Here is a 72089-nt window from a genome sequence, read left to right as displayed (position 1 = left end):
TTACCGTGACGAGCACTCATCCGAATTCCGGGAAGGAATGACGCAAGCGCGTTAACGACGCAGCAGTTCCCCAAATGATGACGCATCCCAGGCAGCACTTTCGTTAAAGCTATATAGCCCAGTGTTAAAGACAATAGGCTTGAGGCAAATAACTGATGAGAACAGGACCACTCCTCCTGCCACATATGCAAAACCAATAATGTTTAAATGGATCATTATTATGGCAGCAACATATTTAACATTTTAAAACATACATTACATATTTATATAAATTAGAGTTTGTGTAGCAAATTAACCCAGAAGGGAAATATGTTCAATTAGTTATGATCAATAAAAGTATTTGGATCAAGTCATGATTTGGAGGGATCCCTGGTTAGTTCATTCTTAGATGTCACTCATTCAGTAAAGCTTAGTGTACCAAATGAGCCCAACACTGGCCTGGGCAAGCATAGCCATCATACAGCTACCATCCCTGAAGGAAGCAAGCACGCTAAATATTCATCTTTTTCAGGAACTGGAGTCTCGACACAACTCCAAGATAGTTATCTTCCCGCAGTGGGTACATGACTTGTCCATTAACGCTGCCTCAGCATACCTAACGGCCAGACACGTGATAGAGCGATCCTAACCAGCCCTCTGCGCCAGGTAACTACCACATCTGGAAACACACACCATTCAGTTCCGAAGCAAAAAGCTGATTAATGCAATGCACCTGCTGATCCTTTATACCGCGCTGTGACGTAAAGCAGCTGATACAATCACTGCATGCCAATGTGCATTGACTCATTTTGCTACACTCGAAGTAAATTGTTCTCTCTGGCAAGATTCCTATTTGTTTGTCTCTGACTGGATGGAAGTGACTGACTAAAAGGGAACTAGCAATACAACAGAAAAGTCCAAACAGACATACAGCATGTAACCAGGGTCTAAAATAAACACTCGCCAAGCGCCAAATACAAGAAAAAAATCAATCACCAGTTGGCCATCAATCCCACAATGGGCATCGAATACACTAAATTGTCCTTAGGTATGAATGTGTCTATGTTACACATTGGAAAAAAGATAATAGTTGGATGGAATATGCTATTTAAACTCAGCATGCCTTTATATACCCGTCCCAATTGTCACAGTTGTGTGTACAGGACCAGGCAGACGACTCAGGAGAAGCAATCCAAACATGAATATTTTCATAAATAAACTCAAGACAGGCAGACAGGAAACAGCACAACTTAGCATTACAACGGTGACCAAACAAAGAGTGACCCTGCGTACCAATTTGCATACTATCCATACTAAATAGTATTTGAAAATAGAATTAGTATGTCCCAAATCATAGTGTGTTGAAAAGAGTATTCCAAAGATACCCGGATGGTTTACTATTTACGGTCCGAATTCGAAGTATGGATCGATGCGCACTCTAACGGCTGATATTACCCACAACCCATTGCGAGTTGGACGAGGATTCGATTAGAACTACAAACGCGGATAAAAAGCGTTAAAAAACTACAAGCATGACGGATGTGCGAGTCCGTTAAGTAGAGAAGTTTAGATAAAGGGGTTTGAGTGACCAACTATCAATATTTAACCTGACAAAAATATATTTATTCAGTGTTGTCCACATTAAATTTCACCTGCAGCAGCATTGTGAACTTTTGCGGACATGTTTTGATACAAGCTGTCAACCATTTTTTTTTTTGTTAGAAGACACCCATAGGTTTTTTTTTGTTGTTGACTTGAACAAGCAATTTCAGGCCAACATGACACGCCAACAATGAATGTTGAATATCTCCACAACCACAAGGACCATATAGATAAAAATGTATCAAATGAAATAGCAATTTATTGTACAGTATAAGAGACAATATAACTAGAACATGAAAAAAAAAAAACTATCTCTGCCTAAAGAGAACAAGTTTTCAAAGTGAATATCAGTTTGGAAACATAGCATAGTATCCCAAAACCTCTATCAATCAGTACCCTTATCTATGGGATTGAGTCAAGCCAAGTTTAAAGCTTGTAGAAAGAGACAATGCAAAGCTGCACAAGTTATAATACTTTAAAGTCATGACGGAAATGTAGAACTGTAGATGGTAGTCTATTTGACTTCATTAATGTACCAGGTTGTGTAGAGGAAATTCATTTATTTTTAGTAGACTTAGACTATGCATCAAAAAGATAAAAAATAATAAAATAAAAGACGGGCCAACAACAGAAGATTATACTTTTTGTGTGGAATAGAGTTCTGCAACGGGTCGGGTACCCGCATAAAAGTGGCTAAAACGGGTGGATTGTGACATTTATAAAATTCACGCGCGGGGGATAATTAATTCCGGTAGTAGCGTGGATGAAAAATATGTGCAATATTTTTCTTTTGAAAGAAAGAAAAAGAGGGTAATTTCCAGGTCTGGGGAAGACTGCATGTGTAATTAGTATACAAGTAGTGTATAGTGAAAAACGCAGGGAGTTCTGTGTGTTCGCCTGAAGTGAGGCATCTGTGTTTGTGTATGTATGGGAAGTGATCTGAGTTTGGTCAAATAACCGATAAGAAATGCTAAGTTGTCAAACAAAACAAAAAAAAAGGAAAAAAAAAGGGGGGCCTAAGGGGGAACAGATACAAGTGTATATTTTTTGTATATTGCTTGCTAACAGTAAAAAAGAGCACATTTTTAAACTATATTAAAGGTCCCGTTCTTTGCGTGTTTTCGAAGCTTTGATTATGTTTACAGTGTGCAATATAACATGAGTTCATGTTTCGCGTGTAAAAAAACACAGTATTTTTCACACAATTGACTTATCTGTACAGCGCTGTTTCCTCTGTCCTAAAAACGGCCTGATGATTTCCTTGTTCTATGAAGTCCCTCCTTCAGAAACACGTAACGAGTTCTGATTGGGCCAGCGCTTCCCATGTTGTGATTGGACAGCAGTTTTGCTCACTTTGCCCGGAAAGGTCCCGTCTCTTGCGCTGAATGCGCGCTCTTCTCCACGTGGGAGAGCAACGAGACCACGCCCCCTATTTTGCGTGTTCTTGTGGGCGGAGGGTTAGTCAACAAACGGTTCTAGTGACGTCATTACAGCAGGAAGTGCAGCGGTGTAGTCCAAACCGTCCGTTCGCTGTATGCTTCGAAAGGGAACTTCTGTTAAATAAAATATCTCGCTTGGCATTGAACTTTGAGCTTTATAATTTTACAGGTATTATTTATGCTCTAACAGCAACATTTCACACTAACTAATGTTTGAAAGATGGAATCGCGAAGAACGGGACCTTTAAAATTGCTTTGTACATAAGCCAGTGTTTTGATAAGGTAAATGGCTGAGTGAGTTTGTGTACTTCGAAAAGGGTTGTTCCAATTATAGTACAGCGAGGTTTAGGATCAGTGATTAGCTATGTTGTGAAATAAAGAATTTGTTTGCTCCAGAGGGAGTGTGATATTGTTCTGGGCTGTTGGGAGGGCAAAAAGAGAGACAAATTGAACAATTACTATTGACAGATCCAGTCATATTATCCATATTATCAATATTTGCAACTGTTGGCATAAGATCACAATTAAATGAGAGACAAACAATCATATTGGCTTTTAGTGTCCCTCACTGGAGACCTCAATTGAACAGAGAAATGGGAGAAATGAAAACGAAAGATTAATGATTGCAATTGATTAATAAACTCAGAATGAAAAGTGGGAGATGTGAGGTAGAATGTTTCAGCCGAGACTTTTTACTGCGCTGAGTCGAAGTACTCTCAGAAGTGCTATTCCACCATACATTATAGTTCTCTTTTTTAATTCGCTTAGAAAAGTGCCACTTTTTATTTTATGTCACCATATAGGGCTGTCCTCGACTAAGGATTTAGACAATCGAATCAGAATTGTCGAATCTCTCTATGGTGGACTGATAGTCGAATCATCTGTGTGTGTGAACGGGTTGGGAGGGGTCAGCAGAAGGGTAAAACTATTTTTATTTTCCTTTACACACTGCACACAGCAACAACTTTTAATAAAGCGACCAAAACTGCCTGCCAACTGACAGACGAACTGACAATGGCTTTCTTATTAAGGTTTAAATAAAAGGTAATGTGGTGGATAAACATTAATAAACCGTTTTCTCATAACATGTTAAAGCCGCGATCGAAATACAGAACATCACACAAATATATAAAAGAACATTTTGATAAATAAACCTAAAAAAATACCTGCCTAGAGAGGAAAAGAACACTTTGAGTGCATTTATATGCACGTTCTGAAGCCGATTGTGCCTAAAGGGGGTGAAGGACGCGAAGCTCAGTCCCGCGCCTCAGGATCTCACACCGCCACCTGACGCGCACATTATATACACGCAAGCTCAATTTTGAATTGACTGACAGATGAGCTGCACGAAAGCGCTCTGTGGTGTGGCAGGATTTTAAACAACTTCCTGAGTGGCCGCGGACAGGCGCTGAATGCTGCCGCCGGTGTGTGTACACTCATTGAACGTGTTCTAATTTTAAAGGCGCGGTGAGAAACTCAGCGCCCTTAAAGGGGTCGCACACCGATGCTCAGCTGAGCTCAGCGCTGCGACACATCTTTAAAACATTAAGCACCCCCATGTTGCCAAAATGGTATGATCCTCGTTTCATAACACCCGCGAAGATTCGACCGTGAGATCGGTGGTCGAATCAGGCTCCGCATATCGATGCATCGAATCTTCGCCTGTTCTATTTATTTGACGTTTGATGGAGTATTTCTTTGTCAAAAATACTCCTTCTGGTGTCTCACAAGTTTCAGAGAGTTTTTTTTGAGTATGGGTCAGCTTGACGTCGATAGAGCGGAAGGTCCTTGTATGGGCCTTAGGGGCTCTTCTCCCGGTAGGGTGTGCGCGCGCGTGTGACTAGAGCGAGAGAGAAAATGCACGCCCATAAACACTCGCTCAGGTGCAGATCCAGTCGTCCGTGAACACTTATGTCGGTTATAGTCCGCGTCGCGCTCCACTTTATTCCTATGGGTGACATCAAGCGACTTCAACGCTTCAGCACAGCATTACGGGAAGGCAGCGCTGCATTTGAACCGATTTGAACGCAGAAATGACGGGAAGCTTCACAACATTGCGGATCTCCACGGTCACTGCTGTCACAGGACTTCACCAAATCATACCAAAGAAGTGTTTTTTTGAAGGAGCGGTCCCAGCGATAAAGGTTCGGTCCTGCTTTGGAAGCAGCCGGTGAGTAAAACTGCTTCAAATGTCTGTGCTGTTGGCTATCAACAGAGTCAGCAGATGGCGGCGCGGTTAGACGCAGCGACCCGGAGCTCTCTGTTTAGCAGCTTTAGTAATAGTAGTGTTAAAACTTATACACGAATGGAAATCTTACATCTAAGGGACTGCTGTTTGGGATATGTTCCCAGTGACTCTGATTGCATCCCGTTAGAGATTATATGCTCAGCGACACGCACGAAGATCAACAACAACAGACCAACTGAGAGGAGATGCAGGCAAACATGTGAGAGGAAGCAGAAGCGGGGTAAGAGAGCCGGTATTCGAGCAAGGTTACGATTAGCCCCCCACAAACCTGCAGTTCCCAGCATCTTCTTAGCAAACGCCCGCTCCCTTGTTAATAAGATGGACGATGTGAGATTGCGAGTTACCAACAACCATCTAGATAGCTGTATCACAGTTTTTACGGAGACTTGGCTGCATGAAAACATCCCTGACCTTGTCGCCGAACTAGTGGGCCGCTCCCTCTACCGTGCAGACCGCACAGCCAATTCCGGTAAGGCGAGAGGAGGAGGTGTGTGTGTTTACATTCATAACAGTTGGTGCACTGACACAGCTGTTATTGAGAGACATTGTTGTCCGAATTTGGAATTTTTAACACTTAAATGCAGACCATTTTACCTGCCCAGGGAATTTACAACAGTCTTTATAATTGCTGTTTATGTCCACCCGCGAGCTAATGTTAAGCTAGCCATGGCAAAGCTACATGACGCTATCTGCAAGCAGCAAAACAAACACCCAGAGAGCTTTTTTATCGTGGCAGGTGATTTAAATCAGTCATGTTTAAAGGCTGTTCTGCCCAAATTTTATAAAAATGTGGACATTAAAACAAGAAAAAATAAAACGCTGGACCAGGTCTACACAAATGTCCCTGGGGCTTATAAAACTCACCGTTCACCTCATCTCGGACAGTCAGACCACTTGTCCCTGTTTCTGACGCCAGCCTATAAGCCTCTTGTCAACAGAACAAAGCCACAAATCAAGACAGTACAGATCTGGACTGAGGAGGTTTCTTCAGCTCTGCAGGACTGTTTTGAGGATACCAAGTGGGAGCTCTTTGAACAGTCAGACCTTGATCTATACACCACCACAGTCCTGTCCTACATACAGTTTTGCACAGATAATGTAACATTGGAGAAACAAATTAAGGTATATCCCAATCAAAAACCTTGGTTTAACAACAATGTGCGGAAGCTGCTCAGAACTCGGGATATAGCATTGAGATCACAGGATAGGGAGGAGTACGGGAGGGCTAGGGCTAATTTATACAGAGGCATCACTCAAGCCAAGCAGGAGTACAAACAACGAATTGAGAACAAATTCAATGAAAATAACCCCCGTGCTATGTGGCAAGGTGTAAGGAACATCACTGACTATAAGAAGAGCAATAACCATTCCATCTCCTCGGATCCCTCTCTTCCTGATCAGCTAAACACATTCTTCGCTCGCTTTGGGGAATGCTCCAGTTTCAGCAGGAGGTTAGACGCAGATGCAGACACCAGCTTTCCAGAGAGTGACCAGACATTCACTATCGAGAACTATCACGTGAAGAGAGTACTATCTAACATCAACTGCAATAAAGCAACAGTACCAGATGGCATCTCAGGACGAGTACTGAAGGCATGTGCTGATCAGCTCACTGTAGTATTCACACACATCTTCAACCTGTCATTACAACAAGCCACTGTCCCCATCTGTCTAAAAACAGCTACTATAATACCTATACCCAAAACCTCTGTCATCACTAGCATGAATGATTACCGGCCAATTGCTCTCATCCCGGTGATTATGAAATGCTTTGAGAGATTAGTTTTGTCTCACATTAAATCATGTATCCCCTCTGATCATGACAAACATCAGTTTGCATATAGGAACAACAGATCCACAGACGATGCAATCTCAATTGCACTGCACGCAGCTCTTACACACTTGGAAAATCCCAACAGCTACGTCAGGATGTTGTTTGTGGACTACTCTTCTGGATTTAATACCATCAATCCAATAAAACTGGTCAACAAACTGCAAATACTGGGTCTGGGAGCCCCTCTCTGCCACTGGATTGAAAATTTTCTCACTAATAGACCCCAGCACGTCAGGTTGGAACACCACTGCTCTCATAACATCATTGTTAGCACTGGGGTCCCCCAAGGCTGTGTTCTCAGTCCAGCACTTTATTCTCTGTTTACCCACGATTGTACCTCCTCCCATAATTCAAATACTCTCATTAAATTTGCAGACGATACAACTATAGTGGGACTTATAACCAACAATAATGAACTTGCATACAGAGAGGAAGTCCAGATACTAACTACTTGGTGTAAGGAAAACGACCTCATTCTTAATACAAAAAAAAAACAAAAGAAATCATAATAGATTTCAGGCTAAGCAAAAAAACATCCCACAGTGGTCTATGTATTAATGGAGAGGAGGTAGAGAGAGTCTCAAGTTTTAAGTTTCTGGGAGTTCATATTACTGAGGACCTGACCTGGACTTTAAACACCACCTGCATCGTCAAGAGAGCCCAGCAAAGACTTTTCTTTCTAAGGACCCTGAGACGCAACAAGCTTCCCCAGAGGCTGCTGATCAGCTTCTACCGCTGCACGATAGAAAGTGTTCTAACTTATTGCTGTACTGTGTGGTATTCCAGCTGCACCGTTACGGAAAAAAAAGCCCTGCAGCGGGTTGTGAAGACCGCCGAAAGGATTGTCGGCTCTCCACTTTCAAATTTGAGTGACATCCATTCAAACCGTCTTCTCACACGGGCTACAAATATCCAGCAGGACCCCTCACACCCTGGAAACTACTTTTTCACTACCCTCCCCTGAGGTAGATTAAGAACCCCACGAACACATACCAACAGGCTACAGAACAGTTTCTTCCCAAGAGCTGTGGACAGGCTGCAGAAGTCATAGTAACTTTCACCGAAAACACTAACATTCAGTTACCCAAAGAACATGCAGACATATTTATATGCATGTATGCATACAACATTCACATACTGTCACGGCTGTAATGAGAGACAGAGAGGATCCAATAGCGAATCAAAAAACAAGTTTATTGTTCCACAGGACGGCAAGCGTCAACAATAAACCAAGCTCAGATAACAGGCAAAAGTATCAAAGAGACAGGCTCCAGGGCACAGGCAGGCGAACTGCGGCGAAGGTCAGGTGCAGGCGGTCAGGCAGACGATACGGCAGAGCAGGGAAGCAGCAGACAACCAGAGGCCGAAATCCTGGACCAGGAACAGAGATAATCCCCCAGGGGAAACAGAAGCCGAAGCCAGCCACGCCAGAAACGCCTGTAACAATCTGACAATGGGTGCCAGTGAGAGAGCAGTTTATATGGTGAGACTGATGAGTGCAGCAGGTGAAAGTGATGAGTCCCATAATCAGTGGCCACGCCTCCAACACAACCTCACAAGACACAAAGAAGGAGACAATGAATTCATAAACCGTGACAGTACCCCTCCCCCTAGGAGCGCCTCCTGGAGCTCCCAGGAGGACCTACCTGTCGATTGTAATCATCGATAAGGGAGTGATCCAGTATGTCCCTAGCAGGAACCCAACTTCTCTCCTCCGGACCGTAACCTTCCCAGTCCACCAAGTACTGGAATCCGCGTCCCCTCCGTCTAGCGTCCAGAATACGATTGACCGTATAAGTTGGTTCCCCATCTACGAGTCGCGGCGGGGGGGGGGGGGGGATTAATAGGAGCATGAAAAACAGGCTTTAATTTGGAAACATGAAACACGGGGTGAATTCTCCCGTACGCGGGAGGTAGTTTGAGGCGGACTGTCACCGGGCTAAGAATCTTGGTGACAGTAAACGGGCCAATGAATTTAGGAGCTAGCTTATTACTCACGGAGCGGAGAGGAATGTTCTTAGAAGAAAGCCACACTTTTTGACCCACGACGTAGACGGGAGGCTTAGACCGGTGGCGATCGGCTTGGGCCTTGGTGCGTCTACCCACCCGGAGCAGAGTCTCACGGGCTCTACTCCAAGTGTCTCGACACCTCTGGACGAAGGTGTGCGCGGAGGGGACCGCGACCTCGGATTCCAGACTGGGAAAGATAGGTGGCTGGTACCCTAAACTACATTCAAAAGGCGAAAGGCCCTTACCTGACACTGGTAATGAATTATGTGCGTACTCAATCCATGAGATGAGTTGACTCCAGGAGGAAGGATTTCTGGAGGCCAAACATCGTAACCCTCTCTCAAGGTCCTGGTTGGCCCGCTCTGTCTGGCCATTGCTCTGAGGATGAAACCCCGAAGACAAACTAACCGTCGCCCCTAATAATTTACAAAATTCTCGCCAAAATTTGGACACAAACTGGGGTCCCCTGTCGGAGACCACGTCCATCGGAAGGCCATGTAAACGAAAGACGTGATCGACGACAGCTACCGCTGTCTCCTTGGCTGAAGGTAATTTGGGCAAGGGAACAAAATGTACCATCTTCGAGAATCGGTCCACGACGGTTAAAACAACCGACTTGCCCTGGGAGGGCGGGAGGGCGGTGATAAAATCTAGAGCGATATGGGACCAGGGTCTTGAAGGGACAGACAGCGGTTGAAGGAGCCCATCGGGAGGGCGGTTAGATGTCTTCCCCATGGCACAGACTGAACAGGCCAAAACAAAATCTCGGATGTCACGAGCCATACCGGGCCACCAGAATCGTTGCTTAACCAAAAATTTGGTTCTATTAACTCCTGGATGACAAGCGACATTGGAGCAGTGTCCCCATCGAACAACGTCGGACCGAACTCCCTCCGGAACGAATAATCGGTTCAGTGGTCCACCGTGCGGAGGCATTACCCCTTCTAAGGCCGTCCTGACCTTCGATTCGACCTCCCATACGAGTGTGGAGACTCTAAGTCTCTCAGGTAAAATGCACTCGGGAGTAGACGGGCGTTCGGAGCGGTCAAAAACGCGCGACAAAGCATCGGGTTTGATGTTTTTGGAACCCGGGCGGTACGAAAGAGAAAAGTCAAAACGTCCGAAAAAAAGGGACCACCGAGCCTGCCTGGAGTTGAGTCTCTTAGCAGATCTGATGTATTCCAGATTCTTATGGTTGGTCCAAACAATAAAAGGAACCCCCGACCCCTCTAGCCAATGACGCCACTCCTCCAATGCCAGTTTGACTGCCAACAGCTCTCTATTACCAATGTCATAATTGCGTTCGGCTGGCGACAAGCGATGAGAAAAAAAACGCGCAAGGGTGCATCTTATCATCCTACCCCCACCTCTGACGCGTCAACCTCCACCACAAACTGGCGTGATGGATCAGGGGTCACTAAAATGGGAGCCGAAACAAAGCGGCTCTTCAGGTTGGTAAATGCAGTCTCGGCTGCAACCGACCACCTGAACGCCGTTCGGGTGGAGGTCAAGGCAGTCAGAGGCGTGGCTAGCTGGCTGAAGTTGCGAATAAAACGCCGATAAAAATTGGCGAACCCCAGAAACTTCTGTAGGGCCTTACGGGAATCTGGACTTGGCCAATCTATCACAGCCCTAACCTTATCGGGATCCATGCGCATTCCCTCGGACGAGATGATGTAACCTAAAAATGGTACAGACTGTGCATGGAACGCGCATTTCTCCGCCTTGACAAAACGCCCATTCTCTAGCAACCTCTGTAACACTAGTCTGACGTGCTGGACATGTTCCTGGAGAGAAGAAGAAAAAATCAGTATGTCATCCAGGTAAACATAAAGAAACTGATCTACCATGTCTCCCAGCACGTCATTGACCAGTGTCTGGAAGACTGCGGGAGAGTTGGACAGCCCGAAGGGCATGACCAAATATTCAAAGTGCCCCCTGGGGGTGTTAAATGCAGTCTTCCATTCATCCCCCTTCCTGATGCGCACCAAATGATAGGCATTGCGTAAATCCAATTTCGTGAATATGGATGCTCCCTGTAACCTCTCGAAAGCTGAAGACATCAATGGCAAAGGATAGGTATTCTTTACCGTGATGTTATTCAGCCCCCGGTAGTCAATGCAAGGTCGCAGAGAACCATCCTTCTTACCCACGAAAAAGAACCCCGCCCCCGCTGGAGAAGAGGAAGGACGGATGAACTTGGAAGCTAGAGAATCAGAAATGTATTTCTCCATGGCCTCCCTTTCAGGAGTAGAAAGTGAATATAACTTGCCCTTAGGCGGAGACTTGCCTGGAAGTAGATCTATAGCACAGTCATAGGGACGATGAGGAGGAAGAGAAGCAGCCCGGGACTTACTGAACACCTCCTTCAGGTCGAGGTACTCCTTAGGCACGTTAGATAAATCCACCGTCTCCTCCTGCAAAACAAAACTAGACATACACGAACGAGCAGACACAAGACAAGAGGCATAACACTGATTACTCCAGGATGTGATAGTATTATGTCCCCAGTCAACCCTGGGATTGTGTTTCTGTAACCAGGGATGACCGAGGACAACAGGTGCATGAGGAGCGTCAGTGAGGAGGAATGTGATAGTCTCTGTGTGGTTCCCAGAAATGGTGAGTGTAATGTTTTCAGTGATGTGGGTGATGGTGGGTAAAGTCTGGCCATTGAGGGCGTGAACAGAAATGGTACTGGAAAGGGGGGTGACATATGATATGATATGATGATGATATGATATATACTTTATTGTCAGACAAGTCTGAAATTTTTCTTGCACAACAGTATCTATGTTTACAGCAACACACATACATTAAACATCGACATACACTTAATCCACCTTCTCCATACTGTGAATTTTTACCTTAGTGATTTATTCAACTCTAAAGTAGCCTGATACACAAAAGAGTGTTTCAGCCTCACTTTGTTAAATCTTGGGACTCTATACCTCCGATTTGATGGTAACAATTCAAATTCATTATGTAGGACATGCTTAGGGTCAGAAACCATATTATTAGCCAGCCTTAACAAGTTTTTATAATAAGCTGAATCATAGAGCTTCTCAAGGGGCTGACCTACAATCTTTGAACAGATTTTTATCTGATTAAACAACTTTGTTTTTGACTTAACTGACAGACTCCTATACCAGATAGAGTTGCAGTATTGCAATATACTCATTATAACGGACCTAAAGAACAGCAGAAGAATCTGTTTTCTTACTCCAAATGACCTAAGACGACGAAGAAAATAAATTCTCTGCTTGGTTCTTTTACAGAGAGAGTCAATATGATCTTTCCAGGATAACATCTCATCAATCATAACTCCTAAATACTTGTATCCTTTAACCTGTCTGATTTCTTCATTATGGATAAAAACAGGCATTAATTGAGTGTCAGATGTTGGACAAAATATAATCTCCTCCGTTTTACTCGTATTAATGACAAGAGCATTATTCTCGCACCACTCTATCAGTTTAGTCACACCCTGTTGATGAAAATCAGGACTGTCACAGTTATTCAACACAGATATTAAAACAGTATCATCAGAATACTTTAACAAATACTGATTTAACATGTCCGTACGACAGTCATCTGTATACAAGGTAAAAAGTACGGCTGAACTTACACAGCCTTGTGGTACTCCGACATTAGTTGTGATAGCAGATGACATTGTTTTATTTACTTTAACTCTTTGAACTCTGTTAGTGAGAAAAGATATGTACCAGTGAATTAGGTATGGATTTACACTCAACTGTACAAGTTTTGACACCAGTATGTCAACCTGTATTGTGTTGAAGGCAGATGAAAAATCCATAAATACAGTTCTTACGGTTGTTTTCGGTTTATCTAAATGTTTAGAGATGATATGCACTAAAGCAGCCACTGCATCTTCAGTACTACAGCCTTTCTTATAGGCAAATTGCCAGGGATCTAATTTATCTTTAACCATCAGAACTAAATGCTGGAGCAATATTCTTTCTAGACATTTTCCAATCACTGAGGTAAGGGCTATTGGTCTATAATCTTTATGTTCTCTTGGACAAGAAATTTTAGGTAATGGTTTTATGCAAGCGGTTTTCCACATCACAGGCACAGTCAGTGTGTCTACTGAGGTTTGAAATACTGGTTGCCACACCGGAGCCAACTCATGTGCAAAATTCTTTAGCAGACCTGCACTACATCCATCTGGACCAACTGCTTTTTTTGTATTAATAGACAAAAACATTTTTCTAACTTCCTCAACCTCAATAACAATTCTGTCCAATAATGCTGGAATTGTATCTCTTATGTCCTCAGTATTGTCATATTTATCTTCAAATCTGGTAAAAAAGCTGTTCAATTCATTCCCAAAACAAAGTTCATTATCAGTTACAATTAATTTGTTTGAGGAGACCAATCCAGTCATTGATTTCATAATATCCCAAACCTTTTTAGTATTACTAGTCTTAAAGGCTTCCTCCAAACGCCTCTTATGAACTTCTTTTGTTTCCTTTAATTTAGTTTTTAACTCTCTTTCTGTTTGTTTAAGTGCTCTGATATCCTTATTCTTAAAAGCTAATTTCCTTAAATTAATAACTTCTTTAATATCCTTGGTCACATATGACTTATTATTTGGATACACTTTAATTTCTTTAGTGGGTATGACCAGCTCCACACAGAAGTTAATATAGTCGTTTAACACTGTAGTTCTTTCATCGAGTGAGCCATCTTCAAAAATGTCCCAATTTGTCCAGTCGAAACAAGCTTTCAGTTGTTGCACACTTTCATTCGACCACAGTCTAATCACTTTCTTTTCTGGTTTGCTTTTTTTAAGTTTGGTCTTGTACACAGGAGTCATATGTACCACATTGTGGTCAGAGTTTAAAATTGGTGGCATACTCTTTGACACATAAGCATCCTTAACATTCACAAAGCACTTATCAAGGATATTATTATGTCTTGTTTGAGTCTTTACATACTGTTCAAATCCCGACGGGAATCCTGAGTCGTTGTGCCAGAGTCTGATCGATAAAATTACCCTCTGCTCCCGAATCCACGAGGGCTTGGCAGATGTGAAAACTGGCTGCCCACTGCAATCTTCCCGGAAGGAGAGTCGCGGACGAGGCTTTCTCCAACGCAGCTCCACCCGACAGTAACCTCCTTACTACTGCCGGGCTCGATCTTTTACTGGACACTGGTTGAGGAAATGCCCCGCCGCACCACAGTAGAGACAGAGATCCCCCGCTCTGCGACGCTCTCTCTCCTCCCGGGAAAGCCGAGCTCTACCCACCTGCATGGGCTCGGGATCGTTGGTGGGGCTGACCGTGTAGGCGCCACTGGGCTCACGAAACTCAGATGTCCTCCGCATATGAGAGCGGGATTCCAGGCGTGAGTCAACTCGAAGTGCTAACGTCATCAGTCCATCGAGATCCGTAGGTAAATCCAAGGCGTACACCTCTCGCTGTACACGGTCAGCCAGTCCATGCAGGAAACGGTCCCACTGCGCTTCCTTGTTCCAACCACACTCAGCGGCCAGGGTACGAAAGTCGATGATGTAATCAGAAACGGGTCTGCTGCCTTGTTGCAGATCGGAAAGCCTGCGGGCCGCCTCGCGTCCCACGGCGGCTCGGTCAAAGACCCGTTTCATTTCCTCCGTGAGTGCGAGGAACGAGGAACAACACGGATGGCGATTCTCCCAAACCGCCGTTCCCCAGCGTGCCGCACGGCCCGTGAGCAGGTTGATTACCAACGCCACCTTGGAAGTCTCTGAAGCGAACGTGGTGGATTGCAGAGAAAAGAACAATGAACATCTTGTTAGGAAGGATCTACAAAGATCGGGCTCACCAGCGTAGCGTTCGGGCGTGGGAATCCGGGGCTCGTGCGGGTTGATGTTAGCTGGTGGCTGGGGAAACGGCGGCGGTGGTGGGGGCGCAGTGGGAATCCGTAGCTGTTGAAGTTGGTTGGAGAGCTCGGACACCTGCTCCGCCATCACCTGTAATGCCTGGGTGGTAGCAGTCGCCTGTTGCTCCTGGCGATCCATCCGCAGACTGTTCGTGTTGAGATACTCTTGTAATTCGTTCATCTTCGCTGGATCCATAATGGTCAGATTGTTCTGTCATGGCTGTAATGAGAGACAGAGAGGATCCAATAGCGAATCAAAAAACAAGTTTATTGTTCCACAGGACGGCAAGCGTCAACAATAAACCAAGCTCAGAAAACAGGCAAAAGTATCAAAGAGACAGGCTCCAGGGCACAGGCAGGCGAACTGCGGCGAAGGTCAGGTGCAGGCGGTCAGGCAGACGATACGGCAGAGCAGGGAAGCAGCAGACAACCAGAGGCCGAAATCCTGCACCAGGAACAGAGATAATCCCCCAGGGGAAACAGAAGCCGAAGCCAGCCACGCCAGAAACGCCTGTAACAATCTGACAATGGGTGCCAGTGAGAGAGCAGTTTATATGGTGAGACTGATGAGTGCAGCAGGTGAAAGTGATGAGTCCCATAATCAGTGGCCACGCCTCCAACACAACCTCACAAGACACAAAGAAGGAGACAATGAATTCATAAACCGTGACACATACATACATATGCAGATAAAGCTGTCATACCTGGGCTATGTGCAATAACGGACTATATTGGACATTATTGGACCATGTGCATTAATGAATGAATGAATGAATGAATGAATGATCCCCGTGGGTAAAAATGTGTCTTAAAAATTGGTTAATGGGCTCGGGACACACATGATCTTGTGCTATAACTTGTGTTTTTAATGTATTTATTATATTATGGACTGAATGTATATTTTTGTATTAATTGTTTTTATGCTGCTAATTAGATTGTTCCGAACATAATTTTGTTGTATAAACATTTACAATGACAATAAAGATCTAATCTAATCTAATCTATCGTCGCGTGAGTAAACATCAGTAATCGACACGATCGCGTGCTTCATCATTCAAATGCACTAACGGTTACTCAATTGTTGTTCTATGTATAACGTTACACTGGTCTGACGTGCAAAACCATTTTGCTTGCTACTAATAAGGTTTAGTCGCATACAATAGTCCATAAACCGAATCATGTCCTCATAAACTGCGAGTAAAGACACACAAATGTTGACAGTCACTAAATACAGTCCATACCACAGAGACGGACGTCCTGCTGCTGTTTCTCCTGTTCAATTTATTTCAGCCTCCGAATCTGATTCTGGATCGATAGCCGTGGGTTCGTCCACGCTTGAGGACGTCACCGCTTTGTGCGCATTCGTCATTCTTTAGCTCCGCCCACACGATACGCCTCCAGTTGCTCGGTTTTTTCCGGAATGACTCGGTACAGCCTATATTTCTTTTATAAATATGATAAAACTAAAGACTTTTCGGAGATATGAAGGATGCAATACTACTCTATAGGTACTCAAGATTGACATGAGATTGACTGAAACTGAGTCCCCCCCCCCCCCCTTTAAAATCCTGCCGCGCCACAGAGCGCTCTTTCAAGGTTTTATATTAAATTTATATTATATTTCTCTCAAATCGTCAATGTACATACTGATTTAACCCTGTGCTACAAGATACACTCATCGTTAGGGTTGGGAATCGTGAGAAATTTTCCGGTTCCGGTTCCGGTTCCGATTCCGCCTAACGATTCCGGTTCCGATTCCGGTTCCATTAAAATTATTAAACAAATAGTGGTAAAGGAAAAAGGCACAATATGCAACTTTAAACAATCCTTTTTTGTGTTTATTACTTGCTCTTAAATGAATTTACAGGTTGGCAATGTCAAAAAAAAAAGTCCTGTACTATACATATATTACAGGATTAATCGAGCCAAATGGAATTTATGGAAATTAAAATAAACATGTTCAAATTTACACCTCTGAAATTGTCTTATTACATTTTCTCTCTCTGTTTTAGGGATGTTAACCGATGACCGTTTGACCGATGGTTGACCGTATCAACGTTAACTGATCAAAGTTGTCGGTTAAAAAAAAAAAGTGATCTCTAAATTAACTTAGGCTATTATAGACAGTGGACTAAACGCTACTACAGTTAGCCGTCTCATTACAAAATCTTTTTGTGTGAAGTGAACATATCCCTCGCACTCAATTTTTCATAACTCTCCTGTTTGTACTTAATAAACCAATAAAAACATTTGGGGCGAGGTCGCAGCGTTTGCGCGCTCACAAGGTTTGCAAAAAGTAAACAGGCTAAAACACTCGAGGTTAGAGCCAGAGCAGACGACCGTATGAAGCGTCATTCCGCATAAGATGGGCTTACATTTGGAAATATAATATCTACATTTCAGTGGAAACACATAAGGTGTTGATCGTCTTTCTTTATTATTGTTAGCACTAACTTACCTCGAACTAAAGCGGCGTCTCTTCAGAGTTGTTATTTTCTTAAATGAGCCGCGGCAATGTTTCAAATGAGCTCATAACGCTGGACAAATGCTTTTATTTTCAACGCGATCACCTTGTACCCAAACCATTTCGAAACTAATGAGCCATGGTCCTCGGATTACAAACAAGCTCCTCGGCGCCGCGTTTGCGGGACTCGCGCTGTGGGGGATTTTAAAAAAGTGACGTGAGGGGAAGGGAGGCGGCAGCGCTAAGACAGTGTGTGTGTGTGTGTGTGTGTGTGTGTGTGTGTGTGTGTGTGTGTGTGTGTGTGTGTGTGTGCGCGCGCGCGCGTGAGAGAGAGAGAGAGAGCGGGAGTGCGGCTCGCGGCTATGCTCCCAGCGCTTCGCACACACATTGCTCCAGAACCGTTTTCGGAACCGAGACTCAGGAATTTCGCGCGGTTCCGGTACTTTTCAAAAATCAGTATCGGTTCTGCATAAGAACCGGTTCTCGGTTCCCAACCCTACTCATCGTGCAGCTCATCTGTCAGTTAATTCAAAATTGAGGTTGCGCGTATATAATTTGCGCGTCAGGTGGCGGTGTGAGATCCTTAGCCGCAGGGCTGAGCTTTGCGTCCTTTACCCCCTTTAGGTACAATCGACTTAAAAACGTACTTGTAAACTCACTCAAAGGGTTCTTTTCCTCTCTAGGCAGGTTTTTTTTAAAAGTTTATTTATCAAAATGTTCTTTTATATATTTGTGTGATTTTCTGTATTTCGATTGCGGCTTTAAAATGTTATGAGAAAACGGTTTATGAATGTTTATCCACGACGTTACCTTTTAGGCTATTTAAACCTAAATAAGAAAGCCATTGTCAGTTCGTCTGTCAGTTGGCAGGCAGTTTTGGTCGCTTTATTAAAAGTTGTTGCTGTGTGCAGCGTGTAAAAGAAAATAAAAGTAGTTTTACCCTTCTGCTGACTGCCCTCTTCATTTCCCTACGCATGAATAAATGTAGGAAGAAATAGATGCGTAAAAAATAAATGTAGAAATAATTAAATGTAGAAATAAATAAATAAATATAATAAATAAATGTAAGAAATAAATGTGGAAATAAATAAAAATAGAAAATAATAAATGTAGAAATAAATAAAAGAATAAATAAATATATATGGAAATAAATAAATATATAGGGAAATGTATAAATAATTATTTAGTTTCTTTTTTTTGCTTTTTTATGTATATTTATTTATAAATTAATGAATTTAATTATTTATATATGTATTTATTTATATTTGCTCTTTGTTTTTTACAATACTTTGTATATTATTTATGTATTTATTTCTTTTTAATATTGGCAGCTTTGACATTCCCTATATGAATGTGTGTGTGTTTGTGAGAGCACAACTGCACAGTGTGTGAAAGCGTGTGAAAAGTATAGTGACTGAGATATCAGACAGAGGAAGTGGATGTATGTGTGTGTGTTGAAGTGTGAAAGAACTTTGTCCTTTATTCCAGCATGTGGACAAGGCCTAGTGATGATGATAGGAAGAAATATAGAAGAGGGAATATAGCATGGATAGAATAGTTTAGCTATAAAAAAAAAGCAATAATAGAACCCAAAGAGATCAAGAAACATTTTTGGCTGAAAAGGGAGTATGCACTGTCAGATAAAAAGGTACATTTCTGTCACTGGGGTGGTACCCTAAGGTACAAAACCAGAAAGTTACGAATAAGTCCCTTTAAGGTTTCACTATGTACCTTTAAGGTACAAAAACGCATTCTTAAAGTACTGATATGTACCTTTTAAGGTACTAATATGTACCATAGCGGTGAGTAAGGTACAAAGCTGTACCTTTTCACTTTTGTACCTTAGGGTATCGCCCCAGTGACAGTACTGTACCTTTTTTTCTGAGAGTGTGTGGATGCAATGGGACAGAGAAGGGAATTAAAAGATGAAAAGAAAAATGAACTCTTGAGAAAGTTGAAAATTTACAACAAATTAAAAAGAATGGCCCGATAGATTGGCATTATGATGTCAGGCATTGTATGACCCTGGGATTTGATTAAAAAAGAAAAAAATATATAATGGTCAAAAGTAAGAGTGAAAAGGGAGAAGCAAAAAGGGAAGAACAACAAGTACAGACCTTATTTATAAAACAAAAAAGAGGGAGAAAATATATTTAAAAACTGGGAGGTCAAAGGGAGGCATAATGACAAAACCCCCCAAAAAAAGAACACGGAAAGATAGTCTACTCATGCACAACCTTATGCCCCTCTGGAGAAGCAAATGTCTGCCATAACAGGAACAGTAGAAGTAAGAGGTAGGGCTGCATGATAATGAAGAAAAATGCAATAGGAATTAACCTGTTAAACCTGTTAACCTGTCAAATCATTCACTATTAGATATGTGATACGATATTGATTTAATGATCTAAAACAAATTTAAAAATGCGCTTATATGAATACTTGCCAAGACGAGTTTCAGTGTTAAGCTAGTCACACAAAAGTAACAGTCACATGCCTGCAGTGGTGTAAGGCTGGATCCCCTACAGTGTTTCAGACTGCAGGGTTGCCAAACGACTAAAGAAACCTTATCAGCAAGATTGTAGAAAACTGTACATTTCTCATCTATTACCATCCACTGCAACTTATACAAACAACGGAAATATAGCAAAATATGTGGGAGAGTGTTGCAATAGTGTTAATATACTGTACTACAATAGGTAGCACATCAAAGTTAATACAGAATCAAAACTAGTTAGCTTATTATTTCTTAGCATATTATATAAAGTGTAGAGTGAAAGAGCCAGAGTAAAGAAGCCTGGTGAGGGGAGGAACCAGAGAGCAGGCCCTGTTGTGTCTGCGAAGCGGCGAAGGTCGGCTGTCAGCTTACGTCTGTGCAAGGCTCGCTGGAGTTGGTGATGAGCCTCGCCCCAGACCCTCTCGCTCTCCTGGAACCAGTAGTCGACAGCTGGTATGTCAGAAGGTTCCCCCGACCAAGGGATCAGCGGGGGTTGGTAGCTGAGTACGCACTGGAATGGTGTTAATCCTGTGGTGGCTTGACGGAGCGAGTTCTGTGCGTACTCGGCCCATCCTAGGAACTGGCTCCAGGAGTTCTGGTGACCCTGACAGAAGGTACAGAGGAACCTGCCGATCTCCTGGATCTTCATTTCCGTCTGAGGGTGGTATCCAGGATAGGCTCACGGTCACACCTAGGAGTGAGTGGAAGGCCTTCCACACCCGGGAGATGAACTGGGGTCCTCGATCTGACATGATATCCTCAGAAATTCCGAAATATCTGAAAACGACATTGAACATTAATTCTGCGGTCTCCATGGCAGTGGGTGACCCTTTCAGAGGAATCAGACGACATGACTTGGAGAATCTATTCACAACAACTAAGACACAGGTATAGCCATCGGACACAGGCAGGTTGGTGATAAAGTCCACCCCCAGGTGTGACCATGGCCGATTGGGAACGGGCAGAGGAAGGAGCTTACTGGCATGGAGGTGCCGGGGACTCTTGGAGATCCCGACACCCTCTGACGTACCTTCTCACATCCACCGCCATATTGGGCCACCAGAAGCATTCACGTAGCAGCGAGAGGGTTTCATTGGCCCTGGGGTGGGCAGTGCCCAAAGATGTGTGACAGATTGAACCAAGGGGGTGCGTTGTGAGCGTGTGATGTACTGGAGTCCTGGGAGACAACCCGGCGGAGTGGGGGTGGAGGCACTGGCGGAGGGTATCGTTTCCTCGGACCAGGTGATGGGATGGAGGAAGAGCTTCTCGGACAGGATGGGTTTGGAACTTTCGGGTGCTTCTTCAGGAGCATGGAGACTAGAAAGGACATCTGCTTTGACATTCTTGGAACCAGGATGATAGGAGATAGTGAAATTGAACCTCTTGAAGAAGAGTTCCCACCTAGCTTGACGAGGGTTCACCCGCTTGGCGTCTCGGAGATACTCAAGGTTCTTATGGTCGGTTAGCACGATGAAGGGTTGTTGGGCTCCCTCCAGCCAATGCCTCTACTCTTCCAGGGCGAGTTTGATGGCAAATAACTCTCTATTCCCAATATCATAATTGACCTCCGTCGTTGAACTTCCGGGAGAAGAAGGCGCATGGATGGAGCCCTGCTCGGAGTCCCCTGCTGTTGTGACATCACCGCTCCCGCTCCGGTGGTGGAAGCATCAACCTTGACGACGAAGGGCTTAGTCGGATCTGGATGGACCAGGAGGGCAGCGGTGGTGAAGGCGTTCTTGAGCTCGTTGAAGGCCTCCGTGGCCTCGGGGGTACACACGGAAGACGGCAAAGAAGCGAAACTTCTCCGACGTGGAGATCGGGCGCGTCTCAATCATCTCACTAGTCCACTAGTCAGGGCACTGATTAGGACATAAGTCAATGGGCTGACTCCCTGATCAGTGCCCTGACTACTGAACTAGTGAGATGATTGAGACGCGACCGATCTCCACGTCGGAAAAGTTTCGCTTCTTTGCCGTCTTCCGTGTGTTCATGGCGTAAAATGAGGGTGTGGGGGAGGCGGAGACTTGAATATATAGGGGCGTATTATTCTAATGACGATCAGTTTCAGCCGCGGCATTTATCAAGGGCAGGTATTGCGTACAACTGGATTGCAGAGGTGCGCACAGCTTCATAAATCAGGCGGTGAGAGGAGTGTAAGTATAATCTTACGCCAACATATACGCCCGCTACTACGCAAGATTGATAAATGAGGGCCAATATGTCCCCCCTTTTCTATTTTTTATTTTTATTATTTAGTGAATACTAAATCATACAAGCTTATTTGCTCTATCTTGAAGCAGATCCCAAATTCTCTCACTTTATTGGCCTGGGACTGGACAAGCTGGATGAGTTTTTGTAAAGCCCTGGGATAATATAAGGGAAGGGGAGCAATGTTATTTTCATTTTGTTTAAGCTTTTGACAAGCTTTTTATTTTTGGGTAAAATAGAAAGCATCTAAGAAATATGGGTAGAGTAGGCAGAAAGAGTAGGATGGTGTTTTTGTAAGTTATTTTCATAAAAGAGCCCCCTTCCCATACTAAATGATTTATTATTTTCATTTATTATTTTCATTCATTATTTTCAATTTTTATTATTATACTCAATGTTTCAACTGTAACTAAGAGGGGGCGATTGAGGGTTAGAAGCAGCTCATTATCATGTTATGAGATAATGCAACAAGATTTCAAGGAAATGTGTAACAACAACGACTCATGAGTTTAATGTCTCGGGGAATAATTAACTCAAAAGGGATTTAATATTCAATATTCATGAATTTATGAATATGATTTGCCAGTTGTTCATTACGTATTAAAATTTTCCGATAGGGAAAATTGTTTAATTAAATACAAGTAACCCTTTATGAAATTGCTTGAAATTATCCTACTAAGTTTGTCCTGCAAATTAGTTATAGACTTTTCAAATCAATTCTCAATAAAGGGATTACTGCTTTACGAGCGCATAAGAAACATTAACTTTACTGATCAGGATAAGTTCAATATTTCAAATGGTCATACAGTTTACTTTACTAACATAGTAGCATAAGCAGTTAGGTAACGTTTAGATCGCAAGTTTCATTGACTTTGTGTATGTGGCAGAATAACAGACTCAACTCATTAAATGTCTTTTGAAGGTTTAATAAACACGGACTAAAAATAACACTACAATTCACACAGAAAGTACATACTAAATATGCATCACGAGAGTAGAAGTATAGATATTAACGAAAGAATACATAAAAGAGAATAATGAATAGACTGAAGTTAGAGAGAGATAAAAGAGAGAGAGAGAGACAAAGAGAGTGGGGGAGAGAGAGACAAAGAGAGTGGGGGGGGGGGGGGTAAGCAAGGCATGCTTTCCTTCAGTTCACCAAATACGACCTTCACGGAGTTAATTTATCCCAACGGGAGAATAACACACCCTCTTTACAGCAGTAAGAATAAGAATACTTGCATTCTTTTTGGTTTCGTTTTGGCTTCTCGCTTGTGTGCGTATGTGTCTCTGCGTGTCTCTGCGTGTCCGGCGGTCCTTTCCGAGGTTGGGAGGGAAGCGGCTGTTTGCTTTAGCGATGCTTCGTGTTCTTGAAGATCGGATTGTAGAAGAGAAGATTTTTGGAAGAGATGAGGCCTGCTTGGAGGGCCTGCATTGGTGGCATGGCTTAAGTGCCAGCCCCCCCCGTGGGTGTTGGCTCCCACAGGGAGAGAGAGGAGAAGTGAAGAGAGCGGAGTAAGAGAAGAAGAGGGGCGAGCCTGTCTTCACTGGTCTTTTTAAGGTCTGGAAATAGTCCCACCCTCCAGGGTTAGACTTAACCAATGAGAGTGTTGGGATTTCCCGGCGGGAAATTCCTCAGCAGAATTTATAGCTCTTTGTTTGAAAGTTCGACTCAGTGGGTCTCTGAGTCTTCCTACTATAATTAATGCAACAAACACACACTGCATTTTCTGAATAAGTGATATACATGGAAGTGTAAGTCGTGAAGTGAGCATTAATTTGATAGGAGACATGACATATATGAGGTTATCTGAACTAGTAATTTGTTAAGACAAAGATAAAAAGATGCAAAATACCATACAGAATAAACATTTTACAAGACAGTTATGTGTTTACATATAATGTCCTGGGGTGCATGTTCATTTATAGATGGTTTGTCTATAATTTGAGGCAAAAGCTCTGTGTCTTAAACTCTTTGTGTATAAGACTTCATGTGGCCGAATTCTTTTGGGGGCCATAAAACACCTTATCAGATGGTTTCCAGGGTGACTGAAGAATCCTTCTCTGTTGTGTTGGGGGAAGGTATGCTAGTGAGCACAACTTTCAAAACATATTTGTTAAATGTAACTGGCGATTGTGTGTTTGATTCGCCTGAGTCGCTACATAATCCCCCCTTTCGCTAGTTGTTGTCCCTCCTATGGACAACAACGAGCGATATCAAAGATTCAGGAAGATCAGACACACCATAGCCATGTTAGGCTCCAGTTGTTTGTGTCTCCTGAAGTGATGGTCGTTCCACGGCAGATAAGGCAGACAGTAGCCCAGTTCAGGTCTCTGTGCTTGTGCAGCAGGTGTCGAGGCAGCAGGTGCCCTGACGGTGCGTCACCTGTCATCCAGAAGTCCGTTTGTGTGGTGCAGGTGTGCTGTGGGCTTTCTGCAGCCCTGGGTGGAACCATGTTCCTCGCAATGGCAAGTCAGTCCTTTAGGTCTCCTGCCTAGGAAGATGGACTGTGCATCTTGACACTTTTATGTCCTATGCTGACTAGGAACTTTTCAGAGGGTGCCTCGCATTGTGGCCAGGCTGGGTGCCTTCTGGTGATCCACTTTGGTTTCTCTGTTTCAAAGTTCAAAGTCATTGGGGTTTTGAGAATCCCTTCAGAGGCGGCCTTGTGTTCGTTTAAGGCCTTCTTTCTCAAATCACATGCATGACATAGTGTGGGGCTTGGCAGTATTGCCTACAAGGTGACTAACTGGTGTTGGAGGAGAAGGTTCTTGAAGCTGGTGTAAGGTTAGGCAGAGGGCTTGGGCTCCTCCCCCCTTTTGAGTTTGTGTGCAGGGCTGGAGGAGCTTGCGCTGCTGATGTGAAGTTCAGGAGAGTACGTCTTTCTTTTGAGGATTCATTTGCAGTTGGTGATCAGTAGTCCAGGTTGCTCTCTCAGAACGATGCCCGAGGCTGGACCCGGTGTGATGATGTCTGGTGGTGGCTGGCCTCTGATTGTCTGGAGGCACAGGAGCATGATAACGGCCGCGTTTCTTAGGCATTTCCAGATCTGTTGCATGGCCTCAGTAGTGAAGTGGATGCCTCTGTCTGAGTTGATTCTCAGTGGCAATCTTGACAGGAAAAAGATGTGATTCATCAGGTGGTATGCCGTGGTCTGGGCGGTGTCGTTGGGTGCTGGTTGACACTCAACCCACTTGGTAAACTGGCACACCACTGTGAGAAAGTACTTTTTGCCTTTTGTGGACCTGGGCAGGGGTTCTACCCGGTCGATTTGTAGGTTTGACCATGGGAACGTGGTCCCTCTGTGTTGCAGTGGGGCTCTGTGGCTCGGGTTTGCTGGTTGGAACTGGCAGCGAGCTAGCCATTCTCTAACATACTCTGCCGTCTCTTGATGCATCCCAGGCCAATATGCCACCTGTTTCAGTGTGTCATGCGTGGCTCTGGTGCCGTGGTGTCCAGCACATGGTGTGTTGTGGGCGTACATTAGCATCACCCCCCTTTGCGACCGTGGCATTACAAGCTGTGGCGCTGTGTTGCCATCGGGTGCAAACCAGAGAATGTTGTCCATAATACGCATCATGTGTCTGGAGTTATGCAGATGCTTGTGGCTAGAGTCATCAATGAGCTCAGAGTCAGTGATAGGGCGGTTGGAGGGGTCTGAGAGGAGGTCAAGAATTGTCTTTATTGCAGTGTCAGAGGCTTGCATATCCGCAATATCGTTGTTGGAAATTTGCGGAGTTAGCGATAGCGACTGCAAGGCAGGCCTTGTAGCCGGTGTCGATCGCTTGCTGTTAGTTAGCACTGCAACAATGGGGCTGGATGTGGGGTGCGGGGGTGCCCACATGTCGCCGTGTGGTGTGTTTTTACTGATTGTATTGCACAGTGGTAGACTTTTGGTTGAGTTGTCTGCCCACAGTGCAGGGATACTGTTCGTTGTGACAATGTCATTCAGCTGTAGGTCATTCATGACCTGGGGGCAGAAGGCATCAGAGTCTTTGGATAGCTGAAATGTGCAAAGTAGCGAACTTGAACTTGGTTTTGGGGCTGAGGCTGTGTTGTCACAGTGTGCTGCAGGGGGTCCCGTGGCCTTTGTGACCTGGCAGTCTGGCTCTGTGGGAGTTCCCGTGACCTCTGTGACTTGACAGTCTTGCTCAGACGATGTGTGTGTCTGAAGGGGCAGAGGGTCACGCACTTGAGCCCAGACTTTCAGCTGTTTGAAGTCCAGTACGGGTTCGAAGCGGTCCAGCAGGTCTTTTCCGATGAGAAACGGATAAGTGTTCATAGGGGAGATATAGACTGGGTGTATCAGCCTCATAGGTCCAATTGTCAGGTGGATGGAAGCTACGTGCTTGAGCTGGATGTCGTTTTGGCTATACGACTGCACATTTAGCTTACAAGTGTGAAGGTTAAGGGTGCGATTTTTCCTCTGTGCTTCAAATCTGAGTCTTTCAAACAGTTGGGCGGATATAAGCGTGAGGTCGGAGCCAGTGTCCACTAGGGCTTCGAGCTTAAATTCCCTTTCCATAGTGATAGTCAGATAGAGTTTTCGAGCCATCCCCTTCTCGATTAGGTTTCCCAGGAGTCTTGGTGTGGGGACCTGTGTGTTGCTTGATAAGCCGTCTGGATATGTGTCAAGTGTCTCATTATGCGTGCAAACAGTCAAAACAGCGCTTTTTGATACGCTGGGCTGCCCCATGATACTGTCTTGATTAGAGGCTGTTGCTGTCAGCTGTCGTGTGGGTGTGCTGCTGACGTGTGGGGGTGCAACAGTTATTACACTAGTCCGTGGTTGGGGAACAGTGTTCAGGGTGGATGATTCAGTTGCAGGAAGGGCGGGAAGGTTGATTTCAGGTATCATGTCTAGTCGTGCTGTACCTGGTCCGTCCTTCTTGTCTTCCTTGTGAGGTTTCTGTCGGAGGAGCTCTTTCAGGATCTTTATGAGCTCTGTAACTTCAGAAGCAGCTACACTTTCTTTACCAGACGTGGGTTCAGGTCTGGGCCTACCATTGTCCCGTCGAGAGTGGCCTCTTCGCTGGCTTTCTGGGCGAGGCGGGTCCCAGGATCCTTTAGAGCGATCGCTCTGGTACCGTGGACGGTCGCCATTATGACCACGCTGCCCTCTGCTGGCTTGGAGTGGTTTGGACTCTCTGTTGACGGGTCGGTAACTGTGGTTCTGTTTGGCACCCTCTAGGGTTAGCTCTGGGTGGTGCACAGAGACAGGGCAGATGGTGGGCTGTTTTACAGTCTTTTCAGAAATGGTTTTCTGTTTGACGTAAGCTTTGTGAGCCAAGTCTCTTAACTGTTGCGTGCCCATGCGCGGGCACGCCAGCACCCCCAGGTGGTAACTGATGGTAGGGTGCAGGTTTCGGAGGAAAAGAGTTTTGAAGTTGATGTCCTCCTCCATGCCTGGGTCGTTACGTGCCCCGAAGTAGGCACGTCGCAGTCTGTTATAAAAGTTCTGTGAGGTCTCACGTCGAGCTTGCTTGAGGTCCATGGCAGTGATGAACCCCTGGTCTGACTCGGGGTCGGAGTACTCACGAATTAGAGCTTGTCGTAGATGCCAGTAGTCCGCTTTAATGGCCTCTGGTTGTCGATCCAGAAAGCACCGTGCATCACGATTAGACGTGGCCCTGAGCAGGTACAGTCTGTCCCAGTTGTTCGCGTGAGCGACAGTTTGCAAGTAAAAGTCTATGTCTTTTAAGTATGCGTGGACGTCGTGTCCTCCTGCCGGGTCTGGGCTGAAGGTAGGAATATTTCTGGCCAGCTTGTCAAGGTTCTTTGAAGCTTCGTGGCTGTTGACCTTGACTTCCTGGAAGGGCGTCCTTTCCTTTGCTGCTGACGGGGATTCGTGGAGACTGGCGGGTGCTCTTTTAAACAGGGGGCTGTCATTCCCCTTCGTAGCTCTTGCTTCGTGGCTAAAATGTGCGGAGTAACTGGTCAGGGGAAACTGTGTGTTGTGTGTTTCCCCCTTCCGGTAACGTTGCACTATATATGATTGTCTCAGTTCTCTTTGCACCATGTCAAGTTCATCTTTGAGCTCGTGTCTTTGCTGGATGAGCTCGTCGATCTCGGCTTGTGCCGACTGCAAATGTTTTGCATAGACTTTAGCGTTAATGTCTCTGTCTTTAAGTTCATCAGTGGCTCTCTCCAGGAGGGATTCGCCACGCCGAAGCTTTTCGTCGAGGTGTTTCCTGGCGTCTTTCTCTGACTGTATTCGTCGGTCGGTGTCACGACGGAGCTCCTTCAGGGTCTTTTGAAGTCTTTCTATTTCTTTTCTTTGTTCTTTGTCTGTTTCGTCGTCTTTCTCTGTGTCTAGAAGCTGATCTAGACGAAGCTGGGTGAGGGCTTGGTCTCTCCGGGCCTCCTTGGCTTGAAGCTTTAGCGTTGCTGCCTCCTGTTCCAGGTTGTCGTAGCTCCCTTCGCTTAGACGTGCCTGTGCGATGAGGACGTGGGCGAGGCTTCCGAGGATCTTGGCCACTTCCTTGTTGGAGTAGCTGTGCGTGGGGTCGTGTGTCATCAGCTGGTCTAGCTCGGTGTCCAGTTGCTCCTCGCTCGGCTGCCCCAGACTTCCTTGACTGGTGGCCGTTAGCGCTTCCAGCCATGTCGTTAGGCGATCCCACGGGACGGCGGAACTGGGTGCACGGAACATTACTGCGGACGAAAGAAACACAGCACACACACACACACACACAGAGAGAGCCAATGCAAGCTTGTTCTAAGCTAACGAGCTATCGTACGGATAGCTGGGAATTTTGGCTAACTGATGTAGACAGTTAGATAATTAGACAATTCAGACAATTAGGTGGGCGGTAGCCCTGGGGGGTCACTTGGTGAACTGCTGCTCGGTTGTCCCGGGACTATTTAATTCTCCTTGGGGTCTCTTGGTGAACTGAAAGAAACACAATCGTGATAGTCCAACAGTGAGGATAGGAAAGAGCACAGTGGAAACAAACACAAGATGAATTGGTCTGTAATGAAAGGAATGTCAGCGTGCGCGCCGGGAGTGTTAGGGAAATTAATTGGCTAAATGCTCAAGATATACTAAAATTCGGCTTGTACTATGGGTTATCCCATTTAGCTCATCCGGGGTGGATTGAGGTCGCTTAAGTGGAAGATTAAATATCAAGAGCAATTTAGAAAAAGGCAAAAGTTTCTGTCAAGTAATGATAAACAAAAGCACTTTTGATACTGTTTGTAATTACCAGACTGAGCTTTATTCCCAATGGTAGGGGAAAAGAAAAACTTTTGCAGAGAGAGAAAAAAAAAAATAATAATAATAAAAAAAAAAAAATAATAATAATAATAATAATTTTTAATTAAAAATTAATTAAAATTAAAAACTAAAATTGAAAATTGAAAATTAAAAATAAAAAATAAAATTATAAATAAAAATCAAATAAAATAAAAAAAAATTAGAAGCTCAACTTAATTCAAATTAAATTCAAAGCAAGTTTAAATGAAATTTAAATAAGCCTGTAAGGAAAAATCAAATAAAAGAAAGCCAATCAAAAATCTTATCCTATAACGATTAATCTCTAAGTGGGAGTTATCCAAATAAAAGAATTAATCAGAAAGGGAGTAGGGATTTAGTGTTGCGCTGACTTAACAGGGTATAACCACACGGTGGCGTCCTTCCTTCCAATCGGACTGTCTGTGACTTAAACCTAATTTCACTTTGAGTTAGAGGAAGTTATGTTTCTTTTTAAACTTCAAATTCGAATAAGGGTGTTTAATCAGCGAGAAAGGAGATTTGGTTGTTGCTAGAAAAATTGTATAAATGGAACTGTGTACAACAGTAAGCAATAAACAATTTATAGGCTCAAACTTATTTTGTTAAGGCAGAATCAAATAACGGAGAGTGAAACTATCCGAATTTATCCACACGATGGCGCTATTGCGCCCGCCCTAGACTACAGTTAGTTAGGCGGAAATGCTCACCAGATGGCTTTGTCTGGTTCTAGAGTCGCCCTCCGGCGTGCTGCAAGCGGCGTTGCAATTCTTGAGTCGCCCTCTGGCGGTTTGCAAGCGGCGTTGCAATTTCTGAGTCGCCCTCGCGTTCTGCAAGCGGCGTTGCAATTCTTGAGTCGCCCTCTGGCGGTTTGCAAGCGGCGTTGCAATTTCTGAGTCGCCCTCGCGTTCTGCACTTTACTGGCTTTTGCAGATCATTTACAAATGACTGGTGCTCTAGATGCACGAGTAACAAAACGGTTGAAAGCAGGAATTTTCCGTCTGCCTATTCACGCATTTTACATGGACTCCAATAGACATTTATCAATATGGCTGACGGTTTTCAGCATCTCTGATTCAAATGTTTTAGGTCTCAGGTCTTTGGTTAGCTAAGCCAGACCTAAACCAGGAGTTATCGTTTATCTTAACGATATAATAATTATTCTGAGGCCCCTTATATTGTACAGGAGAGTCTCGCCCTGTCCCAATCTTCCGCAATGATAGAACTTTCCGTAGTTCAGATCAAGCGGGATAACGCAACGTACGTGTCTACAGACAACATCAAAATCTCATTATTTTGATGGAACACATAATATATTGCTCGAGTCAAATGTATGGATTTTCTACAATACATTTGTTTGGAAATCACGCGGATAAACCCTATTGCGCCTACGGCTGCAGGGGGTTTCGGAGATCACGCAGATTTTCGTACCGTTCATATTTTTATTAATATAATCCGGCTACTTCAACATTTCTCAGCATCTGTTTATGCTTGGGTTCGCTTTGCGCGTACCGTTCATAATTCACCAACAACAACAAAACAAAAACGAAACAAAACACGCGTGCAGGTTATTAATACCTCAAAAATACACAATGAATAGAATATGAATATCATTCACACATACACAAACGTTTGAAACTTGCCCGATAATTTCTCCACCATTTAATATGTAACAACAACGACTCATGAGTTTAATGTCTCGGGGAATAATTAACTCAAAAGGGATTTAATATTCAATATTCATGAATTTATGAATATGATTTGCCAGTTGTTCATTACGTATTAAAATTTTCCGATAGGGAAAATTGTTTAATTAAATACAAGTAACCCTTTATGAAATTGCTTGAAATTATCCTACTAAGTTTGTCCTGCAAATTAGTTATAGACTTTTCAAATCAATTCTCAATAAAGGGATTACTGCTTTACGAGCGCATAAGAAACATTAACTTTACTGATCAGGATAAGTTCAATATTTCAAATGGTAATACAGTTTACTTTACTAACATAGTAGCATAAGCAGTTAGGTAACGTTTAGATCGCAAGTTTCATTGACTTTGTGTATGTGGCAGAATAACAGACTCAACTCATTAAATGTCTTTTGAAGGTTTAATAAACACGGACTAAAAATAACACTACAATTCACACAGAAAGTACATACTAAATATGCATCACGAGAGTAGAAGTATAGATATTAACGAAAGAATACATAAAAGAGAATAATGAATAGACTGAAGTTAGAGAGAGATAAAAGAGAGAGAGAGAGACAAAGAGAGTGGGGGAGAGAGAGACAAAGAGAGTGGGGGGGGGGGGGGTAAGCAAGGCATGCTTTCCTTCAGTTCACCAAATACGACCTTCACGGAGTTAATTTATCCCAACGGGAGAATAACACACCCTCTTTACAGCAGTAAGAATAAGAATACTTGCATTCTTTTTGGTTTCGTTTTGGCTTCTCGCTTGTGTGCGTATGTGTCTCTGCGTGTCTCTGCGTGTCCGGCGGTCCTTTCCGAGGTTGGGAGGGAAGCGGCTGTTTGCTTTAGCGATGCTTCGTGTTCTTGAAGATCGGATTGTAGAAGAGAAGATTTTTGGAAGAGATGAGGCCTGCTTGGAGGGCCTGCATTGGTGGCATGGCTTAAGTGCCAGCCCCCCCCGTGGGTGTTGGCTCCCACAGGGAGAGAGAGGAGAAGTGAAGAGAGCGGAGTAAGAGAAGAAGAGGGGCGAGCCTGTCTTCACTGGTCTTTTTAAGGTCTGGAAATAGTCCCACCCTCCAGGGTTAGACTTAACCAATGAGAGTGTTGGGATTTCCCGGCGGGAAATTCCTCAGCAGAATTTATAGCTCTTTGTTTGAAAGTTCGACTCAGTGGGTCTCTGAGTCTTCCTACTATAATTAATGCAACAAACACACACTGCATTTTCTGAATAAGTGATATACATGGAAGTGTAAGTCGTGAAGTGAGCATTAATTTGATAGGAGACATGACATATATGAGCTTATCTGAACTAGTAATTTGTTAAGACAAAGATAAAAAGATGCAAAATACCATACAGAATAAACATTTTACAAGACAGTTATGTGTTTACATATAATGTCCTGGGGTGCATGTTCATTTATAGATGGTTTGTCTATAATTTGAGGCAAAAGCTCTGTGTCTTAAACTCTTTGTGTATAAGACTTCATGTGGCCGAATTCTTTTGGGGGCCATAAAACACCTTATCAGATGGTTTCCAGGGTGACTGAAGAATCCTTCTCTGTTGTGTTGGGGGAAGGTATGCTAGTGAGCACAACTTTCAAAACATATTTGTTAAATGTAACTGGCGATTGTGTGTTTGATTAGCCTGAGTCGCTACAAATGACTTGAAAGACTTTACCATTTCTATATTGCATTTAAAAAATTTTTTTTTGAGATGTGCTGTGAAGTCCAATGAAAGCGAAAAGAATAAGAAGGGATCAACGAGCACCTCAGTGTTTAGCACCTGGGCTAGACTCTACTGGTGGTTTAAAAACCCGCTGTCAGCCCCAACACCAGGTACCACTCCAGGGAGAACCAGAGTACACAACGGTGGAGCAGCCCAGATAGAGCTCCAGATCCATAATGATGTGATGTGACTGAGTATTCTTGCACCAAGCTGCACAGTCACACCCACATGCCCCACTGCGAAATATTCCCCTTTTTCGACATCGACACTGCATGGACTGCATTGATTTCCACTTTCCTTGCATCCACAAATAGTCAGCTCCAAGCACCTGGCCTGTACATGTTCTTTGGTTAAATGCTGGGGGGCAAGCATTCCATACTTCATGTGCCAACTACAACTGGTTGGTGAGGGCAACTGTGGATGGGTCACTAGTGACTGTTTCCAAACCTTTGTTTGATAGTGGGCACTCATGAGGTGCAGAGACAAGGCATCCTGAGTTGGTGGTAAAGTAACCACATTGGCTTTCACTTTCCGAAACAGGGCACAGCAAACATCATGGATTGAAGTGCTGATCGTTTTTGAAGCATTCAGTTTGCAGACAAACTATTCTGATGAGAATAGAATAGCTGGACTTGGTACTTTATCCTCACCAAAGTTGTGGAGAAGATGAGGGCACTACTGGAACACTTTCCACACTGTCCTTTTTCCTATTCCAGCGAACTGACTGGTAGTATCACATCCAGTGATGGCATGAAATGCCAACAGACCAACCAGAATATCATTTGACATTTTAATGTCATTGACTTTAATGTTGCATGGTTTCTTGGCAGTTCCTGCTTTCATCCAAATTTCTTGGATCAACGAGTGTACAAACACAAGAAGCAACAATAGTACATCTGTGTCTCTGCACTGAATGATAAGCCTCTCATACCCTTTGGTTGTGGCATCAACAGCATGTTGCTGTCACATGCCTGTCCTGTCTTATGTGTTTTTTTTATGTTGAGCATGTGCTCCTGTCATTGTCTGATCCCTCCCCCTTGTTATTTGATTTGTGATTGATTTCTCCCACCTTTTCCCTCTTGATTTCTTCCCTTTATAAGCTCCTTGTTTTTGTCAGTCTTTGTCGGATCATTGTTATGTCTACATCTTCCCATGATCTCCCGCATTGGTAGGTTTTGAGTTTTTGGTTTTTAGTTTTTGGTTTTTGGTTTATGTGTTATGCGTTTTGCCCTCTTATTGGTGTTTGTTTTGTATTTATGTTTATTTTGTTAATAAATTAGCATTTCTGCACTTGAGTCCTCACAGTAGTTTTCCTTTGTTTTGATGTGACAGCAGGGTCAGACAAAAACAGATGGCGAAGAAACGACACACACTAACTGCAAAATAATTAAGAATTAAGGTATTAAGAATTAAAGGCCCTATCTTGCACCCAGCGCAATTGACTTTGTACACCGACGCATGTGTCATTCCTATTTTGTACCCGCGCAAAGCGTGCTTTTCCCTCCACAGAAGCATGTTGCTAAACTAGTGAATGAACTTGCGCTCCCTGGGCGGTTCAGCGCAAAAAAGGAGGCGTGTTCCGGCGCAAACAATCCCTGGTGCTATTTTGCTGTTCCATTAAACAATTGCACCACTGACCAGAAAAAACCTAGTCTGTATATGACATCTTACAAATTGGTTTGTCCGTCAAGAACCAGAAAAAATAAATAAAAAATAAAATAAAAAAATAATCGACTGAAAAAACTGTTTAACCGACGCTATTTTGGGTGGGTTTCTCCCATCCCCATACAACACAACTTCTCTGTCTTTCACTCCCTTACGAAAGGAAAATATATTTACCAATATATTACTTGAAATATATTTTAATATATTGTAAATATATGGAATAATATATTGATGGTATTATAAAATATATAAATATTCATGTAATATATTGCAAAATATACAAATGATTGCCGCTTTCAATATATTGCAATATATTGAAAAATATAAATATTAATTCCCATATATGTGAATATATTGCCTAATGTATTGCATGAAACTTTCCAATATACTGCAATATATTTTTGTTTCGTAAGGGCTGTTCTTACAAGAACATCAGTCTCTTTGGCTGTGAACCGCTCCTGGCGTGCGCCTGGTAAATACGCCATAATAATAGCAATCCATAATGGAACTTGCGCAGCTGCTTTTAAAGGGAATGTTGGATGATGTTCTGATTGGTTTATTCACATTACACCCAAACCACACCTATGAATAATGAAGCTACTTCAGACCAACCCATTTTAGATTTGCGCCGGGCGCAAGAGCCATTTATCCCGCCGGGACAATAGCAACAGCGTCGAGACCCGCCCACAAAGTTACTTGCACTTCGCGCTTTGACACTTGCGTTTCAGATCGTTAAAATAGGGCCCTAAGTGTGAAACCATCAGAAACCTTTTAGTAACCAGAACCACAATTTTCCAGAACTGCAACCTACCTGGAGTCTCCCGAAGTCCAAGGTGTCTCAGAGACTTAAGTTAGCTAAATAATCCTAAAAAAATGACCCTTCAATCTTAATAAGAATCACAAGCAGATGTGTTGTGAAATACATGATTATGGTTATGGTTACAAACCTGTCTTGGAGTATCACCAGCCCAGCAAATGCTGTATGTCTCCTTATATCTGACACACCCATTTCAGGTTTTTCAGTCTAATGAGCTCATGAGTTGAATCAGGTGTGACAGATGTGGGAGACGTTATATAATTAATTATAAAGTGAAGATCCTGGTGTACCTAGTATTAAAAACATCAGTGATTGAGGAGCTCGTCTGGTAGATCATGCTGTTAGAAAGGAGAGTTTGGATTGAATACACCGATGCACTCACAGGTTAAGAGATCTGCTAAATGTAAATGTTATCTCTAACTTCCTCCTTTCAGAGATTTTATGGCTCTCATGTGGGCTTTTAAAGCAGCTTTGGCACTTGAATCATTTTCCGCTTTAAGCTCTTTTATTCCCCTGTACTCGTTTCTGTAGAATCATTGTTTCAGTCTATTATTAGAACGGGCAGGGTTACTGATACAACAACAAACATGTTAGCAATATTCCCTCAATATTTATTATATAAACATGTTTCTTCTTCATATAATACATTTACTTAGCTTCACCAATATTTCCCTAGGATTGGTTTATTACGGAACCAACATAAATCTCTTATTTATATTTTCATTAAATATGAACTTCAGTCTTCAGTCTTCTTCTTTTGAACGCATGAATTTCTCATCAATCCTCACTTACACTTCTACTTTCCATGAGGGTTTAAAGTGCAAACCAAAGCAGCTCACCTGTCACTACACCTTCAGACACAACTCCAGTTTCAACACGATGAGATTTTCTCAGTCATTGAGCACCACCTCGTGGTAAACAGAAGTATAATCTTAATCTTAATACAAAAATCCTATATGATCACAGCTAGTCATTCTGGCAAAACCTGATCCCAGGCTTTCAGTTATTTCAGTCCAGATAATCATAGTTTCAAAACTCCAGATTATTGTAATATGTAATGAGAACATTTGGTTTAATCACCGACACACAACAGTGGGATCTTCTTATAATTTAGTACTTCAGTTAATTCAACAGAAAACAATGCAATATACATGTTTCAAATCACCCGTGTTTCTGAGGTAATAACAGTAATACAGGCTACAGATGCCATGTTAGAAAATACTAGGGCTAAAATATTTAATTGCATGAGCTTCACTGTGCCGCAATTCACGTGTGAGAAACACAGACTTGGGGACGCACTTGTTCAGAAAATAAGCAGATTGTAATGTATTTAGTTCAATAAAACATGTACGGGCCTACTGTAAGTGGTGATGGTGTTAAGGCTTTACCTCAGCGAGAGTGAGCGTCAGTGCATCGCGCTCAGACTGCAGAGAATGTGCTCAGTGTAAAAACACACTAATAAGAGTTAAACAGAAAATATGGTAGCTTGTAGCCAATAACTGCACTTTTGGTTTAGAATAGTAATATTAAAGTTAACCCTTTTCTTTTCCTGTTAATGTTTGCTGCTGCATCTTTTACTTCCATGGCTTATCTCGATTTCTCCAACTACGGGCTACGCCATGGATCAAACTGAAAATGAGAGCTGCGTTATTACATTTAGTGCCGTTAATTTGCTTTAACGCATTAATTTTGACAGCCCTAGAAAATACACTTACATTACCTGACTTATGTAATTAAATATATAATGTGTGTTATCAGGTGTGAAGTATGACACGGCCATGAGGATTTGTGCTAGACCAGAGTTTGCTGCCAATACAGAGAGCCTTATCATACACCCGGTGCAACGCCACGTCAGGCACAACGCCAGTGCAGTTTTTGCTAGTTTCAGCCCAACAGTTCTTATTTTCACGTCCAGTTCGAAGTTGTTTAAATTGCAAATGTTCTTGCACCATCTGCATTGTTGGCGTGTTGCTATTTTGAGGTGAAAACAACTGACCATTGACCAACACAAACCTGCTCTAAAGTCAACAGCGCAGTATTATTGTGTTATTTAAAGGATGTCTTAGTAACATACGCCTATAGACAGTGCATAACACTCGTACACTCTGCTTATTACACACAGGGAAGCGCAGCAGACACACACATTTTTAAATATTGAAAATAATAGGATTCCTCTCTGGAGAAGTGTTCAGTCTTTCCGCCATGTAAATAATAAATACACATTGGTGCGAGCCCAACTGGCTTTTAAAGGGAATGGGAGATGGGGAATCGCACCCATTACTCACTAGAGACAACCCTTTTGGACCATGTGCCAGGCGTGCCGTTGCCTTTTTTGTCGTTAAACTAGCGGATTTAGACACGCCCTAAGTGCACCAGCGTCATGAGCTTCAGACCATGCGCGCAGATGTACCAAAATGTACCAATTGCTTGCGCAAAAAAAAAAAAAAAAAAAATGTCCCCATCAGCTGTTATTGTAAAGTATTGTTATTCTAACACCTACACTGTCACGTTTGGTGGGTTGGTGACCCAGGAACAGGCTGAAGATAAAGAAGATCACAATCAAACATAAACTTTAATCTCAACTTCACAGGATCATGAAGACAGGCAATGGAAACACAATTATAGTATAACAGTGACCAGACAAAGACAAGAGGAACTTAAACAGCAGACAGAAACGAGATCAATGCAGATTTTGTACATTACAAAGATCGATTCCACCGGGGAACATCACTCGCCATTCGGAACAACACTTGAATCAGCTATCGCGTCTGTTTTAAGTGTTGTAACTTTTATTTTTCGTTAAAACCCGAGCAAAGAACAACACTCGGCTACCAGATGTGGCTTAACGTTACACTGGCTACTTTGACAAGGAGGATGGGGAGTGAGATCATGTGCTAACACACACACACAAAAACACACACACAGAGCTCTTTATCTGGCCTTTATGTGCTTATTTCCTCACACTAGATCTGGTAATTATGTAAAAATGGTAAATAAATAACTAGCATAATTTTGCTCAAGTCTGAAAATGTTCTAACACATCTGAAATGACTGAATTTGAATAAAGTTTGTGAGACACAATTTTCCAACGACTCCTCAATATTATTCAATATTATTTTCAAAATATTGCAAATTGCGTTCTAATCGCAATACAAATGCCTTACAGCGGGGGCGAATGCGATCAGAGCTCGATGTTTTCTGTCCGACCGTCAATTCGAGATGTTTCAGTCGGTCTGAGATGCTATTAGGTTTTCCAAATTTGGCAAAAAAAAATTATGGAGTGGCAGTAGACACTATTATCAGCTATTATCATATTTCTTTTACAACAACGGCAAAAGTCGCCAGAAGCCATTGCAACATCCTTGAAATCACAAACAGATTATTGCTGTCAGAGTCTCGGATGTTTCTCCGTCGCTCTGTCATGCATACGCCGTCTCCTTCATCGCTCTGATTGGTTTTAGGTCTATCCAATTTTGCGCAGAGGCATTTGAGCGACGTCCGTTGGTGACGCCCCTTTGGAAATGATTTGTCTATGAAGCTTTGCCAGACCATAACTCCGATACTACTGATAATGATCTGGTTTTAACCAGGCTATTTTTAGTGTGTTTCTGTGGCAGAATTACAGCGCCACACACTGGCCTGGCATGGCAGAACTACACCATTCTGAGTCAGTTTCAGTGGTTTCATGTGTACGCAGATATTTCTTGAGACGAGGGAAAAAAACAAAGATTGGATTGGATAAGTTCTGGCTTTGTGGATGTGGATGCAGATCTCATTCGAACACAATGCTACATTACCATCATGCAGTCAGAATTATGGGATCTGGGATGTTTGGGGTCTTGTAGTTTTTGTAGTTCTTGTGTCAGGTCTTAGTTATGCATTTCTTAGATCTTGAGTGTTGCCATCTTTTTCTAGTTTGTTAAATGATTGTACATTTGTGTTTAAACGGCTCTAATTGTCCTATTTGTGTTTTATGTAACCAGGTTTGTGGGAAAGTTGAATAACAGCACACAATTATAGTGGCATATGCTTTGTTTTGTACTTTTCCCCACATGCCCATAAATGTGGCCCAGCAGTGCTGTCGACTGAAGTCTACCCTGGTATAACTGTCTTTCACACCCCAATTATGAGGCCATACTGTGTTGATTCTCTGGTATATCTGGCAGGCTGTTTTATAGTCAGCACCAGTTCTGCCTTGGGTCTGCTTGGGTCAACCGTTGGCCTTACAGAGACAATGGGCACTCGCCTGCCAGAGAGAAGTGTGTTGACAGAAAGCTGAATGCTGAACGACATGCATTTGGCATAATAAAATTAGCTTATCATTAGTTCATTAGTCTCAGTATGTGATGTATTTGTTGCCTGGAGCAGGTGACCAACATGTTAATGATGAGCCACAAACCCTAACAGCAACAATAACCATGATCCCAGAACCATGGAAACTGTAAAGATTAAGGGTGTCATGAACTGGCTTTTTTATTTTTATACTGTTGTCTGAGGACAACTAATGATGTTCGTCTGGTTTTTACATTCAAAAACATCATAACTAATAAGCAATAGACTATTTTCTACACTGTTTTTGAGGCTCTCTTCTGAACGCTGGGTTTTGGTGGGCGTGTCACTGGAGACATGGAAGTAAACACCCACGGCTAGGATTGGATAAGGTGTGTATATTTAATGAGCTTAAGCTTCAGTTCAGTTCACATAAGGGAGGGATGATTCTCTCGGCCACAGGGCTCGTAAACGTCTTTATCAAACAAAAACAATGATTTGTTTCTCATCCACCCCTGATTGATTGGACTATTATTTTTGTATTTCATAGCCTGTCCGCCCGGTTGATATAAGCACGAACCTCGCACACACACACGTGCGCAAGCGCGCCCTTCCAATGTCAAGTCAATAGAGAGATAACAGTGCAGAACAAGGAATATTATGAGATTCTTCGGCCTGCCGACAGGCTTTCGTTTTGGTAGCCGTCTGGAAAACACACAGTCCTGAGATGTTGGGCTTTGCATGCCCAGGCCCATACATGTCTGAGTCCAGCGTGCTAAAGGTATGTTGTGCACTGACGACACGAAGAAAGCTGAAACCTGAAGACACGTTTACAGTCTTTTGTCTAGTCTTATGTCTGGTGAGGAGAACAGCTCAATTAATGCTACAATGTGCTCACTCGACGATCGTTTCACACTTTTGAATGTCTGAGACGTAATCCTCATTATTCGTATGAATCTTTTGTTTTTTTAACAGCCATTATTCAAGTCCATTATAACATGTATGCCTGCCTAAATGGCCAATTAACAGCGCAGTATTTCCTTTAGTAAGCCACAATAATCTAAAAAAACTAAACTCAAAGCACATTATGTGATTTATTGTAACAAAATAGACAAAAGCTCCTGGTCCAACAGGTGCATTAGAGCTTCAGTTAGCATCAAGCTACATAACACAATTTAAAACATTAAAATTACACCTTCATTTTTTATGTCACTTTAGACCACCATCTAGTGTTTTTATTAGTTTCCTGTTGTGATATAATGGGGATTTCATTCAAATGGTGATGTTAAAACGTGTAATATCTATCATTTTATTTATTTATTAACTTTATTTGACATGGACATAACAATTGCATTGGACGGACCATATGCATTTGCATAAGTGTTTTAGCACACTAGCTATTTTTCAACACCTGTCCATGGGAAGCTTTTTTAAATAGAGTAGAAAACAATAATAATAACAATGCCAAAATAATAATAAAGGAGAAGAAAGAAAAAAAAAAAAAATATATATATATATATATATATATATATATATATATATATATATATATATATATATTACATATATACATATACATACATATCAAAAACGAAAATACAAAAAATAAATAAATAAAATTATATATATATATATATATATATATATATATATATATATATATATATATATATATATATATATATATATATAATCCAAATTATTTCCATACAAAAACTATAAAACAAAGACAACATAATCAGAAAATAACAGCTTATATGGAGCTAATCGCTACACCTGTTAGCAGTCATAAAGTAAACATCCATTATTGATATAAAATAGCCGAAATCACATGAAAAATCACACAAAAACCTTATTCCTTAGTTATCGTGTGTTTATTAGCTTCTTAGTTCACGCATAGAAATGTTGAATAGGCTCGTTCTTCACAGAGCCAGAATGAGGAAGTGTCCACACAGGGGGAGCGTGTCTTGCAGAGGGCAGTGTTGAGCATGTCATATTATTGGCAGCTCAGTCAGCAAATGAACGCCTGATGACTGATATTTAATGCATATCATTAAGAAGAGACCCAGAAAGAGCTATGAGCATGTTTTACCTCTTTAATATCGAATAATTCAGTGAGAAATGAATAGAAATGGTATTCTGTATGACAAAATATTTAGCAAACATGTGATATGTCAGTATTTCTCTAAATATGAGCACTTTTGAACTAAGAGCTAAACTGAAAGCTGTTATTTGCGATCTCTGTGAACACAAATGAGCTGCTGCAGAAGAGAGAAAATTAACGTGCGTCTGATAATCTATTCAAAATATCGTTCATAACAGATTGTTTATAATGCACTCCTGACATAAATTAAGAAATTAATATCACTGCAAACCCGTTTTATCATAAACAGTGTTCAAATATCAAAGCTGGAGTCTTTAATATTTCTGATGATACTGAGTTTGTCCAGATAAAGTAATAGTGTGATGTTTAACAAGCAGTGAATGTTTAACAATAGTAATCTGAGGCCGTATACGTTCTTGAAAGGCATGGGGTTAAGTTAAACAAACATAATTTGTTCACATAACTTCAAAATCATGGAATGAAGTCATTTTTAAGTAACCCAACTCAAAATGATTTTAATATGGATTCCTAACAACAGTGATATGCTCAGGGGGGCTTGAGACCCTGCTTCTTCAATCAAATCACAAACTTGTTTAAGCTAGTAAGTTGCTAGTTGGTCTTATCAATCAATCAAGTGACCAAACATTTTCCATAAAACATCAACATCTAAACCTGTTAATTCTCAATAAGAGCTTATGTAGACGAACAGTATGACAGGAATAACTGTGAAGTTGTTTAATCCTCTGATGAGATCTTCAGAGATTTAATGTCTTCTTTTATCTTCAGTTGATTTCATCTAAGGCTGTGGCTGAAGTCAGTTGTAGTTCTTGTGTTTCTCTTTTCTTCAGTGATTCTGCTTATTATCATCAGGTGTTCATCACTAATGGTTCAATCATTACTTAATTAATCTCTTAATTATCTCATTAACTTTAACACCACTTCAGTGTTATTTTAACTCTCTGTGGAGTGGGACCAAATACACTCTGAGCAGTGTTGATTTAACACTGGGGATTTTACTGTGTAGATAACTATATGCAGGAAGTAATGCAGGACTAATGAGTAGCACTACATTAACATTTCAGCTACTACTATTAACTACAATAGAAACAAGCTGAACTAATCAGTAATATTGAATTCAGGACTAAGATAGTTCCTTATTAGGTAATTAATAGTTACTGAATGAGACTGGCGTCACTAATAATTAATAGGTAACAAGGAAAAAATATAAAGAAGTAATATTTAAAAACTAATCACAACATTAACATGTCTGAGATGTGAGAAATTGTCTTTCTTTTACTCTCAATGTGGTCATAAAATGCTTCACTAATTACTTAAGTGTTACCTAGTCATTATCCAGGAACTTCTAGTAATCTGGACCATTATTTTAAAGTGGAAAACATTGTTAGATCACTAGTAGTTCTTAAAAATTGTCCTTTGTTATTCTGAATAAAGTAATAAATGCATCACTAATTACTCAAGTACCCAATAACTCTTCAAGGACTACTGGTGAGCTGGACCATTATTTTGAAGTGAAAAACCATATTTTCCACTTGGAGAAATAATGGTCCAGATCACTACTAGCTCCTGCATAATTACTAGGTAACACTTAAGTAATTAGTGATGCATTTTATGACTTTATTCAGAGTAAAGAATATGATTAATTAGGCAACACTTTAGGTTGGGGAACACATATTCACTATTAACTATGACCTTTGCCTCAGTAAACTCCTAATTTACTGCTTATTAATAGTAAGGTAGTTTTTGTAGCGTTTAAGTTTAGGTATTGGGTAGGATTAAGGGATGTAGAATAAGCTCATGAAGAATAAGGCATTAATATGTGCTTTATAAGTATGAATAAACAGCCAATATCATAGTAATATGCATGCTAATAAGCAACTAGTTAATAGTTAATAACTGAACCTTAAAATAAAGTATTAGCATTAATTACATCTCAGACACACAATAATGTTGTGATAATTGGTCAGTTAGTTAATAGTTATTAATGAGACTAATCTCAGTCAGTAATTATCTTAATGAGGAACTATCTCCTAAATTCGCTGTTCTATTTTAGTTAATAGTAGTAGCTGAAGTGTTAATGTAGAGCTACTAATTAGTCCTGCATTACTTCCTGCATAGTTATCTATTAATAACGGACCATTATTCTAAAGTGTTACCAAAATATCTAAATGTTCCTTTGATTGAAAAACCTGTGATGTGATTATTTCATCAATACATTTCAGATTGTGTTCAGTAATTACGCTGTGCCTGCACTTTTGTATGTGGGTGATCTTTTAATGACAGAGGAATTATCTGAACTAATGATCTGGCAAATGCAAGGCTTCTTTTAAAAATATGAATGCAACATGCAAAGTTTTACATTTTTGGACAGCCTGTGTGTCACAAGCAATTACTGTTCACTGAGTTTTGTGCCTAGAGATTTAAAACATGACATTAATGTTCTGAAATTGGTTACAAAATGAATGTAAAAAAAAAATGTAATTTAATATTTAGGAGAGTTAAAATAGTTGTTAATTATGTGTAACAATGTGTTTATGGTTTGCATGTTTTGTGTGTGTTTTCTGGTTTTCTGTGTATAGTTTTGAGAAATTGTGTGGAAACAATTTAAAAATAGAAAAAAAATTAAACCATGTATTCAAGGCACTGCTTAACTCATATCAGTTAAGGAAAAACCCAATATGAAAATGAACAATGCATGTGGAAGTTGCACTTTATGTGTGACACTTTACTAATTTCAAATATTCAGAAAATGTCCAGCCTAATGCATTTGCCATGTAAGCAGTTATTAGTCTAAGGCTTATGTTTGATGTCATAATACGTAGACTGTATAATTGTTATAGAGATTTAATTGTGAAAAGAAGGATACATGTGAACAGCAAGCAGTAGCTGACATGCAACATTTTAACAAGCTTGGAGCCCAAAGGGACACTTATTAAAGTATAAAATCCATTCCTCATCTTAACAGTAATAGAAAGCGTGTGATGGTTTTCCATCTGCATCAATTACTTAAGTGTATAGAAACAAGAGTATTACATTAATGCAGACAGAACCAATGTCTCTGTTAAAATATTGCCAAACAAAATATTAAAAAAAATATTTAGCAGAAACTACAGAAGAACATGCCACCAAAACACGTAGTCTGATCGTAGTTCAAACTGATCCAATCAAATCTCATCTGATTTCAAAAGTTTATAGTTGACCTTTGAACCTCTGGATTTGTACAGCATCACTCCACACACCATGGCAACTATTGCTACGACGCATCCGGCGACGAATACAAGGTTCAGGTTCAAGGTGGGACTGATGGCCTCTGGAAACAAACAAGAGACATTGGCATTTAAAACACCTTATTTTGATTTCACAGTCTACATAATCTACCAGGTAAAGTCAGGACGTACCAGTAAGGGACGCGCTCCTCTTCAGCCGCAGGGGTCCCTGAGAGATGAAGTGACGTCCTGTCTGGATGGTAACATCTCTTTTGTGAACGTGTGAGGGTGGTGCAATGACCGAGCCATTGGTGCAGCCCTGAGAGCAGCGAGTGTTGGGATTGTTGGCTTGACATATGATAATGGAGCAGCTGATGAACACCTAGAAAGAAAATTAACACACAAAAAAAACCCATTCATTATTTTAATAAAATAGGGCATGTCTCTTCAGTGAGGGTTATTTTTGTCCGTCCTTACCTGGTCATATTGTCCAATAAACTTGAAGGCCTGCATACTGAACTTGACATTTGGCTCGTGACTTGTGTAGATGGTAACGGTTTCATCAACCCCGCATCTGACACACATTGACAAATTGGAGACTGCTGTCAGAGCATTTCATTGGACATTTGAAGAACCTTTAACATCCATAGCATTATGTACTCAACAATGTGCATACATTTCATAAGGTTATATTAGCCCCTTCCTCTCTACGTAATTAAAGCTGCGACAGTCGAGTGCATGAAGTCCGACATTCTGCACTTTTCAACACGTTTGTCGAAATCTGTGAGCTTGCGCTGCAAAGCAAAACGTGTGGACAAATATGCAACAGGACAAGGCTATGAGCCAATGGATGCTCCTCGGTTGCCACCCGATGGTTATAGTGCTAATCAATGTATTTTCTTATTTTTAAATAAAAGTGTTTTCTATCAAATGTATTTTCTACATCTTGAAACAATCGGTTTTGCAAACGGGGACAATCTCAGAAGGGTGAACAAACAATGTTTTCGGTCACCACATTAAAATAGCATCGAAGTGCTGGAAAATTTATTTAAAGTGCACTTTTTCTTTTAATGTCAGTGTGAACACAGTGCTCACACTTTTTATACTATAAAATGGAATTGAATAATGCATAAGTATGCAAATTGGGACACATCTATGTTTTGTATATTTTGAGTTTTTAAAGGGAATGAGAGATGACACTCTGATTGGTTTATTGCACGTTACGCCCAAAACACACCCGTGACTCATTAAGAGACCCTTTTGAACCTGATGCGCCAAGCGTGCTGACTTTTTTCCATTGTTAACCTAGCAGAAGTGGATTCGGACATGTACCTAAGTGTACCTGTGCCATGCGCTTTAGACCATGAGCTCGGATCATTAAAATAGGGCCCATAATGTCTGAAATCACTGTTGATCAATTGCAAGAATTTATATTGGCTGAATTCAGAATAGCATTTTGGCATAATACTTTTTAATGAAGGCCAGATTTACAAAATGGCCAATCCTATAAAATCACAGATGGGAGTGGAAAGTTATGCGCAGGATTTAGTCTTACTATCCATATGCAATAAGATCAGCCACCAAAATAACCCTGTCCACGTCTTTTCAGCAGTAATATATCACTGTGTGTCTTTAGTAATTCTGACAGATTTTTTAAGCTGATTTTAATTCTGGCCCTAAGAGCAGAATGCAATTATGATATTGACAAACTCAGTGATTCGCATGACACACATAAACCTTACGGATTCAATTGAAACAACATATAACATATGATGTGCAGTGTTTGTAGATTCTTACCCATTTTTGATGATGGGATAGGAGATGGGATAATTGGGATTATCAAAGGGTGTAGCTACACAGGACTCGAGGAAGACCTCAGTGTTTTGCACTAAATTGACAGGTTCGATCTCCATGTAGATCGGGTCTCCCACTCTGTACTCCAGTGGATAGGAGTTGGCAGTTCTTTGGTTTAGGAAACTGGAAGTCTGATAAAACTCAAACTGATAGCTGAATGAGCCGAAGCCTCTCTCACTGATGTTGACAGCTGGCCTATGAGCATTAAACATTGTGGTGATGCTGCTCTTTTTCTGGTACTTGCACACAACTTCAATTCCAATCTGATCTTTCCTGGTTATGATGTGGTTTGGATTATCATAGCTAACAATAATGTTCTTGAAGAGGAGATGTTCATCAGTCTCCTTCAAAGAAGCACGTATAAAAGTAGATTAGATGCAGTGGAAAACGGTTTATGAAAATTTGTCTTTTAAAACTCATTGAACTCCTTACTTCCATTTGAGTACCGCATCCGTTTAGAGAGAAAGTTGTAAACACATGCGTGCTATTGGAATTAACTAAACAGGAAGCATTGTTGTTCAGCCTCAAGTGATCTCCGTGGATGCCTGAAATAGTGGCTCTTTCTATCGACACCGACATTGTGTCTCTAGAGCAAGTCACTGTTGCGTTTGGACCTTGAACAGAAAAAGAACATATATAAGAATGCGGATTTCCTTTTGTTTCAAGGATACACAAATGCCAAGAAGAATTTCAGTAAATGCTGTAAATACCTTTAGTTTCCACCATGACAATAACACACCTCATCTCAGACTGATAATTTCTAGACCTAAAATATTAAGAAAGATTAATTAGCTTAATTTCATATGGCACAGTTTGATGAAAGTAATCTAACTGTTCAGTCATACCCATATTGGCCCTCAGCAGCAAAGCAAATTGGAAAGTGCAGGCCATAATTCTCTTGTGTTGGTGTCCAGTTGATCACATATTCTCCAGAGGTGGTGATCTCCTTTGTGCTGTTTAGAGGTCCGCTAAAGACCACATCAGTGATGCTGGACAATCGGGGGGTTGGGGGGAATGCACATGCATTAGTTTATAAACTGAACTGAAATTACCCATTTTTGAAGTTACAGTGAGGATTTAGATCACCGGTTCTTAACCTTTGAAAAAGTCATTTACTGTCTTCAACAATATTGACATTTCGAGAAATTAGTAGTGTCCACATATTAAAGGGGTCCCATTTTCCAGTGTAGTACTGAATTATGTGACCCACCAAATTATATGACCCTAGTAGTTGCTGTAGTAATGGTAGGGTTAGGATTTAGTTTGAGTCTTAATGAGTTGGATAAGCTCAATACAGCAGCTGCTAGGGTCACATAATTCAGCAGAACACTACGGTACACGGTGTGAACACTCATGTACGATGGGGGGCGCAATTACGCATCTTCTGAATGAGAACAGAATCTCCTGATCAAAACACACGGCAAGAAGATGCAGAAACAAGCGATATCATGTGTAATCATATGCATATGTAAAATAACGTGATCATCAACATTAAACAGCTTATAAATCAAAACGATCTAATGTTACTGAGCGAAAATTCTAGTCGGCATGCAGGGAAAACTGTTGACTGTGATCAGACTTTTAGACATTTCCTTCATACCTTGAGTAGATTGCTGTAGCACGTACTCTGATCTCTAGCTCTTGATTGACACGAGCATGTATGTGTTCTCCATGAAGAGGTGTTGGGTGGATGAACCGAGGTAGATATTCACCCTCAATGCAAGATGGTGCAGGAGCCTCCACTAAACGCGAAACATAACATGAAGGTTGTGGAAGAGCATCACAATCAATAAAAAGACTGGTGTCAGCACTGAACGCTACCTTCTAAAGCAAACTGGAGAGGTATTTTGCTCAATGGTGGTCTGGATGATCCATTGACAAATGGCCTTCTGACCGCCGCGCCCATGGCAGTGTAGTTTAGACTGATGTCCTGGTGGGGATAGTCTTCCATGACCAACTCAAATGCATAAACACCACGCAACGATGTGTTTCTATATGACAGAGTACATGTGTTCTGGAAAGAAGAACAATATAAACAGTTTTTTTTCACAATATAAACAAGTCAGCCGAAAACATGTTGAAGAATGAAAGGAAACATTTCTTATTTTTGTATAATGATCAGCTCTCAACATGATTGTATATTATTCCTCACTCATTCTCACCTCGTCTAAAGTGAATCCAGTAGGTATGTTGCACATCCCACACTCATTTGCAGAGAAAACTCCATATCTACACCTGACCTGATCATGATCTTGATCGCAGGACAAAAGATTGTAGTTCCTGGGGCAGTTCTGAGGGACTCTACAAACAATCCAAAAACAGTCATCTTGAAAATAGTTGTTTTTACACTTTTTCGTGAGTGATTTTTAATATGGTTCCCTTTGTTAGTTTGGCCTGGACCAAAAAAACTCTTTACATTCATAGTGGCTGTTAAACACAGAATAGGGGTATATTTACAATCTGTGGGGCATTTCCCAAAAGCATCATTAGCCATCTATGGCCGCAAGTTCCGTCGTTATCAACAGTTCAACCAGTCAATGTTTCCCGAAACCATCAATCGCAAACACCATCGCAAACTTTTGGGGTTGCAACAACAGCTCGACCTGTGGTTAGTTTCTTCTTTGCGTGACATGTGGACTTAATAAATCCTTATCTTGAGCAATATAAGCAAGCTGACTTTTAGAACAATCTATATATTTTATTTCAAACACATACAAATGTATTTTATGTCTTTTAGTTTGTCAAGAAATGTAAAGCACCTTTTTTGAAGAGTGCACATGTTCGGATGTGTTCTAGTATGTAAGAACAAGTCTATGATTGAATTATAACGCAAAATAACTGAGAAAAATAAGATTTAGTCTTCAGGTGCCATGCCAGTAATTTATAGCAATGCCTTACTATGGCCAAATTGTCATCTGTGTTACTGATCACCTGTAACAGTTGACAAAGATTCACATGGTTGACAATGTTGGCAATTCAATTTAAATGTAATTAACTGCTCGTACTTTCATTTGTTGAATAAAAAGAAAGTTGTCATTTTTAAGAGATTTTTCTCTTTTCCTTCTAACTGTGTTACTTTGTTTGTCAACTGTGTTTTGTGCTTTTTATGTCATAAATCTTTTAAATGTGAACTAAACTGTCTAAAATAAACTAAAAATATATGGATATCTTTGGAGATGGAAATCTTGGGTAAGGATGGTGAATAATACTAAATTCAGCATACTGTGGATTTATGTCACATCATTTGTCTGTAAAACAGTTGACAAAATAATGAATCAAATGTTAATTTTCATTAACATATTTAAAAAGTCATTAGATCTTAAGCTTGCCAGATAATTCATTTAACACATTAAGGGAATATATTATTCAACCACCTAGTTTATTAATCAAAAAAGAATACTTATTTCCTGACTTGAAATGCACCCCTAAATAGAATGACTGTGAAAGAGCTTATAAAATGTATAAAGGAGTCAAAACAGTGGCAGGAACAAACCAAGATCTGCTGCAAGGAGACGGGTTCCTGACGCATGAACCGAACTGTGAGGGGCAACATCCATGACGAGAAAAATCAGGAATGCTTGAGTATTCTGGCACTTTTAGTGTTGCATCTTGTGACATCGTGTCCAGTCTTTAATCCGTGTTACATTCATATTTCTTTCGAACTTCCCCAGAGGTTGTTTGGAAGCGGACCAAGACCCACCGTTTCAGTGTTTTTTAGGGTTTGAATGGCAGCTTTCAGACTTAACAGGGTTTTAATCCAACCAAACATGCCAAGTGTTAACACATCCTTAGTACGCCGGCTTCAAGAAGCACTTGGACACTGAAAACTCATTTACACTTTTCTAAAACTTTTTTGCAGTTAGTTTACTATAACTGTTCCTAAGGTGACTAACACTGGATCATAATATATATTTTTTAAATATAGGGTAAATGATAAAACCGAATAATTAAATAAAGTGAGATTTTTTTTTTTAATTATTCCTAAAATTATAAATTGGAAAAAATATTAAGTACACCCTGTTTTAAATAATAATACAAAAATAAAGTTTGCATGGAGGTTGAACATTTCTTCAAGAAGAGGAATGAGGAGTTTCAGTAGTACTGCACTGAAGACAAATTTGGACATTAAAAAGCTCTTTTAATGAAAACTGATTTTACCTGACAATGGGAAGTGTGGTGGCGACTGGAGATCTGTTGGGCTGAGCGGTGTCAGATCTCACTCCAAGGTCAATATGTGTGAGAAGTTGCCAGTTTCCACCAGTTGTGACTGTGTTAAAGATCCAGCAGCAACTACTTTGGCTGTTGACACAAGCATCGACTTTTCATTTGTAATAAATGAATTGCATATTACCTCTAGTGCTATTAGATGCTGGTGAATCAGATAAGTCTTAGTGTATAAGTGCTTACTGCAGCTGAAACGGGCTGTTGTTTGGGACGGTTCTCGTCATGACTGCCTCAGTCTGGCACCAGCTGCCACCTTTGGGGCTGCTGTCCACACGACCACTCACAAAACTTGTACTGCCACAGTTTCCAGACCCGCAGCCCCAGTAATCATACGGATCACAGGCATGAAAGGCCTGCTTGAAGCGGATGTCCACCTGAAATAACACAACTTAATTTTTCTAGCTTACAGACAACTACTAAATGTTTTATAACTACCTGAATTAATCACAAATTACAGTAGAAAATACATTTTAATAAAGCCTCTATTAACACACTGAGTAACTATTATTATAGGTCTAAATAATAAGATGTATTCATGTACATTTCGATTACTTACGCTTTCTAAATAAGCTTATGAATCACTGACATAAATTAATGAACTGGTTTGTTTCAGAAATGATAAATTGATCATTTATTAAGTATGAAAATACAATTATTAAAAACATCATAGATATGCTTAAGAATAAAACATGTATAGTTATATTTATAAACTGCTTATTAATGTCTGTTAATGCTTTATAAATGATGAATTACGTATTTACTAATGCTTGAATAATGCTTTATAGTGCGCCGTTATTATGTGCTGAAAAATACTAAAATCCTGTGGCGCATAAAATTGCACCTAATTGTAAAAACACATCTGATCACGGCTGTGAGTAAAGGACTCACCTGATAGGATCCATTAGGATTCTTCCTGGAGCTGAAGCTCATTGAGCCTCCGTAGAAGTGTGAGGCAATGGCTGTGGATGCCAGCAGCAGCAGGCCTGAGAACAGAGCAGAGACACCCATGATGCTGAGGTTTGATCGCTGATCCCTGCGCTGCTCTTTTATAGGACCTGAAGGAGGAAGTCATCTACAATAATACGACTCACAATTACAATAAAAATGTCCTTTTACGGTAGAGGAAATAAATACTTCTACTCCTTCCGTAAGAATGATTGACATGCAATTGTTTTGTAGATCCATTGCATCTCTGTAAAACTAGTCTTTCTGATCAAGATGAGGATTGCGATTTTGAGTCGTTTTTAGTTTCACTTTTTTTAAATTTTTTTATTTAGTAATTTGGTAACACTTTAGTATGGGGAACACATATTCACTATTAACTACAACTTTTGCCTAAATAAACTCCTAATTTACTGCTTATTAATAGTTAGTCAGGTAGTTTTTGTAGCATTTAAGTTTAGGTATTGGGTAGGATTAAGGGATGTAGAATAAGCTCATGAAGAATAAGGCATTAATATGTGCTTTATATTAAAAACAGCCAATATCCTAGTAATATGCATGCTAATGAGCAACTAGTTAATAGTCAATAACTGAACCTTAAAATAAAGTATTACCATTAATTTGAATGCTTAAACTTAAACATTCAGTCAACTGCCATGGCAACATTACTACTTATTTTTACTCATTGTTATTTATTTTCCGCTTTATTTCAATGAACAAAAATATTTTAATAGATAATAAATGAATTGTATTAATCATTTCAGTGTGGGCTGGCAATTGCGCATAACTTTGCATTTCAGACACCCCTAACCAAAGCTCACAAAGATAAACTTGTATGGTGTATTAATGCATTATTATAGCATCAAATTAAGTCTTCAATCTAGTGAAGACACTGTGGAAGAGTTTTGAAACCTTGGCATGGTTAAGAGATCATTTTCGCTCCCCTGACATCACAGATGTTTCACATATTTGCTCGTACAATATCACAGGGGTCGGGGAATGTAATGAGGATGCTAGAATACTTTTGTGACAGGATACTATTACTCTCAATTAAGTTGTCATTTAGCTGATAGTTTCATCACTCTTAGTGTAATTCCTACATGTGAAAATCAGATGAGGCGACGTGAAACTTGAAGCCTTCTCTGGCACTTCTACTAACTCACACAAGGGTGGAGCACAAACGCTGGCTTTCAAGCATAAACCCAGATAAGATAAAATATTTAAGATAAAATTTTGCTTTAGAGCTGTGAAGATCTGTAACCATATCAGCGCATCAGTCTATCTTCTACTGTTATATAACAAAGGATAAATTACAGCTTTTATAGCACCATTGTAAACGTTGCCAAAAGAAGAAACTCATATTGTAATTTAGTGCAGCAGTTCATGTTTCCTTTTTAATAAAGTACTTTATAAATTAATGTATATGGTTATATCACCCTTTAGACAATTATATATATATGTGTTCCATGTTGCACTATGCTTATTTAGTGTAACATATTCATGCATAAAATATCAAATCAAGGAAATTATATATTAAACAATTATTAAGCAATACAGACGTTATACAATAAATAAAATGAAATATAGTTTGGGAAGTGTATACTAAAAGAACTTTTAATTAAAAAAGTTTAATAGACTCGAAAAACTGGCTAAGCAAGTAGAAAGATGGAAAAACATTTACATTAACACCACAGCAAAACAGTTTTGCTTTCTTTTGTGAATGGTTCTGAAGACTATAAATCATGCTTGATCATAATGCATGTTCATGAATAAAAAATATAAAAAAAGGTTTGTTGTCAAAAAGTTTTGGCAATGCATGCATCAAGAGATCATGATTTTGGAAGTCAGAACTCAAGTTTGTAGCAAGCAATAATAATAAAAAAAATGAAATAGAAAGAGCAAAGCTTTTTTTGTAGCAAAAGAGCAGCTGACCATGGTGAAACCTGCAGATTATATAACTTTGTGAAAGACCAGAGGGATGTAGGTGTAGCTTGGGGCTCAGGAGGCCAAGATGGAGACAGAGGTGGAGCTGGAGGGATGGAAGTCCCTTGTGGAGCCTAAGGGGACCAGGACCAAGGTGCAGCCAAAGGCCCAGAAGTCTGTGGAGGAGCCGTGGGCATGACATACCCAGGGAGGAGCGAAGGAGCCCGATGGAGGTGCAGAACTGGAAGGTCAAGGAGGATTAATGGGCTCAGATGATGCTGGAGAGTTAAAACGGTTTGGCTCATACTCTGAAAACCACAGTGGAAGTGGCTGGTCAGGAGTGGCTTTGTCAGTGCAGAAGTGCTGAGGAGATCAGGCCTGTGGACTACACAAAACACTGGAGGAGAAAGGATGCGGTAACTGGGCGGAACAAGGGAAGAATCAATGCCACCTGAAAAGGAAGGTCTAGGGCTGTGAATTGAACCAGGGAATCTTGGCAGTCGGATGGGACTGGAAGAGCAGTAAGAAGTTTGACGGTGGGTACAAGGGTGTGGAGTAGATTTGTGTCAGTCAGGTCAGTCAGCCACCAATATTCAGATGTGAATATTTAGCGTCCTCAACTGAGCAAGCCAAAAGCCAAATGCGACAGTGGCGAGGAACTAAAACAGTTTTGCTTTCTTTTGTGAATGGTTCTAAAGAAAGGCTGCATGTTTATGAATTTAAAAAAAGTTTGTTGTCAAAAAGTTTTGGCAAGGCATGCATCAAGAAATCATGTCTTTGGAAGTTAGACACTGGCTGTCATTTCTATTATAATAAATAAAGCTCATGTTTCTATTATAATAAAGCACTTTATAAATGAATTCATATGGTTATTTTCATGCTTTAGACATTTAAATTTATGTGTTTCATCTTATGCTTATTCCCTGTAACACATTTTGTCACATGTCTAGTATGTTTCTGTTGTGTTTTTGCATTCATCACGTTTCTTTGTCTCATTTCCCGCCACTTGTTTGTCACCTTGGTTACCCTCATTAGTCTAGTTCTGTTCAGCTGTGTTTAGTTCATTATCATCTGTATTTAAGTTCCCCTTGTTCACTCCCTCATTGTCTGGTTGCAGTTACGTACAGGTGTGGTTTCCTGTGAAGTCAAGATGTTCTCCTTGTATTTTTGTAAGCTTCTTGAGTAAACTTATTTTGAGATATGTCTATTCCTATCTTGCCTTCTTGCCTGAGCTCAACTGTAACACATTCATGCATAAAATGTCAAATTAAGTAAATTATATTTAAAATTATTGTTAGGCAGTACAGAAGTTTTAAAATAAATTAAATAAAATATATTTTTAGAACAGTTTATACTAAAATACATTTAAATTTAGAGAGTTTTAGAGATTAGAACAACTTGCTAAGCAAGTACTACTATGGCCGTTCATGTCGAGTGCGACGAACTGCTTCCCGTTTAGAGCGTCTCTCTTCCAGAAATGACTTATAGGACTCCTGAGAGTCCCTACGGCCGTTGTTAATTGCTGCACGCCAGTTGGTTCTGTCAAATGCAAGTGCCTCCCAGTTGTCCAGGTTGATGGAGAAGGCCTGAAGATCCCTCTTAATGACGTCTTTGAAACGTAGATGGGGGCGACCACGTTTGCGGGGGGCATTTGCCAGCTCGCCATACAGCAAGATTTTTGGGAGGCGGGTGTCCTTCATTCGATAGATATGCCCAGTCCAACGGAGGTGGCGTTCACGAAGGATGGTGTACAGGTCACTGGAGCCAGTTCTCTCAAGTATGACAGAGTTTGGCACTTGGTCTTTCCAGCATACACCCAGTATGGAGCGGAGGCAGCGAAAATGGAAGGCGTTGAGGCGATGTTCGTGCCTTCTGTAAGTTGTCCATGTCTCACTTGCATATAGCAAGGTGCTAAGTACACATGCATGATATACACGGACTTTGAGGAGCAATGAGAGGTTCTTGTTGTGCCAGACACGCTTGCTCAATTTTCCAAACACCGATGATGCCCTCCCAATGCGCATGTCAAGCTCTGCGTCAAGGTTATTGTTATTTGATACTGTGGAACCCAGGTAGGTGAATTTGTCTACCACAGATAGAGGTATGTTGTTAATGTATACTGTAGGGTTCAGGGTTGCAGGTTGGGCAAGGATAACTGTTTTTTTAAGACTGATCTGCAAACCAAACTCTAGACATGCAGCGGAAAAAGATGAGCAGAGTAGTTGTAGATCTCCCTCTGAGTGGGCAACAAAGGCAGCATCATCAGCATAAAGCAGCTCACGTACCAGAACATGGCGCACTTTAGTCTTCGCCCGCAGCCTGGCCAGATTGAACAGTTTTCCTGAGCTGCGGGTGTGTAGCAGGATACCCGAGTCATCAGGGAAGGCACGGCGTAGTAGGGCAGAGAAGAAAATTCCAAAAAGGGTAGGAGCAAGGACACATCCCTGCTTTACTCCACACCTTATCTGGAACTCTTCAGAGCAAGTGCCTTCAGACTGTACAGTTGCCTTCATGCCCTCATGAAACTCCGTGATCACCTTCAGTAACTTTGGAGGGCAGCCAAGTCTTTGTAGGATGAGGAAAAGTCCAGATCGACTAACGTAGTCAAAAGCCTTGGTCAAGTCTACAAACACCAAGAACAGAGGTTTTTGCTGTTCGATACACTTTTCCTGTAGTTGACGAACACAGAACACCATGTCTGCTATGGACCGGCCAGCACGGAAGCCGCACTGGCTTTCAGGGAGGATACGATCAGCAAGGATTTGTAGACGTGGTAAAATAGTGCGAGCAAATATCTTGCCAGCAAGACTGAGCAAAGATATTCCTCTGAAATTGTTACAATCTGCACGGTCCCCCTTGTTCTTGTAGATGGTGATGATGTTGGCATCTCTAAGGACATCTGGGAGATATCCACTCTTCCAGCACATCACAACCAGATGATGTAGAACAGAGGCAAGAACATCACCACCTGCCTTATAAGCCTCAGGGGGGAGGCCGTCAGCACCGGGAGACTTGTTATTTTTCAATGCTTTAATTGCAGTTTTGACTTCCTCAATGGTAATATCTGCATCCAGATCAGACATAGTAGGGAGCTCAGGAACAGCAGCATTTATTGCCAGTGTGTTGGCTGTGACAGGCTGAGCATAGAGAAGGCTATAGTGCTCTGCCCATCTCGCCAATTGAGATTCCAAATCAGTCAGAAGGTCACCTGATAGGGAATAGAGTGGAGAGGATTTTTTAGGGACTGGGCCCAAGGCTTCTTTCAGGCCCTCAAAGACTCCTCGAATGTTTCCATTGGATGCACTTGACTCAATACGGTCACACAGTGTGGTCCAGTAAGCCTGCATGGCTGTGCGAGTGACCCGCTGGACATTGCGGCATGCCTGCTTCAAAGCTGCCTTACTTGAGCGAGTGTTATGCTGCAGGTAGGACAATCTGGCTGAGCGCTTAGAGTCAATTTCAGGTAGGAGCAGGCTGGCATGGGTTTTGAACCAGTCAGGCTGGGATCTGGATTGCTTTCCAAAGATGGCAAATGCAGCCTTTGTGGTAGTAGAGTGGAAGTGCTGCCAGGCAGCCGTAATGTCTGCATAAGGAGGTGAGGAGTCAAAGCTGGAAGCAAGTAGTGCCTGGAACGCATGCTGCGATGCAGGCACATGGGTTGCAGAAACATCCAGACGAGGAGTAGGCTTAGGTTTGGCGTAATGAAACTTATTTGGGACCATCCTTAGTTTGCAACGTAGGAGGGCATGGTCAGTGTCACAATCTGCTGAGTGTAGTGATCGGCAGTGTGTTACTTCCTTCAAGTGTTCACGCTTCACCAATACATGGTCAAGTTGGTGCCAGCGCTTAGAACGTGGATGACGCCAGGTGACCTTGGAGGAGCTTGAGCCCTGAAAGAATGAGGAGGGGACACAGAGTTTGTGGGTGCTACAAAATTCCAGTAAGCGCTGACCGTTGTCATTCATGTTGCCATATCCATGGCTTCCCAGAATGTCAGGCCATGCACTAGAGTTGGCACCCACTCGGGCATTAAAGTCACCAAGGATCATCAAACGCTCAGTTGAGGGGATCTTTTGAACAATAGCGCTAAGTTGATTGTAGAAAGATTCCTTGACGTCTAGATCAGAAGTCAGTGTAGGGGCATAAGTGGCTATGATTGTAACTGGGCCACAGTTTGTGTGCAGGCTCAGTAAGGAGAGACGTGAGGAGATGGGCACAGGTTTTTCCACTGAGGAAAGTAGCTTGTTTTGGATTGCAAAGCCAACACCGTGCATTGGTCTTTCACCGTCTGGGTATCCATTCCAGAATAAAGTATAGTTTTTTTCCCGGACAGAACCAACACCGGTCAGCCAGGTTTCACTCAGGGCAGCGATGGAGATGTTAAGTCGGAGTAATTCTGCATCAATCAGGGCTGATTTACGAGGTGAGACGCAGTCCATGTCAGAACTAACACCAAGAGAGCGTACATTCCAGCATGCGATGGAGGTATATGCGACAGTTGCAGGATGACGACCAGGTCGCGCCTGCCGTACACGCGAACCTTGCCGAGCAAAGACAGCACTCTTAAGGACAGAGTGCTCCCGAGTTGCCAGTCGTGGAAGCTGAAAGTTTGCCGTCATAAAAGGAGAGATGAGATGCTCATAGTAGAGAGCGCCCGGGCAAAAAATTTAAGTGAAAGCATGCATGCCCAGGTCAAACTTCCACCTCTGGACTCAGCACTACAAATTCCAACGGAACACAGGTGTGTGACGGTTGGTGTAGTTATGAGTTGCCCCGCAGTGACCAACTGACTAGGTCTATTGCCCCGTGACCATTGGCGAGGTGCTCTTCTGCTCACCGGGCGACTGAGACAGACCGACTCAGGTGCTATGAAAGCAGACGCGCTCTGATACTCAGCATACCAGCCCCTGCTGCCGGGCTAGTAGGGTGGGGTGGACTGGGTTTCGTCTGGTCTCTTGCCTTCACAGCAAAAGTCATCACCTTTATTTATACAGCATTTTATCAATGCAGATTGTTTCAAAGTACCTTCACCGTGTTAAACAGGAAAATAATAATGCAATAATAATGCATTAATGCAATAATAATGTGATGTTATCCAGCTCATTTCAATTATCATATAGTGTCAATATGGGCAGATTAGTAATAAAGGTGAATATTTAGTGTCCCCAACTAGGCGAGTCAAAAGCCAAATGCGACAGTGGCGAGGAACCAAAACAGTTTTGCATTCTTTTGTGAATGGTTCTAAAGAAAGGCTGCATGTTTATGAATTAAAACAAGTTTGTTGTCAAAAAGTTTTGGCAATGCATGCATCAAGAAATCATGACTTTAGAAGTTAGACACTGGCTGTCAAGTTTGTAGCAAGCAGGGGGGAAAATAATTAAATTAAATAAAGAGCACCACGGCTGACAACAGTGAAACCTGGAGAGTATATAACCATGGAAATGCCAGAGGGATGGAGATCATGGTGGAGCCTGTGGATCAGAAGCCTGAGGGAGAGTCAGAGGAAGTGGAGGTATGGCCTGTGGACTACACAAAACACTGGAGGAGAAAGCATGAGGTAACTGGACGGAACAAGGGAAGCATCAATGCCAGCAGAAAAGGAACGACTGAACCTTGGCAGTCGGATGGGACTGGCAGAGCAGGAAGAAGTGCGATGTTGGGCACAAGGGTGTGGACTAGCTTTGTGGCAGTCAGGTCAGTCAGCCACCCCTGGACAAACTGTGCACTGTATGCTGACTCTGGGACAAACCTTGACTCAAGCTGAGGGTCTGTGACAACTGTAGGATCTGGCTTGGGGTCAAGATCCTCCTCCTCTACGGTGAAGGGAGATCCATGTAATATAGCAGCCATTCCACATACCCGCAGAAGCTCCCTCAAAGACCATCCCCAGGCAGCTGAGCTTTCATCTGCCCATTGAGTCCCACAGAATAGAAAGAACACAGGGACTCATCAGGTGTGACAACATGAGCCAGGTCTAAAAAGTCACATGTGTAGTCTTTGAAGCAATGGTCCACCTGAGCGAGGAGGAGGAGGAGGAGGCAGAGGAGGAGGAGGGGGGGGGGAGGAGGAGGAGGAGGAGGAGGAGGAGGAGGAGGAGGAGGAGGACCACTGCTAGATCCACTTTTGAGGACTGTTCTTCTGTTCTTCTGTCCTTCTGTCACAGTTGCCAAGGAAGTTGAGTTAAGGCGATGATCTAAGTGCAATAATCCAAATATAAGACTAGAGCACAGTAATAGAGACATGGGAAAATTATGAGAACAGACAAAGAACTTAACCAAATGGGAATACAAATACACAAGAAAAACCTGATCAATCAACTATTAAGAAAACATAGTAATCAAAGACACAGGGATTAAACACAAATAAAATTCAAAGAACCTAAACACAGAAAATACATGACACTTGCAACTACTGCAAGTTTATTATGGCTTTATTTTAAAACACCAGGAGTATTTTCTTTCTCATAGGGCTGCAGGTGATTAACCGCATAAATGCTACCCATGAACTGATTGTTCTTGTGATTATTGTTTATTGTGAAACAAAAGCATTTGAACACATTCACCTACCACCATGTAAACTTTTATTTTTGCTTCTGGGTTTGACGCAAAGCCCTGTAACAGGTTTGGTGAGGTTTTTAAAATGCTTGTGTGTATTGTGCTTTATGAAAGATAGGCCCCACTTTATATTAGGTGGCCGTAAGTACTATGTACTTACATAAAAAAATAAGTACAATGTACTTACTGTGTTTAAACTGTATTGCAAAGCACTTTTGCTGATATTAAGGTGGGATATGGGTAGAGTTAGGGACAGGTGTGGTGGTGTGGGTCAGTTTAAGGGTAGTGTTAGGTGTAAGGGAAGTGACAACTGTGTAATTACAAATGTAACTACAGAAATTACAGACGTAATTACATGCAGGTATTTTTTAAAATGTAAGTACAATGTAAAAACATGTATGTAATATAATACAATAAGTGCATTGTATCAAATGATTAATTACAATGTTAGTACATAGTAGTTAAGGCTACCTAATATAAAGTGGGTCCGAAAGATCAATTTCAGTGTGTTACCTTTTTACAAATGTCATTGCTGTTAAAATAATACATTGCGCATGATTAATATTGGTACCCATGGTAAAGATGAGCAAAGGTAGCTGTAAAAATAAATCTGCAATGTTTATCCTTTTGATCTTTCATTATAAAAAAAATCACAAAATAAAAACAATTGAAAGTGTGCATGTGTGTGTGTGTGGTGTGGGGGGGTCTAATTATGAAATACATATTTTTCTCCACATTATTTTTGAGTAAAATATTCCTGAAGTATATTCCCATTCATAATTACAGTTTTATTTACCTTTTTTAAATATATTTTAGTGAGGAAACACAAAGGCCAAATTCATTTAATCATTAATCTCAATGAGTAAAACAACAGAATATAGTTCTGATGTGCAGCAAAAGATTGTTCAGCTTCACAAAATAGAAAGTGTCTGTAAGAAAACAGCTAAAGCATTGAAAAATCTCAATGTCCACCATCAGGGCAATAATGAAGACGCTCCAATCAACTACAGATGAATCTCCTGGAAGAGGATTTGTGTCTATATCATCCCAATGTCCAGTGAGGAGAGTTTGAGTGGATAAAGACTCTCCAAGGATCACCGATGGAGAATCGCACAGATTAGTTCAGTCTTGGTGTCAGAAAGCCTAAAAAAGGCTGTTGCAATTATTGTGGGCAACATGAACTAGAGAAAAACATTTATTTCATGTGACCCCTTTTAACCCCAACACACAAGTACTTTTCAATGCATCAATATATTGTTGTTGCGTTTCAAGTAGTTTGTTATTATATGTGCGTCTTTTTTAAGGTACAGTATATCAGACTCATATCACCCCAGTAAAAAACTAAATATAATATCTGTTTGAAACTGTAATTTTATATAAATCTTCCTCATCTCTGTAAAGGAGTCTTGGCTTATTCCTGACAGAACTGCTTTAAATCTGACTGACAGGTTTGTCAAGTATGACCTGCTCTTCAAGTCATGCCTCATTACTGTTTTTACAGTAAAAAACAAAGCAAACAACAGATTTTTTTCTGCCCTTTTTTTCTCTTTTTTTTCTCTCTCTCTCTCACACACAGAATGACCAGGTGTCTATAATTAGATCAATTAATGGTTGGTTAGAAATGAGCTTGAGATGTTGTTTGTTATACACACCCTGACGAAGGCATGTAAAGCCGCAACGCGTAGGTGTACCTATCACCAATTTTTAATTGCTTAAGCCATGAACAAATAAAGGCTTTTTAACTTTTTCAATTCACCCATCGAGTGCCTTGGACTACTTTTGCTTTTTTTAAAAACAAAGTGTCTGAGTTGACAAAAAAGATACAATCCAAAAGTTAGTTTGTAAATCCTTTTTGATCCGTCCACCTCAGCTGGCTCCTCTTGATGTGAAGGAGCAACAGCTCTACTCTGAGCTCCTCCCGAGTGACCGAGCTTCTCACCCTATCTCTAAGGTAGCACCCAGCCACCCTGCGGAGAAAGCTCATTTCAGCCGCCTGTATCCGGGATCTTGTCCTTTCGGACCCACAGCTCATGACCATAGGTGAGAGTAGGAACGTAGAGTGACCGGTAAATCGAGAGCTTCGCCTTACGGCTCCTTCTTCACCACGACAGACCGGTACATCGCCCGCATTACTGCAGATGCTGCACCAATCCGTCTGTCAATCTCCTGTTCCATCCTTCCCTCACTCGTGAACAAGACCCCAAGATACTTAAACTCCTCCACTTGAGGCAAGAACTTTCCACCAACCTGAAGTGAGCAAGCTACCCTTTTCCGACTGAGAACCATGGCCTCGGACTTGGAGGTGATTTGGACTCAGTATATAAAATTACAGTTTACAGACAGACATTAGCAAACTGGAAGAAGACTAACTAAACAGTACTTTATGGCACCTTAAGCACACCTCTATGGCAAAAGCTGTTTCAATATTCAATATGATGAAGGCATAAATAAAGTTCAAAGGCAGAATCACATATAGGGGAGTCACTTTTTTTTAGTTAGAAGACACCCAAAGTTAAGATATTAGGGTGGTTGTCAAGCTGAATTTATTTATTTTATTTATTTATTTTTATTTATTTTTTTGACTTGTACAAGCAATTTCAGGCAGTTTTTTTTTTCAGACCAACACGACATGCCAACAATAAATGTTGAATATCTCCAAAACCACAAGGACCATTTACATAAAAATGGTATCAACTGAAAGCAAACACTCATGGGATGTCTGCTGAACAGACAACAGAAGAGACTGCTGTTGTAAGAGACAACAGAACTAGAACATGAAAAAACTATCTTCGGCTAAAGAGAACCAGTTTTCAAAGTGAATATCAGCTTGAAAAACATAGTATAGTATCCAAAAACCTCTATCAATCAGTACCCCTATCTTTGGGAAAAACTTGTCAAGACAAGTTTAAAGCTTTTAGTGAGAGAGGAGTTATAATACTTTAATGTCAAGGCGGAAATGTAGAACTGTAGAACTGTAGATGGTAGTCTATGGTGCTGTTTGACATAATTAATTTACCAGGTAGTAACACAAATTATATTTAATTGACATAGCATTATAGTTATTTTCCATCCTTGCATAACTGCTCTCTCATTACTTTAGCATAAGGGGTTAGTAACTAGTCAGTAGTAATAAAGAAGAGAATAAAAAAAGTAATAAGATTACTTAAAGGAATAAAAGTAATAAGTATTTCGCCTGAAGCCAAAGTCATCTTCATCCATTGAAACCACAGTGGAGCGATGCAACAGCTTTATTGACTTTTTAGATTTTTGTCTCCCCTATCATCCATCCACTCCCCCAGGTGATTGCCATCCCTTCCACACTTTACTGAGGTTCAGCAGAGCCACGTTGAGGAAACCATCAAAAAAATGAAGTCGTCCACCTATACCTTGGATTCCATCCCGACTGTTGTGCTCAAGTCGTTCATTCCCATTGTCAGCCCAATCATCACCCAGTTTGTTAAACTCTCTCTTAAAACTGGTCATGTCCTTCTTGCCCTTAAAAATGCTGTCATCTGTCCTATACTTAAGAAACCACTTAAGAAACCAACCCTAGACCCGGAGGTCCTTGCTAATTATAGGCCGATCTCCAACCTCACCTTCCTGTCAAAGGTTCTAGAGAATAGAGAAGGAAGCCGCCTCTCAGCTCCACAACCATCTAAAAAACAACAACTTATTTGAGATGTTTCAATCAGGCTTTCACTCTGCCCACTGCTCTGCTTAGGGTGACAAATTACCTTCTAATGACATCTGATTTAGGACTACCATCACTGCTCATTCTCCTTGACCTATCACCGGCATTTGACACCGTGGACCATACCATCCTCCTGGACCGCCTCCAAAATACAGTTGGACTATCTGGAGCAGCACTGCAGTGGTTTCAGTCCTACCTTTCTGACAGGACTGAGTGTGTTATATTGGGAGAATGTGAGTCCAGGCTGCTCCCTGTTACATGTGGTGTTCCGCAGGGGTCAGTTCTCGGCCCAATCTTATTCATTCTCTACATGCTTCCCCTCGGTCCTGTTATCAGCAGACATGGACTATCTTTTCCTTGTAATGCTGATGACATGCAACTTTATATCAAAACTGCCCCAAGCCCCTTCCACAGCTTTGTCACGACTCACCCCATGTCTTGAGGAGATTAAGGCATGGATGGGAACTAACTTCCTCCAGCGAACTCCAGTAAAACTGAGGCATTACTGGTTGGCACCCCTCATAAGATCCACTCCTCTCCCTTATCCCAGCTCATCTTTGATGGCCAGGTCATCACTTTCTCCTCCTCAGTCACAAATCTAGGGGTTTGGTTTGACCCAAAGCTGCCCTTCAATGACCACATTAAACACATTTGTAAAACTTCCTTCCACCACCTTCGAAACATCTCCAAACTCTGTCCCCTTTTAACCTTTCCAGATGAAGAGAAACTTGTCCATGCCATGTCTCCAACAGGCTGGACTACTGCAACGGACTCTTCAGTGGGATTTCTGGCAGAAATATCCAGATGCTTCAATACATTCAGAAAAGCGCTGCCAGAGTCCTTATGAGAGTCCGTAACTATGATCACATAACTCCCATCCTGCACTCATTGCACTGACTTCCCGTTTCATCCTGGATCGACTACAAAATCCTCCTACTCACACATAAATGCATCACCGGACATGCACCTCCATATCTACAGGAACTCATCACTCTGAAATCCTCCACCTCTACCCTCAGATCTTCAGGCCCCTGCTTCTTCAAGTCCCCACCACCAGGCTCCGTACCATGGGAGATCGCTTTCTGCTCGGCTGCACAGCGGCTTTGGAACCACCTTCCCAGTGAGCTGAGAGCAGTACAGAGCCTTGGCCAGTTTAAAGCTGAACTTTAGACTTTTCTGTTCAGAAAGGCTTTTATGTGGTGATTGTTTGTATTTTTCTTTATTTTTACTTTTGATTCTTACTTTTTTTTTCATTTTTCCATTGTTGCACTTTGAGATTCTTTGAATGAAAGTGCGTTATAAATTAAATCTATTATTATTATAACTATGTAATAGTCATATTGCAAAGGTATGTTTTTTTTTCCATCAAAGCAGTGGCACTCAAGTAGGCAGCCAACAGAATCCATGTGCTAAGTCAATCAATCAATCAATCAACTATATTTATATAGCGCTTTTACAAACACGATTGTTTCAAAGCAGCTTCACAGTGTCAAACAGGACAATATTGCAACAAAATTAGATTTGGCTGTACAGTCATTATGGAGAAAACAGTGATGTTATCAGCTTATTTTAATTTATCATATAGCGACCATGTTGGTAGATCAGTATTATAGTTTATAGAATTAAATAAGACCTAATTAATTAATTTTATTTCTATATTTAGTTGAATAACTTGGATCATAATTTTAGTGTCCCCAACTGAGAAAGCCAAGCCAAAGGCGACAGTGGCAAGGAACCAAAACTCCATTAGGGCATGATGGAGAAAAATAAACCTTGGGAAGGCTCAGTCGGGTGCCAGTTCTCTTCTGGCCTATTAACACACCGTGTATGATTATTATTCTGGCAACCTTACAGGTCAGAAATCATATTAGATCGGAATATTCAAAATTTCAGGGTATCACGCAAGAGACGGGTTCATTTAGGATGGCGCGTCGATTACACAAGAGTATGAATGCTTGAAAGATCAGAGCTATTGTGCTGGAGACAGGTTTATTGAGGATGACGTGCCGGTGAGGCAAATTCAGAGGAGACACCAACTGACATGGCTCAGCAGACACTCCAGGATGCGTTGGTCATGTCCGGACACCTGGATCCGGAATAAACAGAGAGACTAACATTAACGTAGATGCCACTCTTTTTATGATGTAACCGTCCGAGCCCTGGTCGGGGACACAAAAGACGAATTTACTGTTTTGATAATGAATACCTTCCCAATACAAAACATGCATGCATGCATCCAAGGGCATAATATACAGTAAATCTAATCTACACTGTAAAAAATATTTAGAAAAAAAGTTACCTGGTTGCCTTAACATTTTGAGTTCATTGAAATTATAATTTTGAGTTCATACATTTTTGAGATTCAACAACCTTTATTAAAATATTATTAAAATATTTTGTAGGCATATTGGGTAATTGTGTGTGTTTTATTTCTGATGACGCAGTGAAACATGCCAAATAGTGCTATTTTCATGAATGAATAAATTATATTTTCATGATTTATCAATTTTTTTTATGTGGTTCAGATATAATAATATTTTGAGTTTCTATGTATTAAACAAATTTCCTTTATTGTATCACCTCAAATTTTTACTTTCAATAAACTCAAAATTGTAAGGCAACCAGATTACTTACTTTTTTAAGTTAAACCAAAAAAAAATTTTTTTTTACAGTGTACAAAACATCATGCCAAATAATCTGAAACAATATAGTTAAATATAATGTGGCAAAACTCAATAATAATAATGCCTCTACCTGAGTATTCTTGCACAAAGCTGCATAATCACACCCACATGCCCCACTGCAAAATATTCCCCTTTTTCAACATCGACACTGCCTGGACTGCATTGACTTCCACTTTCCTTGCATCCACAAACTACATTACCCATAATCCTTTTCTTAGGACTCATTAGCACTCACTGTTTACACCTGTGTCTCATCACCTCATTACCTCTGCCTATATATGCCTTGTTCACTCAGTCATTCAGGGCGAAGTCTTGTTTAGTGTCACTACTGCATTTCTGAGCGTTTCCTTGGTTTCATGTATCTTGGTCTTTGATTTCTTGCCTTCTCTGTGGATTACCCTTTTGCCTCTTCCTTCATTTTTGTTTGCCTTTTCGGACTGCTTGCCTGTGTATGACCTTTTGCGTGTTTTATGGACTACGACTTTGGATTACCCTTTAATAAATACTGCATTTGGATCTTCAACCCAACCTTCTGTCTCAGAACAGTTTGATAGTGTGCACTCATGAGGTGCAGAGACAAAGCATCCTGAGTTAGTGGTAAAGTAAACACAGTGGATTTCACTTTTTGTGACAGGGCACAGCAAACATCATGGATTAAAGTGCTGGTCATTTTTGGAGTATACGGTTTGCAGACAAACTGTTGTGCTGAGGGTAGAATAGCTGGACTTGGTACTTGGTACTCGGTACTCCACAACCAAAGTTGTGGAGAAGATGAGGGCACTACTGGAACACTTTCCACGCAGTCCTTTTTCCTATTCCAGTGAACTGACTGGTCAGATGTCACATCCAGTGATGGCATGAAATGCCAACAAACCATCTAGAATCTCATTTGACATTTTATTATCATGCACTTTAATGTAGCAGTTCCTGCTTTCATCCAAATTTATGGGCTCACCAGGTGTGCAAACACAAGAAGCTACAACAGTATATCTGTGCCTCTGCACTGAATGATGAGCCTCTTATACCCTTTGGTTGTGGCATCAACAGCATATAGCAATATGCGGGTATCTGCTTCTTCATGTGCAGCTCGTAGGTGCGAAGCATCAATCTCAGCTGCCGTTGACACTTTTTCAGCATCATCAATCCCACACTCATTGCAATTTCAAGACCAAACTGAATGAAATTCCTTTCAAGTTCAAAAATTGCGTCAGGTTGTCCTTGTTTTCGTCCATTTTTATTCATGGTGCTGCGTTTTGCTCGTTCCACCATGTATGGAATTCTGTAGGGACTGATCAAAGACTAGATCCACTCTAGTAATGTTCCTATGTAGATTGCCAGTCACTTTCTGTATGAAAATGTCACCATAATACCCAAAGGTTGTTGCATTTTTTAGGGTTTCCTATTGCTCTTACTAAAGCCATCCCATCGATGATAGAGCATATTCTCACAAGAGATGGACTTAGCCTCATCTCTTTGACACCAGATTGTGGTATGGTGGCTAAGTCAGCGTTGCTAATTGGTCTGAGCAGTGACTCTGTTGTGGCAAGTGAAAGGAGGACTGTGCACAGTTTTTCCTGGAAAAGCACATCTATGTTAATCTCTTTGCCACTGTCCATGGATACAATTATGCAATGGAAAATATCCCTGTCAGGCTTCACATACTTGGATTTGAGTTTTTCAAGTGTGCTGTCTGTTCTGTAAAGATTTCCTAGACTCTGCAGCATGTGTTAGGTCATTCAGTATATCTTCAGAAGCAACATCACTGTTTGTCAAAGACACCAACTCATACATATTTTCCAGTTGGAAGACATGGTACCTCTGCAATTGGTCTACAATTTAAATGACATTATCATTATACCTCCTGAATCTTGATGGAAGGCAGTCTTTGTGGTTATCTTCATCATCTTCTCCATCATGTGTCAGTCCAAACATGTGCAGTTCAGATCTAGTGTCCTGCGCTAAAGATGACGTTCAATGTAGGTGATGGACCAGCGGTTTCTAGCTGTCTCATTTTGAGTGATGCCTATCAATCCTCCAGCAACCTTTACGGTTTTGTTGATGTGCTCAAGGCAAAGATCAAATGGGTTTGCCCTCTTTGGCTAAAAAAAATCACCATCTAGGAAGCCCTGGTAGACCCGTATTGCCGCCTGTGCCAGATGTTCCATGTCTGCTATGAATACAGTCACCAGTCCAGTCCAGTTCCAGTCACCACATCTCAGTGCCCATGTGAACTACCGTAGAATAGACACAAGGTCCATTTATTGTCGTCAGTAGGTAAATGTCCATTTTGGGCCCCCTGCTTTTTACCCTTTACATAAATGACCTACCAACTGTGTGTAAGAGTAAAACTATTATGTATGCTGACGATACGGTGCTATATGCACATGGTAAAACTGCGAAAGAAGTCGCTCATAAACTGACCAAAGAGATGAATACGTTTGTTTGTGGCTGAAAAACTCATGCCTCACTCTAAATTTAGGTAAGACTGTTTCTATGTTTTTCACAAATCGTTTTTAAAATACAAATTTACCCTAATATTTTAATTGATGGACAAATCATTTCAAATCAAGAACAGGTAAAATATTTAGGTGTCATATTGGAACCAAATTTAGGCTTTAAAAAGCATATAAAAAAGTTAACAAATACAATAAAATTTAATATGGCACAGTTCAGATACATTCGAAATTCCTTTACAATCGAGGCCTCAGGGGCCTATCTAAATGCCATGATTGTTCCTCATTTTCGATATTGTATGACGAGTTGGTCACAGGCTACTAAAACTGCCCTCAAGCCACTTGAGTCTTTATATAAAAGGGCTCTAAAGATTCACGATAAGAAAAGCAGACGATTCCATCACTGTCATATTCTTGTAAAATACCAGTTTCTCAGCTTTGAAAATCTGATAATTCAAACCAATCTGTGTTTGATGTATAAGATATTTCATGACAACGCTTCTCCTTCACTAAAAGAATTCATATCTTTGGGCTCTGAAATAACTGCTCGAGCCACACGATCTACAGTGCGAGGTGAATGCAGGATCCCGAAACGCAGGACAGTATTTGGAAACTCTGCGTTTTCTTGTGTGGCCGCTCGTCAGTGGAATATGTTACCTACAGAGCTAAAAAAAGCACACATTTTTACACCTTCACACGTGTGAACATGAACTTTTGTACAATTTTATTTCATTTATTTTTTTGGCAAGTGTAAATCTTATTACTCATCTTTGTTTATATATTGTAGCTTAACATCAGCCTGCCCAGGGACTACGGGTGAAAATTAGCTCTTGAGCTAAAACCCGGTACTATGCATCTCTCCCTTTGAGGTTAATGTTTATTGTACGCTGTCCCTGTTTCTTAAATAAATAAATAAATAAATAAATAAATAAATAAATACACGAGACAGCCTATTGCCTTAACACAGCTGTCAATCAAACATCATGCAAAAAAAAAAAAAAAAAACTGTAAAAAACTACTTTTATTTATTCCAGTATTTGAGATGTTATAATAATTTTGTAATTATGTTAAATTATTTAAACAACTGTTATTTAACAAATATTATTATATTTGTATAATAAACTGAGGTGGCCTGTCATCATAGTGGGCGGGCCTGTGCCCGTCAGGCCCGTCCGCTGGCTACGCCCCTGATGTTGAGGCCTGCCCAGTTGGTTCTAATAGCCCCGGCTGCTATTAGGCTGCATTTACACTGCAGGTCTTGATGCACAATTCCGATTTGGTGACTATATCTGATTTTTTTGACGACCCACTTGCATCATCTTTTCAAAAGCGACCCGTATCCGATATTTGCATTTACACTGTACCCTGGAAAACAGCCCAAGACGTTCTTAACCGGTGAAAGGAAGTAAAACAGCGCGATATGCAATGGACGCAGACAATATGATTGCACAATGTTTTGCTGTTTGCACTGTTCCACTCATCTATAAAGTCGGCAAAACATTTCTCTCTTAAGGCGAAGAAAAAGAGGAGAGCCCTTGACGGGGTTGCCAGGTTTTCACAACAAAACCCGTCCAATTGCAACTCAAAACTGTGTTAGTAGCCCAATTCCGCATGAAAACCGCAGACTTGGCAACACTGGATCGCCGTTTGTGTCCACCTGAGTTGACGTCATTCGCCTCCGTCCTTTTTTCAATGATGTACGGCTCGCATTTACTGGGGAATATCCGATCTGACCGCTTACATGGCAGACGCTAATGCACGCATCCGAATCATATCGGATTTATTACCACATATAAGTGAGGCCTGAATCCGATCTGAGGATATCGGAATTCATGCGTTTTGTTACTACTTACACGTTCACATGTCAGATCCGATCTGTGCCACATGAGAGGAAAAAATCGGAATTGGGTCACTTGAACCATGCAGTGTAAATGGGGCCTTAGAGACCGGCCTTTATTTACCTTCGGTGGCAGCGAGACCGGCCAATGTTGGAGACCTGGCCGCTAATGGAAGACAGGCCAATATTAGAGGATTTACGGTATGTCCCAAATCTTAGTATGTTGAAAAGAGTATTCCAAAGAAACCCGGATGGTTTACTATTTCCGGTCTGAATTCGAAATGCGGATTGATGTGAATTCTAACAGCTGATATTACCCACAACACATTGCAAGTTGTACAATTGATTCGATTAGAACTACAAATGCGGATAAAAAGCTTTAAAAAACTACAAAAAGAGGTAAAAAGAGGTTTGAGTGACCAATTATCAGTATTTAACCTGACAAAATATATATTTATTCAGTGTTGTCCACATTATATTTCATCTGTGAACTATTGTAATGTAATGACACATTTAGTCATTAACTTTTAAATGCCTCATCATATTTTAACTGCAAACACAAGGAGAGTCTCTACATTAAAGGCCCACAAATGGCAGATCAACATGTGGCTACATTTCTCTCTGATACAGTAGGAAATTAAAAGGAATGTGGAGGATTTGAACTGTGTAATGATTGACAGGGCAGTTTAAACGGTGACGGGATACCCATAACCAAGCGACAGAGTCCGTTAAAGATGACAAAGTAGTATGTGCCAAAGCTTGCATACTCTTCTGCTACACACTCAAAAGTATGTACTTTTTCTTCACAAAAAGAGTACATACTTTAGGACGTAGTTTAAGTAGGGGAATTGGGACGCAGTATGAGTGTGCGGTGCTTAAGTGCAGCCGGAAAGTGGACGGAAAGTTGCATAGTGCACCTTTAACATGGATTTCTCAATGTTAAATTGTCTCTTAATTTTTTCTAAAACTATATATATGTATATATCAGCCGGTCTCACAGGGCAAAAGGAACTCTCCTTGGTGGCTGAACAACTGGCGTGGCTGATG

General features: G+C 41.3%; 1 protein-coding gene and 1 long non-coding RNA gene across 4 annotated transcripts in view; both read right to left on the bottom strand.

The window, feature by feature from the left end:
* The window catches only part of LOC137063736 (uncharacterized), an 8213-nt gene extending 8034 nt beyond the window's left edge, over positions 1-179 (bottom strand). For 2 of the 3 annotated variants that reach the window (XR_010901427.1, XR_010901428.1), the window contains exon 1: positions 1-179. This exon is cut by the window's left edge. This is a non-coding gene — a long non-coding RNA (uncharacterized lncRNA). The other variant, XR_010901426.1, reaches the window with a different exon arrangement.
* Positions 180-44502: 44323 nt separating this feature from the next.
* On the bottom strand, positions 44503-51967 carry LOC137063776 (CUB and zona pellucida-like domain-containing protein 1). The gene is made up of 13 exons (XM_067435051.1): positions 51847-51967; positions 51142-51332; positions 50893-51033; positions 48897-49035; positions 48556-48748; positions 48335-48476; positions 47580-47723; positions 47445-47500; positions 47167-47348; positions 46678-47078; positions 45358-45454; positions 45073-45262; positions 44503-44984 (listed from the first exon to the last, which is right to left on the bottom strand). The coding sequence occupies exons 1-13, from the start codon at positions 51964-51966 to the stop codon at positions 44839-44841; spliced, it is 2142 nt and encodes a 713-aa protein (XP_067291152.1). The 5' UTR covers position 51967; the 3' UTR covers positions 44503-44838.
* Positions 51968-72089: the final 20122 nt, after the last annotated feature.

This window comes from Pseudorasbora parva, chromosome 24 (genome assembly GCF_024679245.1).
Source record: "Pseudorasbora parva isolate DD20220531a chromosome 24, ASM2467924v1, whole genome shotgun sequence".
In the NCBI taxonomy this organism is placed as follows: domain Eukaryota; kingdom Metazoa; phylum Chordata; class Actinopteri; order Cypriniformes; family Gobionidae; genus Pseudorasbora; species Pseudorasbora parva.
Note: the sequence above shows the minus strand (reverse complement) of the source record. Positions and strands in the feature narration are given on the sequence as shown.

Excerpts from the sequence above, each read along its gene's own strand:
- LOC137063776 (XM_067435051.1), bottom strand. The coding sequence starts at position 51,966 with ATGGGTGTCTCTGCTCTGTTCTCAGGCCTGCTGCTGCTGGCATCCACA. Across the intron at positions 47,501-47,579 it reads GCTGCTGAGGGCCAATATGG|GTCTAGAAATTATCAGTCTG; the intron begins GTATGACTGAAC and ends TTAATATTTTAG. Across the intron at positions 45,263-45,357 it reads TTATTGGACAATATGACCAG|GTGTTCATCAGCTGCTCCAT; the intron begins GTAAGGACGGAC and ends TTTTCTTTCTAG.